Source organism: Apium graveolens, chromosome 10, assembly GCF_009905375.1.
Source record: "Apium graveolens cultivar Ventura chromosome 10, ASM990537v1, whole genome shotgun sequence".
NCBI lineage: Eukaryota > Viridiplantae > Streptophyta > Magnoliopsida > Apiales > Apiaceae > Apium > Apium graveolens.
Window position 1 is genome coordinate 181,552,597 of NC_133656.1, and position 72,089 is coordinate 181,624,685.

The following is a 72,089-nucleotide window of genomic DNA, read 5'->3' on the forward strand; positions in this document are numbered from 1 at the left end:
CTTTGTTTATACTTCTTGTATACCTCGTCTTATTCTTTGTATCACCTCCATTGGATAACCTTCTCGAGTCTTCAATTACATTACATAGATTGAAAGTAAAACTAATCTAATGAACTTACAAGAATAACTCGAGTTACATTCGAGATTTATGATTACAAAGATTGACGACATGCAAGTCGTATTTAAAACCAAAACCATTATACTAAGGTCGAAAGGCCATAACCATCCACCATACTCATATAACATAAAAACATGTTAAAACACATAATCTGATCTTAACATATCATATTATCCATGATCTAATCATAAAAAAATGACAAAAATCAGAAAAATCAGAATCAAATCAGAAAAACAAGAATCACTGTTTACGGGCAGTAAACGACGTCAAATGCCTTACAGACGAGTCGTTGATAGCTTTTGCTATCAGTTTTGTTCAGACGCTCGTTTACCTATGTAATAGGGTATTCGTTTGCGTAAATCGGACACCAGACCCAGATTTCAGCAAATTTGTAGCAGCCAATTCAGAATCCGTATATAATATGATTCTCATAATTAGAACAAACATAAATCATGTATATATCAGTATATATATAGATTACATAATCATCTTATGATCATACAACTCACATGAATACCATATATTCAAAACCATACATATATAAGCATATTATATCAACATCAAATCATGGCGAATCACGTACATGCTCATATATCGAAACATAAACGAATTAAAAACTTTTCGCAAGTAGCTCTCTGATGTCATTGAAGGGTTTTTAGCACATCAACGCAAAGAAAATGTAAATTTAAATCTTAAAAAAAACGAAACCTCCGCAGGATCCATGCAAAAAATAATATTTAATTCGTAGTTCATTATGTTTACCTTAAGAAGCTTTACGTTAATGGAAAGATAGAGGTCTTTAATAGCGATCAAAGAACGATGAACGGAGATCCCTAGCAGCTGCTCCTCAAGTGTGAAGAACTCCACCGGTATCCACCAAGAGTACAATGTGATGGAGGAGGAAGAGGTTGAGAGAATTAGTTGTCTCCGTCTTGTTCTACTTTAGAATTAGGGTTAATTATTTGGGTTAAGGCAAATAGGGTTTATAATAGTATATTTATAGGCAAAATTTTCAGCTGAAATTTTTTCATAAAATATTATTATTATTAACCCTTTAATTCATTATTCTTATTAACCAATTAACTAATAATTAAAACACCTTTTAATCATTAATCCCTTTTCTAAACACTTTAGAAAAATAATTCTCTCACTTGATTTAATTTCCAAAATTAAATTTTTAATTAATAATATTAAGAACTTTTCTTAATTAATTTATAATTAATTAAATCTCATTTAATCAATTATTAAATTTGCTAATTAATTATTTATTTCACAAATAAATAATTATCAGCTATTATTAATTAATTCATCCACCATTAAATCATTATCTTTTATGGTGTGACCCTGTAGGTTCAATATTAAGCCGGTAGTAGAAATAAATAATAATAAAACTATTTTATCATTATTTATATAAATTCTCTAATTCATTAAATATGATTAATTAATTAATCATATTTATTCTACATCGTGAGGGATACTTCTCAGCATATCGCGACTATCCGGATAATACGAATTCACTGCTTAGAATACCAAGAACCCATTCAGTGAATAGTTACCGTAAAATCAATTCCTTCTACCCTGCAATGTCACGATTAAATACAAGGCATGGAACTTGTGTCAAGCCTATCTTATTTAATCATATGCTTTCCCATTCACTATGCTTAGTTCTAATTAATATAAATTAGAAACTCCTTTCTAATTTCATTCACTCTGGCCAGAGATTCCTGAACTAGCATAAGTGGATCAGCATTGAACATTCTCTTCCTTCACTGGAAGGGGTAAATCCTTTATTGATCATACACTATCTTCGTGTACAAATTCCTACACCCAGTAGAGCCCTTATTATTGTCCCTAGAGACTAAGAACTAAATCAAAGTATAGTTCAGTGTACACAAGATGACTTTGATGACCTCAAGTCTAAGGATACTTGTACAACTATCACTACGTGAACATCTGCTGATACATGAGTGAACTCCATCAATTGTTCAGCTGTGTGAGTCATGTTCAGTAAACTTATTCTATAATAAGCACTTACATACTAGCTATAGTATCACCACACAAATGTCTATGAGAACAGACATCCTTCATAATGAAGCAAGCATAGTAAGTACCGATCTTTGCGGATTACTAATTACCAGTTAGTAATCCTACGACCAGGAAATATTTAAGTTCAGAGTTATCATTTTTTAGGTCTCATTATTATGATCTCATCATAATCCATAAAAAACTTTACTCTAAACAATTGTATATCTTATTTAAACACTTAAATAGATAAAGCCCGCAATAAAATCAAAACAAGTCTTTTATAAATATCAATGAAATCAAAACAGATTACATAAAAGTTATTCCTAAATCATAATACATGATTGGACCAAGAACACATCTCTTTCACTTATCGAGATGTCAAGTGTTCTACTAATTCAAATTGGAAATCTCGAGGTACAGTCTCAAAGTACAGAATTGCAGATCACTTCAATATCTAAGATCAACAATCAACAAACAATCCAACAGCTGTATTGACAAGTCTACAAAAAGCAGCTTGAAGAGTGTGCAAGATCATTGGCAAAGATTCACTGACAGAGGAAGATTAAAGTGAACACGGGATGCTAAAGATATGCTAAGCCAGAAATGGAAGATTTGCTTTTCTATAAATAGAAATGACAAGTGACAGTTTAGAAAAGCTAATAGCATGTTTATTATCCACTGTGTAAACCAACAATTAACTGAGTTATAAAGTTAACACTGATCCTCTAGTTAGTGGTAACAATTTAGATCAAATCTCTTGTATCACTCTCAAGAAGAAGCTGAGCTCTTTAACATCAAAGAGCTTAGAAATTTTGTAGCAAAACAGGCTTAATTTTTAATATAAAATTAAGTGAGTTTTGAAGATACGTGCTCTTTATTTTCTGCAAGTTTAGATTCTGCATGAACACTTTTCTATACAAGATTTAATTTACTTTGTTCAACTTAAGTGTTTTTGTAACACTCTCACTTTCTGGTATTAAGTGTTTTTGTAAAAGAATTACGAGAATAAATAGTTAGGTTATCGATTATCATTTATCAAACCTAGACTTGGTAAATCAGATAACTGGATCGGTTTCAGATCATATATATTTCGAGTTGGTTCCACTTTCGTATTATGATATAAATGGAGACCATTCGGATCAGATCGAATCAGATGTGATTCAGTTCAGGTCTAATTCGGATTAAAAATGAATAAAATTTAGAAAAAAATCGGACAAATTCGGTTCGGATTAAATTCATTTCGAATATTTTCGGATCATAACTTATAATTTTTTTCATTTTATGAGACTTAAAAAATATCTTTATATTAAATGCAATACTTTTAATATAATATAATGTACTTTTACAAAATATTATGATGAAATAATTATATTATCATGAACATAAAATACATTTAAGTATGAATTTTGCTTATTTCTGACATATTCAGTTCGAATAACACATGATTCGATTTTGTTTGGTTTCAATTTATAATCTGATATAATAATTCAGTTCATTTTCGGTTAACAGATCGCTTTAATTTAATTTTCGGATAATTATCGATATAATTCGGATCTCAATTCTATGAATTTCGGATCGGTTTTTCGGATCCCTGACTCATTTTGCCTGTTAATCAGACCCTTTCTACAGTATAATCTTTCCGATTTTCCTGTTTTCTTAAATAGATATTTATTTTATGCACAAAGCTATAAAGCAAATGTGCCCATTAAAAAGTGAATGGGCAGCTAGATGCACACTGGGCCCAATTCAATTGAACATTGCTACAATTCTGTAAGAAAAATATTAATGATAAAATTTTAAATGATAATTTCATTAGTCTCTATTTCTACTATTCGAAAAAAAGGTCTACGTTTCATAATAATTTTGTAGTAATTTTTTTGGGGTATTTTTATTAAGAGTGAAACATGTCAAGAAACATTTAAATCCTCGAATTAACAAATTAGAATCATTGCATATCAAACTTTTAAAAAGGCTAATTTGAACCGAACTCGAATCACACATGTTAAATCTCGACTCGAGCTTATTAACCTAACGCATATATTTTAGAGCTCGAGTTTTTAATGAACCGAGTTTTCTCACCGGCTCAGTTCGTTTAGAACTCTAGTACTGTATATAAGTTTTAATACTATATATAACTTAATACAAAATTAATAATATTTCTTTACCAATAATATCATTTACTAGTTTAAGACCCGTGTTATGCACTTGATTTGTGTATTAGTTTTATCAAATAAATTATATAATTTATTATAATAATATTTTTTTTATCTTTGCTAGTGGTCCATTGTATGATTAATAAATTATTTGTTTATTGTGTACATATAATTTTATTCTATTTTCATTTTTTAATGTATATTTTTAGGGCTTTTTTCATAAATACCTCAGTTTTACAAAAAAATTGTAAAAATACTGTCATTTTTTAAAACAAATTGCAAAAATACTATTTTTCAAAAAATATTTGCAAAAATACGGAGGTTGCATTTGCAACCATATCTGCAACTGGTAGCAACCATATATGCAACCACAAATGCAAATTTGAAAAATCTGTTGAAAATTACATTTAGTTGCAAAATAAGTTTCCCAATTGATTGCAAATAGCGAAAAATGAGTGTCCCTACGGGACTAAATCTAATATAAAGAAAAATTAAATTTTGTAAGTAGTAACATCCGGATTCAAAGACCTTCCACATAATTCCAAATACACCTTATTAAAATCATCGACCATGTCATGTTCACAATACCTCACAATTATATTATTATTATTAGAAGGATGGGAACCAACGAGAGCAGAAGTGGAGTTGAGAAGTGAGGGGCATTAGGGTCACGAGCGGGGCAAGGGGAGTTGGGGTCACGACGGAGGGCGTGGAGAAGGGGTTCGATGCGGAGACTACGTTTGCGGCGGCGGCTTCTTCGGCGGAGGAGAAAGAGAAGGTGCGGAGAGGGATGAGAAAGGTGGGAGGGGGAGAGAGAGTAGGGAAGAGGAGGGGCTTCTTCTGCTATCGCCGTATGTGGTGAATCGGAAAGGACGAGGTGGATTGAGGCGACGGAGGGAGGTTGTGGTTATGAAGGAAGAGGAGAGGGTTGAGGAGGAGGTTGTGGTGGAGGAAGATGAGGTGAGGAAGATGAGGTGAGGAAGGATGAGGATGATAAAGAGTTTAGAGAGATGGTATTTTTGCAATTTAATTGTTTGTATGTTTAAAAAGATAGTAAATTTGCAAGATTTTAAACAAGGTAGTATATTTACAAATAAATATCCAAAAGTTGGTATATTTGTAAAATTCCCTATTTTTGAATTATAATATTTTTATAACGTGTATTTTTCTAAATTTCTTATTGTCCCTCATTATTTTAATAATTAGTTTTTTTAAAAAATTGTTGGTTTTGTTTTCTTCTCCTTGTTGTCATTCAATGTTTGGAAAAGTAATACCTTCACTTATTATAAGTAATTGTTAATAATTATGTTTCCTCATATATTTTGTATTAGATTATGTCTTCTTATTTATTTGATTTTGGGTAATCATATCTCCTTATGTATTTATATATTAGATTATGTTTCCTGATCTATTTAGTATTGAGTGTTTATTTCATAATCAAATTAATTTTAGTTTAGTTCTCCCTACCACATTTGTAACAAATACCAAATAATTTTGACCATTAATTTTTACTTTTATTGTGCAAGACATGCCTGTACAATAACAAGACTAAGTCAAATTGACAACCCTAAGTAAGTTGTATTATAATCCAAGTTTGCATTTTGTATTGTATCACTTAACTCTGTAAAAATGTTCAAGGGTAGACTGTAGTCTTTTTCTGTAAACAGTGTCAAACCTAAGAATTCGATCTGGAAGAAGATCATGCCTTAGAAGAATTATGAAGAAGCTTGGAGTTGAATAAATCTATTTTGAGAAAAATATTCTAAGTCAAGATCTCTACAAGTCACAGATTAAGTGGTATAGAGAAGTCATTCGAGAACTCCAGAATGACTTATCGACAAGTCAGGAAAAGCTACTAGAGAACTCAGAGATATCGACAAACCAATTTGAAGACATGAAGAATGGAGATATCGACAAGAAATTTCTTAACTAGAGAACTCTGAGTTATCGATAAGCCAATTTGTCACTATAGAACTCTGAGTTATCGATAAGCTAATTTGTCACTAGAGAACTTAGAGTTATCGATAAGCCATGTTGTCACTAGAGAACTCAGAGTTATCGATAAGCAGTAGTGAAGACATGAAGATAAGAGATCTCGACAAGCCAAATTCTCTTATAGAGAACTCAGAGACTTCGATAAGTCAAAACAACTATAGAATGAGTAGAGATCTCGATAAGGTAATATACTTATCGAGATGTCAAGTTCTCTATATACCAAACTGGAGATCTCGAGGTAAAATTTAAAGTACAAAGTGCAGACCAGTTCATATCCAAGATTATCAATCAACAAACAATCTAATCATTTGGATTGACAAGTCTACAAAAGCAGCTTGAAGAGTACAAGATCAAAGGCCAAGATTAACTGGCAAAACAAAATCACAGGCATGCAAGATTAGCAAAGATACACTAAGCCAGAAATAGAAATATTTGATTATCCAAAAGAGGGTTTAGCACATGCCTTTGCATGCTGTGTAAAAACAGTGTTTACTATTCTATAAAGTAAACACTGGATGCTTTGTTAGTTGTAACAAGTTAGATAAGAAAATCTTGTATTCTCTCAAGGAAGAAGCTAAGCTCTTTATCAACAAAAAGCCTAGAAATTTTGTAGCAAAATATTCTTAATTTTAATATAAAATTAAGTGAGTTTTGAAAGATTTGTGTTCACTGTTTTATCAGGCTAAATTCAGTACTAACATATTTAACTACAAGATTTTTAATTTACTTTGTTCATAACCATAAACACTTCGAGAAAAGCAGAAAAACACAAAAATACATTAACCCCCCCTCTGTGTGTGATTCATTACCTAACAAGTGGTATCAGAGCAAAATCTGAAAGTAAACAGATTCAAGATCTTAGAAGAATGAATACACAGAAAATAAGTAGCATCAAAATCCCTACTTTTGATAAGACTAACTACGCTCTATGGAAGAAGAAAATGTTGCTGTTTATCAGGATGGCCAATCCTTTATATATTCAGATTCTCTAGAATAAACCTTTCACTCTTATGGTAAGAGTTGATGAATCTACAGATGGGGATATGGTCATTTCCGCTCATTATACTCCTAAAGATCCTTCAGAATACACTGAGCCTGAGAAAGAAAAAGTCTTCCTAGATAGTGGCTTGTAGTTAACCTTGATTGAGTTACTTGATAATGTAATGTACAATAACATTGTCAACTTTGACACTGCTAAACAAATCTGGGAAAAGATAGAGATACTTTGTGAAGGAACATAGGAAGTTAGGTCAAATCAAAAAAGGATACTGATCTCACAATATGAGGGTTTCATGGCTAAGCTAAAGAAAAGTATTACTGATGTGTTTGAAAGGTTTAACAAGCTGATTAATGACTTGCAGCTACATAATAAATATTATGAAGCTGAAGAAGTGAACTTGAAGTTTTTTCTCACACTCCCTGACCATTTGGAACAGAAAATTTCAGCAATCAGAGAAGGGAGAGACTGGAGTAGAATTACTCTGGAAGTTCTATATGGAACCTTCAAAACATATGAATTGGAAATGATTCAAAGGAAGTCATTAAGGGCTGGTCAAGGGCATGTTGTAGATGGCTCAAGTGCTCTAATTGTCAATGAAAGCCATACCTCTAATGATGAGCCAAGATCCCAGACTCCAATTACCTCAATAAGTGAGCAAAGAAACAATAATTCACAGGAACAAGTCATACTGGAATTGGAAGAAGATGAGTTCTAAACCCTGGATGAACTTGATGAGCTAGATCAGTCAATGGCATATCTAGCAAGAAAGTTCTCTAACATTAGAGTAAAGAAGCCAAAATTCTTCAAGGGTAAGGGACAATCATTCAACAAAAACAACAGCTAGAAAGGAAAAGGGAAGTGCACATCTGATAGTAAAAATGGTTACAAAACTGGATATGTTGACAGATCAAAAATAAGGTGCTATAACTGTGATGAGCTAGGCCATTTTTCTACAGAATGCAGAAAACCCAAAAAAGCAAAGAAAGACAAAACTTATCTTGAACTGGAACCAAAGTATGAAGCTCTTCTGAAGAAATAGCAAAGCAAAGCCTATATTGCAGAAGGAAAGAGTTGGGGTTATTCTGATAATGATGAAGATGAGGAAGTTGGAAATTATGCATCAATGGCCTTGGAGCAAGGAGAGTCATCCTCATAAAAAACACAGGTACCAACTCTTACCATCATTGATTTAAATGTGAGTCAATATAAGGAAACTGTAGAAAAGATGAGCACATAAATGTTTCACATTTATACAAGTATGGTTGCTGCTAATGAAGAGGTTAGCAGACTGACAAAGATAAATGAGAAGCTTGAAAATGAGAAATAAGAAACTGAGTTGTTGCTGGGAGAGCTTGAAGCTGTAAAACAAGAAAATGCATATCTGAAGAACAAGCTCAAGTGTACAAATTAGATTGAAGTTGTGTTAAGGGAAAAGTTAGAAAAGAATGAAGTCAAGTTAAAATCTTTCAGGAATGCATCTGAGTTGGTTGGACAATACCATGAGAAGAACAAGCCATGTCCAAATATTACTATTGGTCTTGATTATGATGCCTTGAACAATAAGAAGAAAGCTGTAGGTGAAAAAGGGAAAGCAAATGAAAATGAAGATGTTCCAGCTATACTGAAAAAGGTTGGCTCACCTATGTTCAAAGCATGTGAAGTAGATTTCAGTGAAGAGGAGTTGATTGTAAAGAAAGAAATTGTTGATGAAGATACTGAGAAGAAAAATGCAGAAACAGCTCAAACTTCAAAAGCTGAAAAGAAGCTCATGGATAACCAAGATTCCAAGACACCTCTCAAGGAAACAAAAACTGAAGATGTAAGAAAGAAGAAGAAGAATATATATGGGAAGATTGGGATAAACAAAAGCAACACTTTCGCTTATGTTACAAATGCTCCAAGGAAGAAATGTGAAAAGTGTGGTTTTGTGAATCACCTAACTCACCTTTGTAAAAAGGTTGTTAGCAAGCCAGCTGAAGGAGCCTACAAGTATAATGAAGCCAAGGAAAATGATCCATATTCATTTTGTGATAAGTTTGACTGCATTCCCTGTAACTTAAAAGTAATGAAAAGTTGCCACAAGCTGAGAGTAGATCTCAAAGAATTCAGTATTGGATCTACAGCTTCAAGGGAAAATGCACAAACATCTATGAATGCTATTCTTTCGGAGACTTCTAACTCTACTTCTGCTAAATCAGTTAACAAGAAGAAAGTACCCAACACTTCTTGGGTTGCTAAACACACTTAAAACTCATTGTGTGCAGGGAAAAATAAAGAAGGTCATATGGATCATAGACAGTGGATGCTCTAGGTATATGACAGGTGATAAGGCCCTGTTATCACAATTTGAGGAGAAAGTTGGCCATCTGGTGACCTTTGGAGACAACAGCAAAAGATTCATAATGGGATATGGCAAGATTGTTTCTGGAAATATTGTCATTGATGATGTAGCATTGGTAGCTGGTCTTGAAGTAAATCTTCTCAGTGTCAGCCAGTTTGTTGATAAAGTTTTTAAAGTTCTATTTGACAAAGAAGAATGTATTTTCATCAGCAAGAAAACCAATGAAGTTGCTCTAAAAGGAGCAAGGAAAGGAAGCTTATTTGTTGCATACTTGAACTCAACAAATGAGGATGGAATTTTCTGCTTCTACACCAAGGCATCCATAGAGCAAAGCAAGTTATGGCATAAGAAGCTCTCATATCTAAACTACAAGGCAATAAACACCCTAGTCAAGAAAGAGCTGGTGAGAGACATGCCAAAATTAGAGTTTGCTCAAATTGAAGTCTTTGAATCCTGTCAAAAAGGAAAATTGAAAAGATCAAGTCACAAGTCAAAAACTTTGAATTCCATAAGTGCCCCATTGCAACTTATTCACATGGACTTGTTTGGGCCAGTGAATGTCTTATCAATTTCAAGGAACAAATATGCACTTGTGATGGTGGATGACTACTCAAGATACACATGGGTAGAATTTATGCATTCTAAAGATGAGATTCCACACATCATAATTGAGCACATAAAGAAGATAAAGAAACAGGCTGAAGATCAAAACTGTGTGAAGAGATTGAGAAGTGATAATGGAACAGAATTCAGAAATACAACATTAAGTGAATTCTGCAAAAATAAAGGCATTGTTCAAGAGTTTTATGCTGCTAGAACACCTCAATAAAATGGGGTAGTTGAGAGAAAGAACAGAACATTAGTAGAAGTTGCAAGGACAATGCTGCAAGATGCCAATCTGCCAACTAGTTTTTGGGAAGAAGTTATAAATACTGTCTGCTACACTCAAAATAGATATCTCATTAACAAGATTCATGAAAAATCACCTTACTCAATCATGTCTAAGAGAAAGCCTACTGTAAAGCATCTTCATGTGTTTGGAAGCAAGTGTTACATTATAAAAGATAACTCTGAATATGTGAGAAAATTTGACTCAAAGGTTTTTGAAGCAATTTTTTTGGGATATCCATTGAAGAGAACTGCTTACAAGGTCTATGTAATTGATCAAAAGAAAATCATGGAGAGCACAAATGTGGCTTTTGATGATGACAAGTGTCCAGGATTGGAATGCCTTGATGATAATGAAGCCGAAACCCTTGTATTTGAAAATCTCAACATTAACAGTAATTCTGATGAAGAGGATGAAGGCAATGCACAACAGATGATGAATAAAGAGACTACTAAACAGGAAAATCATGAAAATAGAAGCTCATCTCATACACCTGAATTTGATAGCACAAACTCAGGGGGAGAAAGAGAAGAATAATCTACCAGTCATACAAATAATGAAGAAAATGATGAAGGCACCAATTAACAAATTCACACCAAAAAATGGGATAGATATCACAATAAAAATGCAATAATTGGTGATCCTAATGCTGGTGTAAGGACTAGAAGTGAAACTGCTAATGAGTGCCTACAAGCATGCTTTCTGTCTCAAGTAGAGCCTAAGAAAATTGAAGAAGCTCTAATGGATCCTGATTGGATATCTGCCATGCAAGAAGAGCTTAATCAGTTTGAAAGAAACAAAGTTTGGGAGTTAGTTCCTGCACCTAAGAACAGAAGTGTAATTGGAACAAAATGGGTGTTCAGGAACAAGATGGATGAAAGTGGTATAGTTACCAGAAACAAGGCAAGGTTGGTTGCAAAAGGCTACTCATTACTCTTTTTTTAATTTAGGTTGTTCAATTAATATCCTCTTATTCATTACTCTTTTATTAATTTAGGTTGTTAAAATATTTAAGTTGCCCAACTATGACACAAATATTGCTTTTTTAAATTTAGGTTGTTGAATGAGTGTTATTTTTCAATATAAGGTCATAATATCTCACTTAGGTATGCTTGATTTCAATATAATTTAATTGTTACTTGGCATTATATAAGATTCTAATTTTATTTGAAAGTTTGCATATGGACATTAACATGCTAGGTTGAATTTGCACAAATTTTAGATTTGTTTTTTACATCTTCTCTACTTTTCAGTTTTGAATTATTTGTTGGTTGAAAAATTCATGAAAAAGGTAGTAGTTTGTGTTACCTAACTTGCCAATTGACATATGGGTATTTATTTTTTTCTAAATTTCAATTTTAAGTAGTGTCTGGACTAGAAACCCACACAGCAAGTTGTAGTTAGTACTCGGTATTTTTAATTTATTCTAAAAATTTGAGTGATTTAGATACTTTGTTGGAGTATTTTTAGGCTACTCCAATTCACTTATACCTTAACAAGAGAACTGGAGCCACTCCTTAGCTTTTGTTTTATAAAAAAAACTAAGGAGTGCTTTTGATGATTTGAGGTCACATACATCTCTGCTTCCTTTGACGTCTCAATCTTTTCCAATAAATCATATGAATCAACCTCTTCTTTGTTGATCAAGCTTCTTCAACCCAACACACAAGTAGACAATTAACATTTACATAATTTAATCAAGATTTCCACCTAAATAGCAAATTCTTTTCAATATGATGATGGTAATGTAGGGATAATAATACAGTTTTTAAAGAAACTGGTAAAATTTATATATATGACAATTTATATATAGATTGATAGAATTTCGTGTAATGAGTAAAATGGTTGGATTCTTAACCGATTAATTTTTCTTGCAAAAAATTAAGTTCCTCAAGTATGTTGCAATATAACGTGACTAAAGTATTCACATTTATGAAAATAAAAATAATAAGAAATTGGTAGGCAATAAATGTATATATTGATACTAAATAACAAGAAATTAGTAGGCACTCAAAGTATATATTGGCACAAACATATGCTAATTTTGGTAAATGTCGGGTTATATATAGATTGATAGAATCTGTTTAATGAATAAATATTTAATTTCTTAACTGATTAATATTTATGGCAACACTAGAACCCCTTTTTTCAAAAGTAGTTTACAAGATTGCAGGTGGTGAGGATGTTGTACTACCAAAAAATTGTCCCTACAACAAAAGGTCAGAATAAAAGAGAAAAATAATAAATAAAAGTTACAATGATAGAAAAATATTTATAAATTGATCACTGCTGGAGTATGAGTTATTGCCTATAAATGTTTTGTAAGAACTATGCTTAGTGTTGATCACTGCTGAAGTATGAGTTATTGCCTATAAATGTTTTGTAAGAATTATGATTGGTTTCACTGAGCGTTATTATATTATAGCATTTATAATGAGTAGTGTTTTATTGGAAATGTACTTTATTCAATTAATTTGTGCAACCAAACTTTGATATTTTCCTTACTTGGCAGTATTATTGAATCATGAAGATTCCAGATAATGAAATAAGTTTAGACCCGGAATCAATGAGAAAACAATTCTTGAAAACACATTATATTTAACTTTTACCAATTACCCTCTACTCCTCCTCTATTTTTTCATTCCATTTTCCGTCACATTGGCTTCCTGCTACTACCACATGGTCCAAAAGTCCCAATGGAGATGGAAGCAATGACAAATTATTTTTAAAATTATGACTTTGCATATTTTAGTCACAATAATAATGTCAATTTTTCGATTACTTATTGAATTTTAATGTATAAACATAGGGGGAGCACGTGGGTACGGATCAATGGTGGATGCGAAGCCATACAGGACGAGAGATGGGGCAGTGAGTCCGATTTTGTTCAAAGGCGGTGAAGGTTGCGGGGCTTCCGGCAAGGTCAAGTGTGGACAGGTCTATTTATGCCTGCAACACCGTCATTATCTTTGATACATCACACTAAAGGTGAAAATTTATTATAATCCAAGCAGTTGATTAAATTACAATGACATAATCAGAAGAGACATGTGTACAAAAAAGCCTACTCTTCTCGGGTATCTACACGAATGTCAGATTAATCTGACTGATTGTAAAGTTAGACCTTGTTAGATATATTTGTGATGTCATGTCTAATAATGATTTGTGTTTAGTTTTCAGATCTTGACTAACAGGACAAATCATGACTTAACTGGATATCAATACTTATACTGAAGTCAGAACTTAAGATATCAGAACTTAAGGTATCAGAACTTAAGATATCAGAAGATATTCATCAGAAGATAATATCAGGACTTAAGAAGACTTTCAGATAAGGAAGGCGGCTGATTGAAAGGAAAGAAGATTAAGACTAAAATAAGAAGAGATATGCATGGAGAAGAATTCTATGAAGAATAGAAGACTTGGAGGAAAAGATAACTAATTGATATATTTTAGGATGCAGACTTATATTTGATATCAATTAGAAGATTATCTTGTAACTGTGTGGTATATTAACACAGCATAGGGTTTACACTAGATGTGTTATTATTATCGAGAATATTATTCATTGTAACCCTAGCAGCTCTCGTGATATTTGTTCATCACTGAGAGAGAACGGTTCCATTGCAATACTGTTTTATTAATAAGATTATTCCGTGTTACATACTCGTGTTCTTAATTCGATTTGATTGTACTATACACTGTATTCAACCCCCTTCTACAGTGTGTGTGACCTAACAAGTGGTATCAGAGCCTATCTTTTAACACATATACAGTAAAGATCCAAAACAATCATGTCTGAAGAAGAACAAACTCCAACCAAACCCACCAAAATTGAAGAAACTCCAAAGAATCAAATCCACAGTCGATATGAGACTATTAGGGTTCCCATGCTGAGACCTTCTGAGTATCCCATATGAAAAGTGAGGATGGCTATGTTTCTGGAAGCTACAGATCCAGAATACCTTGACAGAATTAATAAAGGACCACATAAGCCAACCAAGCTCTCTGTTGTAGTTGCAGATCAGCCAGCAAAGACTGTACCAAAGGAAAAAGTGAGTATACAACTGAAGATATCTCATCGATTGCCAAGGATGCAAAGGTAAGGCATTTGCTACATAGTGCCATTTATAATGTCATGTCAAACAGGATAATTAACTGCAAGACTTCAAAGGAGATATGGGATGCCTTGGAAACAAGATGCCAGGGAACTGATGCAATTAAGAAGAACAGGAGGACTATACTCACTCAAGAGTATGAGCACTTTGACTCAAAACCTGATGAGTCATTAACTGGTTTATATGACAGATTTGTCAAACTCTTGAATGATCTGTCACTGGTGGATAAGGAATATGATCTTGAAGATACTAATCTTAAATTCCTTTTAGCTCTTCCTGAAAGTTGAGATTTGAAGGCAACTACTATAAGAGACAACTATGCTCTTGATGAAACAACTCTTGATGAAATTTATGGTATGCTCAAAACTCATAAACTTGAGATGGATCAAAGAAGCAAGAGGAATGGGAGAAAGTCAAGAACAGTTGCTCTTAAGGATGAGGAGGAATCCCCCAAAGTGGCTGCCTCAAAGAAAGGCAAAAGAAAGGCTCTCATCACAAAGTCTGATTTAGATTCATCAAGTTCTGATAATGATGAGGATTCAGAAACTAAAAGTCTATCTGAGATGGATGTTGATGAAGAGATGATGAGATTGGGTGCTCTTATGGTGAAGGGTATCACAAAGATAGCCTACAGGAAATTCAGAAGGGGAAAGAAGTTTTCCAGGAAAAGTGAAAGTTCTGATAAGAAAGGATTCAGAAAATCTGAAGGCAAAGCAGGAAAGTCTGACAAAGGAGATTACTCAAATGTTAAATGCTACAATTATGGTGAGAAAGGCCACATATCTCCTGATTGCAAGAAAGGAAAAGGTGACAAAGGCAAGGCACTTATCACAAAGAAGAAAAGTTGGACAGACACTTCAGATTCTGAAGATGAGGTGAACTATGCCTTGATGGAAAATGCTGATAGCAGTTCTGAAGCTGCTGAGTTAAAGGTACCTCAAACAACTTATGCTTTTCATACTGATGATATTACTGAGTTGAGATCTTATCTTAAAACCATATTCATTAGCTATAGAGATCAGACCTTAACATGTGATAGGTTAACTTCTGAAAAGCTGGCTTTTAAGAAAAGGAATGACTATTTAGAAAAAGAGTTAGTTATGTTCCATCAAACTCAGAAAGAGAGAGATGATGCTTTTTATGTTAGAGATGAAGTGTTAAAATTGAATCAATCTCTAAAAACTGAGTTAGAAAAGGAAAGAGAGATTATCAGGACTTGGATTAACTCTGGCAGAACAACTCAGGATTTGCTAAGTAGTGGAAACTGAAAAGAGGGCTTAGGTTATGGAGATGATAAAAGTGAAATAGGAACTGAACAAATTAAGCCAATTATTGTTAAACAAACTACTAAGCCAAAGGTAAATCATGTTAAGTTTATAGCTAAAACTGTAAAGTCTGATTCTGAAAAGATGAAAGATATTAATACAGAAGTTAAGGCAGAGTCAACTTCTGACAAATTAAAACAGGATAAACCAACTGAAGTTAACATAGGCTTAATGACAATGAAGCAGCTTAAGTATAAGCTGAAAGATATTAAGAATGTAAACAAGGTAAAGCCACCTAGGAAAAATAGGAATGGAAATGAAGGTGTGAATAGAAACAATAATTATAAGTCTGTTCCTAATGCTCCTAGAAAGAAATGCAATAACTGTGGAAACACTAACCATCTTGCTTCTTTTTGCAGGAAGAATAAGGATATAAATTATTTACCTCCTAAATCAGGAGTTAAGAGTCAGAATGTTAGGTTTAAACCACAAAATCCTTGTTTTCATTGTGGTAGTTTATGGCATTCCATTTATACTTGTAAGGAATATCATAGTTTGTACTATGATTATTATCAAATAAAACATTCTTTGAAGAAAGTTAGCATTATTCCTTCTAGTGTAAGTTATGATGCAAAGTCTGATACTGTAAATTCTGATAAGAAAAATGTTAACATAAACTCTGATGTTAAATCCGCTGCAAATGTTAACAAACTTAATAAGGTAAAAGGATCCAAGCAAGTCTGGGTCCTTAAAACTAATCATTAGTGGTCTTTGTGATTGCAGGGCAACAGGAAAAACATCCTAGTTCTGGACAGTGGATGTTCAGGACATATGACTGGAAATAAAGCCCCTCTATCAGACTTTGTGGAGAAAGCTGGCCCAAGAGTTTCTTATGGAGATGGCAGTATGGGAAAAACTCTGGGAAATGGCAATATCAATCTTGGGAATGTCATCATTGAAAAAGTAGCTCTGATCTCAGGACTTAAACACAATCTGCTGAGTATTAGTCAAATCTGTGACAGAGGTTATCATGTGGATTTCTTTGAAGAACACTGTAAAGTTGTAAGCAAATCTACAGGCAAAGTTGTTCTACAGGGATACAGGCATGGTAACATTTATGAAACCAAGCTTTCAACAAGTTCTGATGGTTCTGCAATCTGTCTGTTAAGCAGAGCATCAATTGAAGAAAGCTGGGATTGGCACAAGAAACTCTCTCATTTAAATTTTAACAATATAAATGAACTAGTCAAGAAAGATCTTGTGAGAGGACTGTCAAAATCAGTATTTGCTCCTGATGGCCTTTGTGATTCATTTCAAAAGGCAAAACAAAGAAAATCTTCATTCAAGAGCAAAACTGAATCTTCAATTCTTGAGCCTTATCACCTACTACATGTTGATCTATTTGGTCCAGTGAATGTCATGTCTATTGCAAAGAAGAAATATGCTATGGTCATAGTAGATGAGTTTACCAGATATATATGGGTGTATTTCTTGCACACAAAAAGTGAAACTGCATCTATCTTGATTGATCATGTCAAACAACTGGATAAATTGGTCAAAGACTCTGTGAAAAACATAAGAAGTGATAATGGCACTGAGTTCAAGAATTTGATTATGGAAGAGTTCTGCAAAGACCATGGAATAAAGCAGGAACTCTCTGCTCCTGGAACTCCACAGCAAAATGGAGTTGTTGAAAGAAAGAATAGAACTCTTATTGAAGCTGCACGAACTGTGCTTGATGAAGCAAAGTTACCAACCTACTTTTGGGCTGAAGCTGTGTAGACTGCTTGTTTTACTCAGAATGCAACACTTATCAACAAGCATGGAAAGACACCATATGAGGTGGTGAAGAAAAAAAAGCCAAATCTAAAGTACTTTCATGTATTTGGATGCAAGTGTTTTGTTCTTAAGACTCATCCTGAACAGCTATCCAAATTTGATCTAAAAGTTGATGAAGTAATTTTTGTTGGATATCCACTTTCCACAAAAGCCTTCAGAGTCTACAATTTAAGAACAAGGGTTGTCATAGAATCTATCAATGTCTCTTTTGATGATAAGAAGATTACTGGACTTGAAGATTTCAATGATTATGATCAACTGAGATTTGAGAATGAAGCTTTAAATTCTGATTCTGTAAATTCTGATAGTCTAAATCCTAATACTGCAAACTCTGACGGGTTAAACTCTGATGTTATTGAAACCGTGGTGACTACGCCAAAGGAAAATGCACCTGTGTAGGGGGCATATTGAAGATCCAACCACATCTCAAGAAGCATCAGAAACTAGAACAGGCTCTTCAAGTTCTGATGGGCCAAGTTCTGATAATTCTGGAAACTCAAATTTTTTGAATGATCCAACTCAGAGAGCATAATTTCAGGGGGAGCATCAGAAAATGTTGATGGAGACAGCATGGATCATGGGGGAGCATCTAGTTCTAGAGATAACCTTACATCTGCAAGGAAGTGGACTAAAGCACATACACCTGACTTGATTATTGGAGATCCTGAAGCAGGTATTAGAACTAGAACAACAACATCAAATGAATGTCTCTATCATTCTTTTCTTTCTCAGGCTGAACCAAAGAAAGTGGAAGAAGCTCTTCAAGATGCTGATTGGGTGCAAGCAATGCAAGAAGAGTTAAATGAATTTGAAAGAAATAAAGTCTGGACCCTAGTGCCAAGACCAAAGAACAGATCAGTTGTTGGTATAAAATGGGTGTTCAGAAACAAAACTGATAGTGATGGAATAATTATAAGAAATAAAGCAAGGCTGGTTGAAAAAGGATATTCTCAATATGAGGGAATTGATTATGATGAAACATTTGCACCTGTTGCTAGATTGGAAGCCATAAGGATATTTTTGGCTTATGCTGCTCACAAAAAGTTTAAAGTCTTTCAAATGGATGTAAAAAGTGCTCTTCTTAATGGAAAATTGGAAGAAGAAGTATATGTTGAACAACCTCCAGGTTTTGTAGATTCAAAATTTCCTAATCATGTCTATAGACTTGATAAAACACTTTATGGCCTTAAGCAAGCTCCAAGAGCATGGTATGAAACATTAGCTCAGTTTCTTCTGGAAAGTGGATTTAACAGAGGGACTATAGACAAAACTTTATTCTATCTCAACCATGGAAAGGACTTACTTTTGGTGCAGATATATGTTGATGATATCATTTTTGGTTCTACAAATGACAGACTTTGTAAAAAGTTTGTCAAGATAATGCAGTCAAGATATCAAATGAGTATGATGGGAGAACTTAGCTATTTTCTGGGACTTCAAGTCAAGCAGAATGAAGAAGGAACTTTTATTTATCAATCTAAGTACACCAGAAATTTGTTGAAGAAATTTGGAATGCAAGACTGTTCAAGTGCATCCACTCCTATGGCCACTGCAACAAAATTGGATAAGGATACTGGTACATCAGTAAATATTACTGATTACAGAGGTATGATTGGTTCACTACTCTATCTAACTGCAAGTAGACCTGATATTATGTATGCTACCTGCCTTTGTGCAAGATTTCAAGCAGATCCAAGAGAGCCTCACTTAACAGCCGTGAAAAGAATTTTCAAGTACCTTAAGGGTACAACTGATCCGGGATTGTGGTATCCTAGGTAATCAGACTTTAAGCTAATAGGTTACTCAGATGCAGATTTTGCAGGGTGCAAAATTGACAGGAAAAACACAAGTGGAAGCTGCCAATTTCTTGGAGGCAGATTAGTTTCTTAGTTTAGCAAGAAACAAAAGTCAATTTCCACATCAACTGCAGAGGCAGAGTACATTGCTGCAGGAAGCTGTTGTGCACAAATTCTTTGGATGAAGAATCAGTTACTGGATTATGGGTTAAAATTTTCTAAAATCCTTATTTACTGTGATCATCAAAGTGTTATTGCTATGACAGGTAATCCAGTTCAGCTCTCAATGACAAAGCACATCAGCATTAGGTACCACTTCATAAGGGAACATGTGATGGAAGGTACAGTGGAATTGCATTTTGTTCCAACAGATCAACAACTAGCAGATATCTTCACAAAACCACAGTGTGAAGCTACTTTTACAAGATTGGTAAATGAACTTGGAATGATTTCAGGTTCTTTCTCTAAATCTGTTTAGTTTATGTTCTGATACATCAGACCTTATGATCAGTATTTACAGATATTACAATCTTTATGTAATCTGTGCTTAAATTGAAATTTACCTAAGTGCTGATTGTTGTCTGATATGAATTTCTAGACTCTGATAGTGATATAAATGTTTCTGTGACTATTCAATCCAATGAGGATAAATGTGCTAGATAATGACCTGGTAGTCTCTAATATACTAAAGATCACATGTTTGAAGTAATTATTTATGTGGAAATCTTTTAACACAAGCAAATTCTGATATTGAGCTTGGTTAGGTTTACTTTGTGTATCTTATTACTAAGTCAAAAACTAGAATAATGCTTCTTATCTGTTAAGTTCTGATGTTGGTAAATCTCATGGATGTACTAAGTGCTGATAAGCCTCACTTATCAAAAGAAAAAGTAAAGAAAAGAAATAAATATCAGGTACTCCTTTGAGATCTAGAGAAAAATATATGTGGGAGGGAAGACCCAAGTGCATTCCTGGTATTAAGTAATATGCATTAGAAAAGCAAAATAAAATTTTCTTGGTGACTTTTCACATTCTCTCATTACTGGAGAAATACTCTGATAATAGCATAAATTCTGATAAGCAGTCGTGACTCACTTACACTGAGAAGCCACTGTAAAAAGGAATTTCAAAAGATGCATAAAATGAGCACAAAATAGTTGAGGTGGACTCATGCATGAACTCATTCTATAGTAGGCTTCAGACTAATGACAGTTTTTAAGCAAAGTTCTTAGTTATGCCTTATTTTTAAGATATACTGAAGTGAATCAGACTTTACTCTTTGTCTGATATTTAGCTTATTGCACACACTTACACTCCATATGAATGATGAAAATTACTGTGGTGATAAATATTATTTTAGATGAACAGTTTAAGTGTCAGTTGCATAAATTATGAGGACAAGTTCTGATGGAAGTTCTGATCATTAAGTTCTGATGAAATCATATCAGTATTTGTGTGAAGAATTACAGAAATACACATTCACTTTTTGCGTAAAGAAGCCATATTCTGATGACCTTTAAATTCTGATAATAATCAAGTTCTGATGCTTACGTGGCAGCATTAATTTCCTTGATTTATTTTTGGGTCAATACTTGAACGGTTATATTTTATCAGAATATTGGTTTAAGTGAGATAAAGACAGTCATAATTACTTGTTTAGTGGGAACAGTTTTTTTTAAAAAAACTGCATGTGCATAGTAATCGTTACTTATTTCCCGTGCCCATTAACTATTATCTTAACTACTACATGGCTGACAGGTGTAAAGTCTGTTCCACTTCTCAATAACTGCTGTCAAGTGGAGCGTATAAGTAAAAGAGATAAAAGATTTTAAAATCTTTTACTTACATTTCTTTTTATACTCTCTCTCTCTTTCTTATTTTCTCATATTCTCTGACGGTTTTCTATACAGACATTTTATCAAACACCTTTTAGGAACTCTAAATACTTACTCATTTTGAATGACACCCAAGGATATAATCTTTAATGGAGCAAAGTTCGTCCCCAATAACTACGCTGCCATTTTCTTTAAGAGTGAAGCTCCTTCGGAACTTCATTTTATTCAGAATTTCTTATCTCATAGTGAAATTGAGTTCGCTTTGACGCAACCATCCAGTTTATCTGGAACTCAAGTTCTGATATTCTGGCGTATGGGACTTTATGATGATGGTGGCAAGAATGGGACTCCAAGCATCGTGTTTACAGCAAAGGAGGTTGAGTATGTTGTTACTCCGGCAACAGTTCAAAAAGCTCTACACCTACCTGAAAACTGTCAATTCAGTTCTGCTGTGGAGGAGCCCTTGCTACAGCAAATGATGGCTAATCTAGGGTATGAAAAGTGTTTGGCTAAGATGGGTAAACTCAAACGCCCATATATTCGAAGGGAATGGAGCTTCTTCTTCGATTGCATCACGAAGACGTTTGTCAACAAGTGCTCAAATTTTGATGCCATTCCTATTCTGACACAAGAAATTGGGTATGCACTCTTAAACCAGTCTCATTTTGATTATGTCAAGACTGTGTTATGTTTTATAGGAGATAGAATGAAAGAGGACAGGAATGTAGTTTACTTTGCTAGGTTCTGTCAGTTAATTTACAATTATTGTATATCAGATGAACCACAACTAGCAAGTGAACTCATAGAACCGTTTAAATTAGCTAAGAGGGCTTTTACTGATCTCTTAACTGCTGACAATAAGAAGGGAGTTTTGAGACCCCTTAGAATTCCTTTATCAGTAAAGCAAGCTCTGGTAAATGCTGATTATGATACCTATTCATTGCTATATCCTGATGTTCAACCCACCAACACACAACAGCCATCAGAACCAACCATTAATCAAACACATCAACCACAGCCATCAACACATAATCAAGTGAAGCCTTCTCCTTCTAGAGCAAAGAGGACTAAGACAGTACCTCAGTCACAACAGAAAAGAAGGAAGATGATTTTATGAGATGAGTCTGATGATGAGGTACAGGTTCAACCATCAGAACCTGTTGCTGAAGTAGCTGAGAAAGTCTCTTCTCAGACAGCTTAAGAAACTGGGAGTTCTTGACCCCTAAAAAGGCTTAGAAAGCTAAACTCTGATGATCAAGCTCCCAGAGTCTCTCCATCAGCTAAGAGACTTAAAAAGCAAAGAGCAAGGAGGGTTGTAGAATCATCAATCTCTGAAGAAGGAATGGAAGCAGTAGCTGAGGAAGGAGGTCAGGAATCGCTGATCTCAAAAGACCCAATTGTGATTGAATCTCTTCCCACTACTGAACCGGACTTTACTGAAGCTCACAAATCTCCTATTCAAGAGCCAGAGAATACTCAAGAACACATGCCTACACCTCATGTGTCTCCTATCATTGATCAAGTACATGCTGATAATTCAGGTACAAGTGCTGAAATAGATATTCACAACTTGAATGTGCATGAGGTTCTGTACTTGGAAGCTCCAACCAATCCTCAGCAAACTCCACCAACAACTCCACTGCTAGATGTTGATGTCAATGCAGATGAATCTTCTATTGCTTCACATATAGTTATTCTATCACAAGATGCTGACTAAAGATTCTGCAAGTTCTGTTGAAATAAATGCTGCAAATACTGGTGTAGCTGCTACAAATGAAAATGCTGATGCAGCTGGTCCTTCAGGACATGCACCTCTACAAACAGTTAATAAAGCTAATTTGATTAAAAATTTTGTGAGAGATGATGCACCAGTACCTTGGAGTGAAACCTCCAGAGGAAGAGAATGGATCAAGGAGTGGAACAAAGTTGATTTTGTTCCTACTGCAAATATTCTTGCTGAGCACCTGGCTAAAGCTGATGAGATGCTGATAAATGATGACTTCAAAGCACAGCTCAGAGTTACTGCATTAAGTACCAGGAACCTTTAAGGTCAACACTCAATAACTCAAGCCAAGGTGAACAAAATTCAAGAAACACTAATTCAGCAAGACATGAATGTCAAATTGGACAAGAAAAGGTTTTTTAAGCCAGCTTTTCACCGCATTGGGCATATAGAAAAGACTCAAGAAAATCAGCAAGCTCAACTATCTGATATTTTAAAGAATCAAGTTGCTCAACAAGACCAACTCAATGAAATCCAAAACTCTGTGGAATTGCTTGTCTCCCTGCTTTTACCAGATGATGCCAAAAAGGGGGAGAAAGTGATTAAGTCCAAATGCAAAACTGATCAACCACTGAAGGGTAAGGATGATGATAATGAAGACCAGGGAAACTCTGAAAGGAGTAGAGGTCTAAGTCAAGGCAGGGGCTCTTTATCAAGGGAAGCCAGAACTACAAGTCAAAGAACAAGTTCTGATACTGGTAAAAGGATGAGTTCTGATGAACAAACTCTGAAACTTGATGAAGAGATCTCCAAAAGGCTGTTCCTAAAGGACAATCCAGGCATGGATATTGAAAGTCTGAAGGAAGAAGAGATTAGACTAAAAGCTGAAAATGACAAATCTAAGTCAAAGTCTAAAGCTCAAGTCATTGTAAAGAAACCACATAAGCCTAAGGGCATTGTGATCAAAGAGAGGACAGATACTGATGTATCTAAGGCCAAGTCCAAATCACAGGTGAAAGTTGATCCTAGATTCAAGGATAAGGCAAAAGTTGATGAACCTGTAAAGATATATATGCCAACTATGGATCTGGAAGTAAAATCTGATGAAGATGCAACTCTGATTTTGAAGAAGAAAAGCAATATTCAAGCAACCTCTGACAAAGCTCAAGTTGTCTTGACATCAGAAGAAAAGAAAACCTCTGACATTGCTCATGTTAAACCTTCAAAAATTCTACTACCTGGGTTTACTAAAACTCAACAATTTGCTCAATCTATGAAGACTTCAACAAATGTTTTTAAGGGTAGATTGCTCCAAGGGAAGGAAGCTAGAGATAAAACAGGACTGGGTAATGCTGATGAGAAGAGAGTAAACAACTCTACTTTAGATCCTACATCTCTTTCTGAACCAGGAGTAGGGACAACTCCATAAAGACTAAATCAATTGGAGTCTGTACAGATGGTTTACAATTCCAAGCTGAAAGAAGACATAATGTTTTATTTTATGACAGATGAGAGAGTATTCCAGATAAGAAAGGATGTAATTCGATTGAAGTATTATGAAGAACTGCAACATGTTTTATTTCTACTTCAAGTGAAGAACAGGTCAACAGATGGTGCTGCCAGTTACTTAAAATCTGATATTCAAAGGCAGAAGAAACTTTACTCTATAAAGTCTGACAGACCATACTATCCAAAGTACAGAGCTCACAATGGTGAATTAGTTGAGATGAAGCCTAATACCGCCAAGATCACTACATTTCTGGATATTAAGGCTGTTGAATTTAATCTGGAGTCTGACAAAGCTTATCTGATCAGATTGGATCAGGAAATAAGGAAAGCAAAGATTAATTATCTCAGGGCTGCTATCTTTCAGACAGGAGAAGATACAGTTGAACTTAAAGATGCTAAAAGGAGGATGATAAATGAACTTGAATATGCTGAGAGAACTCTTTTGAAGAACTATCTCAGAACAACTCCTGACATTCAAGAGATCACAAACTGAAGCCAAGTCAAGGACTACAATTGTTAAATTTTGAAGGATATACAGGCTAAAGCTGATATCAGGCTTTAAGGGTGGTAAAAGCTACAAGGATTGTGAGTTGTAGTTATCTAGTCAAATTCTCATATGCAAATTTACTTAATGTTTTTGACATCATCAAATATCTATTGAACTTGTATATTATGCTAATTTACAAGTTGAGGGAGATTGTTAGATATATTTGTGATGTCATATCTAATAATGATTTGTGTTTAGTTTTCAGATCTTGACTAACAGGACAAATCATGACTTAACTGGAAATCATTACTTATACTGAAGTCAGAACTTAAGATATCAAAACTTAAGTTATCAGAATTTAGGATATCAGAAGATATTCATCAGAAGATAATATCAGGACTTAAGAAGACTTTCAGATAAGGAAGGCGGTTGATTGAAAGGAAAGAAGATCAAGACTAAAATAAGAAGAGATATGCATGGAGAAGAATTCTATGAAGAATAGAAGACTTGGAGAAAAAGATAACTAATTGATATATTTTAGGATGCAGACTTATATTCGATATCAATTAGAAGATTATCTTGTAACTGTGTGGTATATAAACACAACATAGGGTTTACACTAGATGTGTTATTATTATCGAGAATATTATTCATTGTAACCCTAGCAGCTCTCGTGATATTTGTTCATCACTGAGAGAGAACGGTTCCATTGCAATACTGTTTTATTAATAAGATTATTATGTGTTACATACTTGTGTTCTTAATTCGATTTAATTGTACTATACACAGTATTCTGTATTCAACACCCTTCTATAGTGTGTGACCTAATAGACCTTAATAAGAAAACTAGAGATAATTTAACTCCGCGTGAGGATAGTTGCAAAAAATATGCCCTGTCAGATTATTTCATTTTTGTAGGTTAAAGTTACTCTTGTGAATTTTCTTATGTTTAGTTGTTTGTGTAGTTATACAATGATCAACCACTTTTCTATATTTCTTAGTTCTACAATTGTAGTTGTTGGTGTGCATTTGTCAAAAGTGATATGATCCTTTCAACAATATTTAATGTTGGAGGAGTTGTAGGAGAATTACTGTCTGATTTTATTTTTGAAAAGTGAAGAAATTAACACTAGCTTGCAATGTATGTATATCCAGTTTGAAATGAAGCGCTTAGAGAAGCACAACATGCTCAGGGCTTAAAGCTCCACAAAAGTGCAGAACCAAGTGCAATTGAACGTAAAATAAAAACAACACACCTAGCAGTGAATCATTATTTTAATGGATTAACAAGAGTCATTTAATTAGAGTTCCTAAAACTGTTCACAAAATCATTCCCAAATGCTGATATGAAATAAACATATTTGGTAACTTTCAAGATAATAAGATGTGACCCGCGTGCATTTATATGCGGCTCCAAATTAAAATGTGACAAATATCACGTCACTTCATTTGGGACAAGTTTTGAAAACGGATTTGGGGTACGTGGCACTACTCAATGGGTTTTTAAGCAAAAAAAGAAAAGAAAAAAAATGTTAATAAAAGTTTTAATTGTAGACATTTTACTTCAAATTTGAATTTTCATTCTTTCTGCGTAACTTATTTTATTAGGTAAAAAGAAATTTTAATTATTATGCTTCGCGGTATAAATCTCAATTCTCATTGCTTATAAATTTGAATGTCGCCCGTAAGGGTTGGCTCAGCTGGTTAAAAAGAGGATAATTATTCTCTTGGTCACATGTTCGAATCATACATGAGGAGAATTTATGATTATACCTCCTGAGCCAGAGTTTGTCGCTTAAATGTGGTTTACCTTGGTTCACGTGGTTTGCAGACTATTACGTGAGTCCGTAGGGTTTACCCGATGTGCACCCTACGGGTTAGCTACGATTAAAAAAATCGAATGTCTTTACTTTAAATATATAAAAAAGGTAATTATTAAAAATTAAAATTACAAAATATATAAAAATTATTTTAAAGAAAAAAATAACATCACAAAATAATTTAAAACAAATAAAAATAATTTAGGACACAATATTATTTTACGTATTTATTTGATAAATAAATCATGAATCCAAAATAAATACAAACTCTTACATTTTTAGTTCAACTACAAATTTATACACGGACAATATAATAAAATATTACATTAATATTAAGTATTACATTTCACCCATCCACACATATATTTATACACCTAAAAATAATATATATTATTTAAAAAGTAAAAAATATGTAATTAAATTGGAAAATCAAAATAATTATGAATATAATGTATTTGATTCACGTGATTTGCAGGCTATTGTGTGACCCAGTACGCACCCAAAGGCTAGCGGCTGCGGGTTAACTACGATAAAAAAATACGTATTCCATTAAATCAAATTTTCAATAACATTACAATTTAGTTACATGATTCATTTTGAATTCCATAAAAGAAAGTGTAATAATTTAATGAGGTAAGTTACATTTTGAATTTATATTACTTTGATTATCTGATTATCGATTACTTTTATACAAAAAGTTGTCAATATGAAGCACTAAAAAGTTCTCAACACGCACACAGAAAACATATAAATCTGGAAGAAAATTAAAGTTGTGTAAATTCAACTTAAATTTAAAAACTACTGACTAAAATATAAGCACTAACACATAAAAAATGCATCAAAATAAAAAATGACAATTAAAAAATAAATTAACTCAAAACACAGCTAAAAAATAGATGAAAATATTCGTTAATTCAACTAGCCCGTGATTTTAGGCTAGTATAAATAATAATGGAAATGATTGTTACTGCAGGGGATTTGAACTTAACAATTGGTAATGTATAAACTTGAATAATATATAAATAAAAATATAATTATTTGTTGTTGACGGAATAAAAAAAAGTAATATCAAATTATAGATATAATAGATATAGGATATAATTTGTTGTTTCCAACTTTATTTGGAGCAAGTAAAGGGGTATATGGCCAGTACTCCAGTCAAACTCTCATCTCTCATGGCATTCTCATGGAAGTTTTGGAATACGATGAAGTTTCTATCAACAACATATTTTAAATTTAAAAGAACTTTGGGATTTGTACACTCGTATATAAATACATGATACCATTTGAACAATGTTAGAGCATCTCCAATGGGGTTGGTTATAATGGTTGGCTAAAATAATATAAAATAATAATTGGCTAAAATTTGCTGAACCTGTAGGTGTTATTCTCCAATGGGGTTGGGGTTAGTTAAAACGGTTGGCTAAAAAAATATTTTATTCTTTTTAATGAAAGATTTACATTAAAATTAAATTTTAATATATTAATATTGACACTAATAAATCTAAAAATGTGGTCATATAAAAAATTGCAAATCCAAGTTTTGAAAATTATTATAAAAAATATATTATAATTAAAAAATTATTTTGTGAATTATAAATAAATAGATCATAACCAACATTTATACAACTAAATTTATTTAAGAATAAATAAAAGAAAGATGGGCATATTAGCTTCGTGTGAGAGGGAAAACAAGCACAGAATATTTGCAAAAGAAACCAGAGCTGAGCACGGATAAAAAAATGAAAGAGAGCAAAACATTGTTAAGCTCACGTGTAATGGGCTACAGATCTGCAGTGATTGGCCATATTTAGCCAACCATTAATGGATGGCTATTTTTTTGAGTAAAATGCACACCGTGTACCTCTAGTTTCACGATTGTGCACTTTGTAGTACCTGTGATTTCATATCTAGCAAACTGTGTACCTGAAGTTACCGGATTCTTGCAAAATGTGTACTTCCGTTAGATTGAAGTTAACACCGTTAGTATGCAAACATTTCCAGTTTTCAGTTAGAGCATTAGGAGCTCTAAGGAGTAGTTTTCACCATCAGGACCTTATAAGAACATTAACTTACTTGTAACTAATGACATCAACACATATCAACACGAAGAACATCCAAATCAAATTATGCAATATTTCAAACATATAACACCGGTACTGATTGTATGATCCGACCCTTTATGATGCATTTGAGACTTAATTGATCATGTTTGGTACAAGACAAAGATCATTCTTCTTGTGCATTGTGCCAGTCCCTTTGTGCCAGTCCCTTTGAAATTCCTGGACACATTCTCCTGCCTGCTCCGAAAGGTATCAGCTCAAAATCCTGTCCTCTGAAATCAATGTTACTATCTGTGAATCTTTCGGGTAAAAACTCGTCTGGACTTTCCCAAGATTCAGGATCCCTTCCTATAGCATATGCATTTATGTATACAGGTGTTTTAGCTTCAATTTCATAGCCACTTACCACACATTTTTCAATTGTTTCTCGAGGCACAAGAAGTGGAGCAGGTGGGTGCAATCTCATTGCCTCCTTCACTATCGCTTTAAGATAAACAAGCTTTTGCAAGTCGTTTTCGTCTATAAATCCCTTATTGTCGGTTCTCTCTCTAATCTCTTGTTGCGCCTTCTGCATTTTTGTGGGGTTCTTGATTAATAAAGTCATGGCCCACATCACAGCTGCTGCACTTGTGCCTGTCCCTGCAACTACAACATTCTGGCAAAACAATACATTAGTACAAAATTGTTGTCTTTTTCATTTGTAAAGTCAAGTTTAGGGGGTAAAAAACTGGAAATGTCTGTACTGCCCTTTGCATACTAACGGTGTTAACTTCAATCTAACGGAAGTACACACTTTGCAAGAATCCATTAACTTCAGGTACACAGTTTGCTAGATATGAAATCACAGGTACACAAAGTGCACAATCGTGAAACTAGAGGTACACGGTGTGCATTTTACTCCTATTTTTTTACATAAGGGGATCGGCCGGTTGGAGAATGAACCTGATGGGAGATTGGCTATCTTTTGTACTGTACATGTGCCACCTGCATATTTTAGCTAAGGGCTTCACAGCCTTGAAGATGCTCTTATAGTATGCATTTAAACAAACATTTTGCAATGATAAAAATTGGCCCAACATTTCGCACTAGGAGAACATCATGGGATGACCAGGGAAAAACCGAAATAGCACAAATCTTCATCTCTTGCAGCTCCCCTGCTATTAATGCAATGTACTTTGTTTACGTTGAGGTTGGACGATACGTGTTGTCCTACAGAATTGGTTCCCAAGACTAGTAACGGATCCAGCTTCGAATAAAGGGGGGTTGTAATTTTTTTTTAACGAGCTCGAGCCGAGTATTGACATGTTATGCTCGAGTTCAGCTCGAAATAAACTCGAGTTCGGTTTAAAAAAATAAAAAAAATATGATTTTATATATTAGATTAAAATTCGAGCTCGGCCAGTAACGTTTTAGGCTCAATTTAGTGTAAAATTGAGTAGCCGGCTCGCCCGGCTCATTAAAACCGACTCGGTTAGCTAAATGAGTCGGCTCGACTCGACTCGTGAAAATTAGCAAGTCGGGTTTGGGCAGAGATTTAGACTTGTTTAAAAAACCAGTCGGCTCGACTCGTTTAGACGTGTTTAACTAAATGATGTTTAGACTTGTACCAACTATATAGTTAAAAAACTGATCTTCAAATGATTAGAAAACATATTTGATCAAATTCTGAAGAATAGGATTTTAATCAAAAACCGATAAAAAATTATGTGGATTAAGGCATGATATGCAAGAAATCAACTTCATATTAACTTCATTGTAATTCTATCAAAATCAAAAATAATGATGTTAAAGTAGTTTAACTAGAAATACTCGTTTATTATCTATTCCTATCATTTTTTGTTATATATTTCTAAACTAAAAATTTAAGGTGACCCCCTTAAGGGATCCGCTTCTGGCCAAGGCAGTGCTTCCATGAACACGGTAAGCAGTTAAATTATGTTAATTTACAGTCGCTACATACTAGTCTTTTCAATTATGTAGCTAGCTTGCTAATTAGTGAAAGAAACAAGAATGAATAAACCAGTTATGGATATTTTCTGATTTTCTATTACTCTGTACAAAGTTTGAACTGAATTTCGCAAAAAAAAAAAAGGTTTTAAATGGTAAGTTGACACTTCCAGTGAAATGTTGTCGCAGATTACTTTAGATCATCCAGGGGAGTACATTACCAGAGTAAGTGGCAAGTATTATTCATCACCAAACCAATTAGTTTCTGTTACTTTCCATACCAACAAGAGAATGTATGGACCATTTGTTCCAAACGATCCTATCTGTGATGTCGACTGATTCAATTATGAGATTGAAGGTAAATCCACGTAGCTTCCATTAATTTAGAGGTTGAGATGCAGAAGTTATATTAAGTGCTTATATTTACTTATGCTCTGTGTCAATGCTTAATGCAAAAGGATTTTAACCCGAGAGGATTGCTTGTTTATTTTTTTATGATCTGTGAAGTGCAACTGATTAATCATTACATATGAACTAAGAACTTTTTGCTCTTCATGTTGATTCCTATGGTTTGTATGTTTCCACGGAAAGCCTTTCTTCTTTGTTATAAATATATATAGAAAAAAACATAAGAATGAGTTTCAAATCAGGGCTAGGCGGCTGAGAAAACCTTGTCCCTCGTGCACTACTACTCAAGCACAAGCAGGGTCTTTTTTAGTATTGAGTCGTTTAACAGAGCGAGGTCTTTTTAATTATTGAGTTGCTTAACAGAAGCCTAATATCACCCAAGATAGCTTGCTTTGTATTAGTAAGATATAAAATGTCCATCAAGTAAAACAGACGACTTGATCTGAATGTTGACATTTCCTTAAAGAAATTGCCACTGGCCGACAACTAGGACACTCTTCATCTGTGCATTACAGAATGTCTCATGTTCTTGATTCTCTGTTATAATAAAATGGAATCACCAATAGGCCTCCTACATGGAAGGAGATGCTAGAAAAGTACTTCTACCGTGTCTAATTTACTACACATTGGATTTCTCGGCCATTTTTGTACTTTTTCAGTTTTTATTTCTGAGTTGCATGTCATAACAAGGTAGATTGCATTGTATCAATTTGTTAATCAACATCCAGAAATCAAAAATAGATAGCTTGCATTGTGTTAATATGTCACTCAGCGTCTGGAAAGTATGACAGATATTTAGTAAAAGATTTTTCACATCCATGAACTAAACGAGGACTTGATCTGAATGTTGACATTTCTTTAAAGAAATTGCCACTGATCAAACAACTAGGACACTCTTGATCTGTACAATACAAAAATGTGTCGTGTTTGGATGTGTTTGGATTCTCATTTATAATATAATGGAATTACCACTACGCCTCCTACATAGAAGGAGATGTTAGAAAAATACATCTACGGTGTCTAATTCACAACACAGTTGGATTTGTCAGTCAACTCTGGACTTCTAAGTTGTTGTATTATAAGTTGCATTTCATAACGAGGTAGCTTCCATTATAATCGATATGTTACTTAACATCCCGAAAGTAAAACAGATACCTTACATTGTATTAATATGTTACTCAACGTCCGGAAAATAAAACAGATAGCTTGCACTGTATAAGTAAGATATTTTGGTATCCAGAAAGCAAAACAGATCAAAGACTTGATCTGCATCACTGCATGTTGGCATTTGTTTAAAGAAACTGTCAATGACGGAGCTCGAGCAACTAGTACTATCTTGATCTGTACTCAAGAAGAATATTCCTCGTACACGGTTGTAATAAAATGGTACCACATTTGTAGTCACTACTGCTCCTTGAAAGATGGAGAAGTTGAATACAGAAGATACCTTTGCTGTGAACGAAGAGTTCTGTATTTGTCAGTCATTTCTTAAACATCAAGTTTTTATTTTCTATGAAATATTATATCATTGAATTTAACTTTAGTATAGTTTAAACATATGCATAGAACAAGGAATCAAGAGAATTAATCATGATTATTGACAAGAAGCAGGCACAACTTAAAATGAAGTCTTTAAGATCTAGTCAACTGGTGCTTAATTTGATACTAATAGTTACATTAGACTTTTTTTTTTGAATTGTAATTACTTGTGGAAATTAACCAAATTGCTGCTTACCAGCACTACTATCAAAAGTCTAGAGATCTAAGATCTAAAGAATAAATTGAAAAAATAAATATGATATTGACTTTTCCCTGCTTGACTTTTGCAATCCTGAATCTGGGAACAAAATACATCATAAGACTCTTTGCCATATGATATACAATTCTAATATCTTATTTTGTCCAGTGTACTGCTTGTCCAAGTCTTGTGAGTTTGGTTTGTAGCAGTTTTGGATATCTCGACTGGTACTTTGAGTTTTAGTGATTTCTACAGCCTGTGAACCTTGTGGAGATAATTACTTGTGTAATTCGGGCTTTTTGATGCCTTTGGTGCTTTCTCTTCCTTCTGATCTGCCTTTGGTTCATCACTTGGAACTGATACCGTGTACACAAATGGTCCAGCTGAAGTGGCATCAAAATCCTTTAGTGGTTCCAAAGTTTTAACCACTGTACTCATGGTTGGCCTAAGTTTTGGCCTGTGGCTAAGACATTGGTAAGCTAATGCAGCTACCTTTATAGCCCCGATTTCTGAGTATTGGCCTTCGAGTCTTGGATCCATTATCCGGTTAAGCCTTCTCGGTTCTTTCAGGGATGATCTAGCCCATTCAACTAGGCATTGTTCTCTACTAGGCCGGCTCTTATCCATTGACCTTCGTCCAGTTAATAGCTCTAAAAGTAACACTCCGTAGCTGTATACATCACTTGCTGCAGTCAAGTGCCCTGAAAATTTATCAAATGAAGAATTTAGTAGCATTCAAATTTTTGCATCAACACTATAGTTGTCATAAATCAGAAAGTTATGATATCATGTGAAGTGATCAACTGCATTACAGATATTATTTACTGGTTCAATAAATGATTATTACAACTTACCAGTCATGATGTATTCAGGTGCAGCATAGCCGTGTGTGCCCATAACTCGTGTTGAGACATGTGTTTCATCTCCTTCTGGACCATCTTTTGCAAGTCCAAAATCTGAGAGCTTAGCAGTATAGTCCTATAAACAAATATAATATTTCTGTTCAGTAATGATACATGAGATCACATCCAGAATGCAAAATTAAAAATAGAAATACAGTAGAAGACTTGAGAAGAAGCTTACAGAGTCTAGCAAAATGTTGGAAGCTTTAAAATCACGATATATAACAGGCTTTTCAGCTTCATGGAGGAAAGCAAGGCCTTTTGCAGCACCAAGCGCAATTTTCATTCTCGTGGACCATGGAAGTGACACCGAGTATCCTGAGATGAAGAACATTTTTAGCATCACACTACCAAATATGTTTTATTACTTAAAAATTAAAACCTAAACAAACCAATGAAATTAACTTTGAAAAAGCCATCAGGTTTGGTAAATTTCTTCTGCCACTTTTGAACTACTAAGATGGCTTATTAGGTTTGAATTAGGTAAAGTAATTACGACAATATATGCATCTGTACAAAGTCTTGATCTGAAATATCAATAATACTGTCAACTATCTATCCTCCTGCAGGTATGACTTTTTCTTTCGTCCATTTTTAAGATATTTTTTATTACAAGTCTTAATCCTGACAATAGACTCTATTAAAATTACAGCTAAGCTACACATTTAGTCAAAAAAATACTTTAAACAAATCCGAATTGTTTATACTGAACAGCATACTTTCTTGGAACCAGATTGACTTGTTCGCAATTTATCTATTAACAATGTGTCTAAACAAAGTTTAGCAATAAGAAATGTAGATATGATTTCATGCTTAGAAGTAAAACAGATTTACGAAGAAGTATTAAGCAAGTCAATTGATCGAAAAGATCAGGGAACGTACTTCTGAAAAGCTGATTCTCTAAGCTGCCTCTAGCCATATATTCATACACCAGGAGTCTGTGTTCATCTTCACAGCAGTATCCGATTAGCTTCACCAAATGTGCATGCCTCAGTTGTCCAAGAAATATGACTTCAGTCTATAAAAATCGAAATAACAAGTTCATTAAAACTCCGTCTGATACGAAATTATAAATGGTTAAAATGAATAGAAAGAATAAGGGTATGTTAAGTATGCATACCAGCCACTCTTTATGGCCTTGCATGCCTTCTAAATCAAGATGTTTGACAGCAACAGGCTGAGCCTTCAAACCCGGCCTAAGCTTATCATCAATGAAGCCTTTATGAACCGGTCCAAATCCTCCTTCGCCAAGAAAATTACTAGACGAGAATCCATGTGTGATCACCTTAAGTTCCGCTTGAGTAAAATCATATAAATTGGATCCTAATAAGGAATTAGAAATGTCCTGCGAGAGCACTGATGCAGAACTAAAATCCGACATCGACATTCTCGATGTGGAACTTGATTTTGGAACAACCTTCTTCTGACTTTTACATGTAGCATTATCAATCTTGCCACATCTTGGAACCAAACATTGCCATGTTATCTTCATCTTGATCACTATAATAATCTAAGATCTTATGCAAATACAAAAGTCGCAGTGTTGTTGCAGACGAGGAAAAACTCTGTGAGCCAGATATACCGAGTATGTTTGATGTATTAGCACGATGAGAGTTTGGGAGAGATGTATATGTTGTAGAGAGGTTTCTATACAGAGACTCTTGATGAAATGGCTGTATGATACAGGTGGTCTATATATAGACACACATGTGACGTGTTCAAACAAACGTGTGTGTGTGAAATTTACAAATTACACCTAATGGTGTTGTGTGCTTTTTTACCAACACATGAGAGGATATAGGCTGTATGGTATATGTGGGATGGTCTTTGTACTTTTGATCAGGTAAATTGAATATAAACAATTATGAAGCATATTTTGCATTATATAAATTGGTAGGGTTAATGCAAAAATGTAATTATAGGTCTACGAGGTTTGGTTGAACAGAAATGGCTTGGCTACCCAATTTGACTTATTTTGGTTTCATATACTCGGTAATTATGATTGCGATAGAAAAGCGGTTTCCTATTATCTTCTACCTTCTTTAAAGACTATAACTGTGTCTCTGTTTATAGCCGCAAACTGGTTTTTGAATTTTTCATAAAACTACAGATAAAAAGTTCTTTTAAAATTGACTTTCTAAATCATTACAATAAAGATAGATCTCGTCATTTAATCATCAATATTCTGTATTTTATCCATATCTTTACGATGGAGTATATTTTTCAAATTTAATAAATCAAATTAATCGAGAATTTTATGAATTTGGAATTAAGCTGGTGAGTTCCTGAGGAATGATAAATTTATATGTGGAATTAAATAGTTTTAATCCCCCTCCTTATATTTGTAATTTTTTTCATTCTTGTTTTTTTTTTATTTTAATAGATATTATTCCACAAAATTAGTTCGAAATGATAGTTAGAAAAACATAATCTTTCAAAATAAACATAGACTTAAGAATCTATTATTTTTAGTAAGATTATCTTCCGCTTCAGTTATGAGCTACCATGTTCACTAGATCCCGGGAGAATCTAGTAAGGTTTCTTAAATAAATTTTTATATTTTTTATTATAATTTTTTTTTAAAAAAATATAAAAAGAAATCCATATAAACTAAAAATAATGGGACGACTTCCAAAGTATTTTACTCAGCCCTTCTAAATAAATATTTGTAGATCCTCGGATAGGAGAGCAGGAGTTATTATCATTGGATATCAATAGGCGGTAGCTTGTTATCAATGTTCTAAGAAATACCGAATACCACACGGAATTATCTGGTTTGGAAAGAGCTGATTATGAACAAGTAAAAATGAGAGGACGTGAAACATGTTGAACAAAGTTTCAATCACATGTAAAGTATACTATAATAAAATTATAAAACCGGGAGCTGAATTGTTTTAACATATATGTCACTTGCATGTCTTAAATATTATCTGCTCCTACCTATTATTTGGAGACTGCATAGAAGTACTGGACTAGGGGTATTAACTATTACACATTCTAGCTAGTGGTAACAGAACTGCCTGCTTTAAACCTCACATTTAATTAACAATAGTTATCAATATAACACCCAAAATAAATATATAAAATGATTTAATTAGTAGCGTTTACAGGAGTCTTTTATATTTATGAAAAAACAACCAACCATTAACAAGCACCTCATATTTAGGAGAAAAATAAAATTTGGGAGCTCTAAAATTAATTTTTAATTAAGTCTTAGTTTATCAATCATAACCCAATGTTAATGATTAACCGTCCGATTAATGGCATATATGTGAGATGTTAAGTGGAGTGTTATCCGACGGTTGGTAGTGCAGCATCAATCAACATTTTGTTCTAGATTACTTATGCACTTGTACATTTAATCTTTGTCTCCCATGCAAAGTACCCTGTTTTAATTTAATTATTGTTTGACAATAATATGGAATCACAATCCTTAAAAACTTTGTTTAGGAACCTACTCAAGTGCTTTATAATCCTCAAACTCAATGGATAATGTCCTACACCTACATTTTCTGTTGCAGTCCCTACCCTAGCTACCTACTTTTATTCTGAATTATTTTTTTATCATTATACTCCGAATGTTTAATATGTTCCTCTTCAAATGTTTAATAACAGATTATGTAATTAATTATATATAGATTAAGAGAATTTGATACAACTATTCTCAGAACTAATGTTAGGTATAAGTGTGTACGTGTAGGACCGAAGGCTTAGATGAGTTCAATGTACTCAACTTATACATCAATAAAATTAAAATAATAGTAGAATGCGAATGTGACGTACACCCTTCTCGTAACCAAATGGTCGATATTTGTTATTAAAAAAAAATCATTTTAGCTAAGCATGAGAATTATTGTATATCGAGTTGCTCATTGCACGTTATAGACATCCGGTAAGAAAAATTACCGAAATAGAACTATGGTTATTATTACACATTATTACCGGTGACTCGCAAGTACCACCCTGGTTCTTCTTACGAGATGTCAGAAAGCTTAAATTTTGGTTGTGTGAGGGTGAATTATATAAAAAGAAAATTAGGAAAACATGTTAATTGTTTTGACCGTGGTTCTTGAGCTAGATATCAACTCGGAAACTGCTACTGCTGCAGCATAAGTCAAGCCCTTTACATAGACTAAAACGTTAGCAGTATGCCACGGTGACATTGCAATAGAAGCTTCTTAATCGGTTTAGTGGAAGAAAATAGTCTGTGAAAGCTACATACATGCTTACCAGGTTTCGTATTTCAAATCAACTCAAGTTGGCCAGTAGGCTTATTTGTTTATATGCTAAAATTTTTTAGTATGTACCTTGCGGTTTTAATCAAAAGATTTATCAAATTATTTAGCAAACAAAAGAATAAAGATTCATCAATTTTATAATCCAAACCCTTTTGTGATGAACAATATCAACTTTTTTCATTTCTTCCTCCTCTTTCAACACCACCGAAGATCTGTAAATTTTTGGTACACGTAATAGTGATTTTTTATTAAATTGTTAAAGTTGTAATCAGGATATTTGATTATTTGCGTGAAATGTACTATTGTTATCTATGTTGTTATTGAAAAACAATTTTACTTATTTTCCAGATATTTGGTGAATGGATAATTTGGCAAGTTGTCGTAAAGGATGGTCCCTCATCATATATAGTATTAGATATTTGTGTTTATCAAACATGATAGCATGTTTATTCAAAATTAATCTCCCAAATATTTTTTGTAAAAAAGTCAAAACGGGTGATCAAACTAATAACCCCTGTAATAAAATGTCTCCATCACCCTCTAGATGGGGAAGTATGGAACTGGACCAATCATGAAAATATCAAAACAAAACAAATTAAAATTCGAACTATGTGCTTTCGATTTATTTGAGTAATTTCAAAAATGTCATACTACATGATCTTATAAATATGATAAAATATAATATTTTAGTAATTTAAAAAATAATTTTTTATATTAACTTCAACAATATATGTTATAATAATATCTTATTATTAGTATAATATTATTTTTGAATTACAATTGTAAGGAAAGAAAAAGATGAGGGAAGAGATTGATAGAAAAGGAGAGAAATAATTTTTTTATTGATATAAATGAAATAGCATTTGGTCAATATCTTATTATTTTAAGACACCCCGAACATATTATTGAAACACTCATCTGTATAAAATGCCTTAAATTATAAAGAATTTGGGACATGAGTTTAGGGCCTAAACTCTTGGACTTACTCTTATTTGAGAAATTATAGGTACCCAAAATTAATTCATAACAATTTTCAAAATATCACAATTAATAAAATGAAATCCCGTAAATTCACATTAATCTCACCAATTAAAATATCCAAATTAACACATCACTCGTGCCAAGACAATTTGAAAGAATCCATTTTACCCAATACAAGGTCTCTAGAATTACTCATGACAGATAAGGATCACAAATTTTACAGCTTGGCCGTACGTTAACCTTAATACAAATATACAAATTGTGAATTGTTATCAAAACTACAGGCATGCGGGGTTTTGTATATTTAAAAATTTTGTTATCAATCCAGGGTGCTATAAATAAATGACATATATTCAAAACAGACAGCTACCTGTATATAAAAAATTATGTGAAGATGACAAGAGAACAAGTGTAAAAGACATGCAAGTAATGGTGTCAATTTGTTATTGACTCGCTTCAAATATTACTGGATACAGTCCTTATAAGCAGCCACAAACACTGTCATCGATCATCATACAATTAAACAAGTGTACAAATGTTTACGAGTTAGGTAGCAAGAGCTGCATTCTTCAATTTAAATACATAAAGAATTTCGTTTTCGGCATTTATTTTATTACCTAAATGTTGTAGCCGGTGAAACATAGGTGTTGTCAGCTATCTATTTGATATTGATACATGCAAGTGTGCATTACAAACCTTTCACTAAATGTCGCATTCTTTGCCAAATTACACGTAATTCATGCATGCCGGCGTTTTTCATGATCTCTCTAAGCACAGAGTGTTTGATTAAGACTTCAACAGGCATTTTTCATGATCTCTCTAAGCACAGAGTGTTTGATTAAGACTTCAACAATTAAACACGCCAGTAAGCGCAAAGTTTCGATTATGATATAAAGCATAGTACCCATCTAAATATTTTATCATGTCTCAGTAGAGGTTTTATCAAAAAAAATATTATAAGCTCTGATCTGAATGGGAAAAAAAAAGTCTCTTGAAAGCAGTCTAAAGGCCGCAACGATGAACTCACGAAGTATATGTTGGAAAAATGCAATTTACCCTCACATAATAAATAATACTTCATTTTTCATGCAATTAGCTAAAGTTATGCAACCAGGAATATTCATGTTTAGCCGGTCCACAATTAGCTAAATACCTCATAATTATACCTTAATTTTCATATATGTTGCAAACATTTAATATAACATAACATCATTAGCAATACAATCCATTACAAAAGATCACTGTTTTTTGGCACACTTAAAGTTGCGATACATTTGCCGTCTCATTAAGAAAGAGACAACCAAACACATAGTTGTAGAAGTCCTGACCTTTAACAATTTCGGTTTCACCTTTAAGTATGGATTTGGTATCATACTTGCACGCTCTATTACAGTCTGGGCAGTAAGTCACCTGCAATTGCAGACAATGTCATTGCTATGCCACCAAAATTTCATTATTATTGAAAAAATAAGCAGCTGACAACTGTGTTACAATGACATACCTCCAGCAATTTAGGCTGGAAATTGGTGTCGAGCATGACATCCACACCGTACATAGCCCTAGACATCGGATTGTGCATTTCAGGATGCACAAGTGCTGCCGACTCAAAAGCAGATTTGATCATTCCTCTAATTCTAGCGTGAATATCCAACCAATTAACTGGAACACACGATAACATGGTTAACAACTAATCAGAATGCATAAAAGGACTGTATTAGGAAAGGGCAAACAAATTGGGATGAGGGCAGAGCAGGAATGTTGTACCTTGATGTTCTTGCTCAAACTCTTTAACAAACTCTGGTGTGTTCATGTGATTCAATTGTCGCCCGTAATTCTGAGTTCAAAGATTGAGAATGAAGGGATTACTTAATAAATTACACAAGGCTGTGCTTCCATGAAAAAATATGTAAAACAAAACAATATCAAACACATGAATGTTTTTTAGCAAATTATATTAACATTCAAATTTGTCAACAGAAATTTATGTGTTTCTTTCTGTGCTAGTGTGTGTCTTCCCTTCTTTCCCTATGCAATTCTTAAACTGAAATCACAAGACTTACCATGACTGTAAAATGAGTTTCATATTCATAAAGGCTATGCTTGTCCAAAGTATACGAGTTGTTTGCCAATCTAACCTGCACGAACAAATGACGCATTAATTTAAGCAAGGCTCAAAAAATGCAAATGGCCGCAACCACTTGTATAGCAGAGGTTAGCAGAAGTTGATCTGTTGCTATCTTCATTCTGGGACTATGAACCCAAGAAAAATACTTACCCAGAAAATATCTGCAATGAATACTTCCAATGGGTTCAAGCTGCGAAGTAACACTATGTAACGGAGATCAAATTTCTTTCCTTTAAACAAAGCCGGGTGCTCAATATACTTTTGACAAATTTTTGGACCAGTCTCCATAAGACGGATGATAGCAGTTAAATTGCTAGTCACTGTTGTATCAATCGTTCGAGCCATGTTCCAGGGCTTTAAGATCCATAAATTATCAAGCCCTTCCTCTTCTCGTACAAGATAGTCTCCAATCATTTGAGTTAGTTGTCCTTCAAGATTATAAGTCGGCTGAAACCACGTAGTTAATCCGTGTGCCTGTTACAAATAATTTTTAATATTAGTTGTCACCCGAGAAATATTCATAATGCAATAAATCAATTATAAGTTTCGGCCAAATGATGTTTCATGACGAGGCAAGCCTCGTAAGGGAATTGATTTATGTACTGTTGGTCATGACTATACTGTTAACCTTTTGAATTGTTTCGGCCAAATGATGTTTCATGACGAGGCAAGCCTCGTAAGGGAATTGATTTATGTACTGTTGGTCATGTATCCCTGTAGCCTTCTTCATTTCTTCATCCACCTGCATACTTGTCCATATAATATCTGCAGTCTTCGAGTCAGAGGCTGCAAATTAAAAGAAAAGGGTTGAATAAAACCAAATGCTCGATGATCCGATGCCAGAGGCAATACACAAAACAAATTACATTTTAAAAATGAAACAGAACCAGTTTGACTTTTGATCAATATGTTGTAGCCAGAACTGAATTAAGACCAACTGCCAAACACTATAGATAGTATAATAATTCTTCCTAAATTGTGAATGCAGGCATAAATTCAGCAAAACATACTGATCACGAATTCAGGACGTTTCAGAAATTCTTCGACTTGTGGAATATCTGTATAAACACGCAAAGTAGTTCCCTCGCTGCTAATCAGGCTAGGTATTGAGGATGACTTTAGGGTTTGAGATGAACAACTTGATGATTTCAGGTTATCTCTGTACTTCTTATATTCCTGTAAAGTTGAACAAATTTATATCAACAATGTGATAAGAAATTTTAACTGATCCAAGTCATAGTTGGATTAGTTAAATTGAGGGCATTTCAAGAATATGAAAAAGAAAAACACATACATTTACGAAATAACTCTTAGGGGTGTGGAACCAGGCAGTCAGTCTAGCAGAACGTTGTTTCTCCTCCCCAATACCATATAAGAAATCTCGAGTGCATTCTTCACCACTTTGAATGGTCTTGATCGGCCATATAATAGAAAAGCTGAAAATTATGTGCTAGTTACACATACCTCCAGAAAAGCTCAGCTATGTATAAGTTACTTCATAGGAACTGCTCTATCACAAAAAAGCATTTAACGGAGAACTCTCTCTCAATACTACAAGGTAGATAATAATAACTTTATATAAAGACACAGAATGTTTTGTCACATTGGTGTAAAAGGTTCGGTACATGTGCCGCATGGCATTTAGTACAGACAGAGGAATGTACGCAGATGAATTCACATATGAGGCATCTGCCTTCAAAATAAGCAAATCATTAACAAATTACAAAAATCTGATTAGTGCACAAAATTTGCAATTCACAGAAAAGACTAATTATACTGCTTTAAAACCAAAAAAAAAAGATGGAAAGATAATTACCTTAAAGCTGACTTTAGTGTACCCTCTGGCATGTACAGGAATGGTGCCACTCTAAAATTTGCCTCATCGCTATGACGCAAAGCAGAACCTAGTTCATCCATCACATACCTGCAAGGACCACCATTAAGAATTTTGTAACATTAGATATTAAATACGAGGAATTGGTCACCATTACCAAAGATGTCAATGTGTTCATTGTGTTATATATTCATATATGTTACTTACATAGGTAATTATTAAATATATTCAAAAGAAAGCTAGTTCATATGATTCACCTCTATCTCTCGGGTCTCTCCTATACTTAAAGGCTCTATAGCTGCTCAGGTAATAAGGGCTAATCTCTTGTCGTCTAAGGTCCTGGGTTCGATTCTCACTCACCCTGGGATTTGATAGAATAGATACTCATTTGAATGGCATACAAGCCTAATTAATCAGATAAATAAAAGGCTCTTAACTGCTTAAAATTTTAACCAAAACAGCCAAACTCTTAAGAAGTCAATAAGGGGTTACGCTATCCTAACTGCACAATGAATCAGAATAAGAGCATAGACATGGCATTACTTGCTTGACACAAAACCAACTACTATCAAGTACAACCAGTTCCTGGTTCTGATGATTAGGGTCTTTTGCAAACTATTAAACCTCAAACAAGAAAGCATGAGAGAACAGAGGATATAAAATCCTAATCCTAGTGACCTTCTACTGCCGTAAGGAGCTAGAATATCTAACCTCCCTAAATTCTTAAGGGTGACACCCACAACGAATCCTCTTCCATCTATAACTAGCAGCTAACATCGTTATCACACAGACGACTAGTCAACAAATAGGTACTCGGACAGCAAGGGCCTTGAAGAGCAACATGGGGCCTTATTAACCATGAACGTGGTGTACCATGACCCTATCCAACCAATGAAAATACACAAGAATGAGATGGAGATGAAAATGGAATTAAGATGGATGACTTTGCTTGATATTCATCATACTTATGTCTTTATTTGCTTTGACATTTTAAATTTGGAACATCGATGTTATTATGCAGTAACATGCTCATTTTGAACTTTTCATTCTATTAAATTCCGATTTAAATTATGGAATTGATGTGTTCAGTTATATTATATGTTAAATCTAGTAAGTACATGTATAATTAATACTTTGTCAACTTTAGAATAGTTGAGCACTTGTCCACTAGTCTTCTCGAAGGTACTCGAGAGTCGATGCTCGACTAGGCGCGGTGATAACCGATAACCATGGTAGCTAAACAGCCAAACCACTATTTCTCACCCAAAAAGGATCCCGAAACAGAGCCTTAATCGACTTGTATCATCTTACTGGAAAGTATAGACAAGAAAGTCCTAAATATAAAATGATGAATTAACAAAGGAATTATCTTGTGTAATATCATTAAAAGACATGCTAGCACCAACAACCTGTATTGCACCCAACTCTGAGCCGAAGAAGCGGGGACACTTGGGTCACATGCCGAGTCCCTGTGCCGGATACTCAGACACACGTATCCCCGTATTGGAATCGCGAATTCTTCCACGATACCAATTTAAAATTTTATCAAAAGAAATTGTAGTCACAATTTATGTCAACAAATTACTTTCACAAAATAAAGTATCATGTTTATTAGTTATTACAAATCATTCGATTCTCATATTCACTTTTATATAAAACAAAAGATTAGACTTGTATTTTTGTGTTTTAGATTAATAAATTAAACACTTGACTCATTTTTCATGTAATTGTTGGTTTTGTTAATAGGTTTTAGTATGTTTAACATAAAATATACATAATTTTTTTATTTATATATGATGTGTCCCCACGTACCCGAATCTCCATATTATTAAACTTGTCGAATTCCCGTATTCCCGCACTACGCACTCGCACTCCCGCACCCGTGTCCTTGCTTCTTAGTACGAGCTAATATTGTATTGCAGTTCTTTGTTATCAATATTGCTCTTCTAGTTATTCTACTTTCTCAACTGAGAGGTAGAGATTCATAAAACTAAAAGCAAAAAATGTCAACTTCACTACAAAGTCCTCATTTTCTACAGAATTACCTCCCTTAACAGAGCTTCTTACAATAATCAAATATACAGTAGGACGTATTCTAATAATTATGAGAATAATAATTAAGAAAAAGTATAACATCGCAAAGACAAAATTTAGAGGAAATATTGTAATGCATAAACATTTAAATGTTTTTATATTCAAATTCAGTGCTTTCACTAGAATAAGGTTTATATCCACCGAGAGGGAGTCTTGGACTATCCATGTTTGTCGTCTACTAGATAAGCAATGACACAGGTGCATGAGTGCAAGTGCGTAGAGCGGGGATACAGGAATTCGACAAAAATAACAATATAGGGATTCGAGTGCAGGGTGACAAGACATACATAAATAAAAAAAATCATATATATTTCAGTTGCATATATTAAAACCTATTAACAAAACCAATAATGTTATGAAAATTGATACGAATGCATAATTTATTCATCTAAAACATATAACTAAAGGAATTCTTTTAATTTATGTAAAAATGAACAGGAGCATCAATAAGGTGTATTTGCTGATAGACATTAATTTTTAATCTTTTGGAAGTAATTAGTTGACATAAATTTTAACTAAGTAATTTTTGTGAAAAACAATTTGAAATTTGGACTATGGAAGGATCCCGGTGTCCGATACGGTGTCCGACAGGGACTAGGCTGGTAACCCAAGTTTCCCCGCTTCCTAGTAGACTGATAATTATGTTTTGCTATTTAATTCTCATTCTATCTGGAGGAAGACTTTTACCCAAGTAAAAATTGTTAACAGAACCTCCTAAATTGCATCTTTCTCAAACTATAAGGTTGTAGAAAGAAAATTCAAAAACTGAGACTGCCAGAGGAAGGGGTGAATAACGGCAACATGTATAATATAAAAATATGAAATTAAAATAAACCTCAAAATTTTTAATAGGGCTGTTATTAAAATAATATTACAGAGCATTATTATGCTAGTCAAGATTTGCCACTTACAGAAATGTATGGCACAGTAATAATTTAATATGTAGGTCCTGGTTCTGAATTTGAGGTTTCAAAGATGGCTTAAAAAAAATTCTTTGAAGTTCCTCATCGTCAGTTCTACCGATATTATCCCGGTCTTGACTAACATTTGATGCAGATCAAGGATTTAACAAAGCAATTTATACATATTTATGTTATTATTTAGAAATTAAATTAATTATAATTGATTAGGTCTTTTAGTTATAATATGTGTAACTCATATGATTAGGTATTTTATGTATAAATCCTCGCATAATTTGGTATCCTTGTTCTACATCACATATGATGGAAGATACAAATCCCAACGGAGATGCTGCAGTACATAAGCCTGTGGAGCACACAGAATGAAGCATGACATACCAATAAAGCAATTATATCGCATACCAGACAGAAGTTTCATCAATCTTTTCCTCATCTGCCAGTCTGTAGTTCATCAAGTATAACCACATAGCATCTATAACACGATCAGCAAGAGGTTCCTCGGCAGTCCAATCAGGTAGACGTGGCTCAAGTACTGAATCCATTACAGACTTTCCTGATTCTAGGATCTTTAATGTATCAACACCATTTAGTAGAGAGAGATTAGGAATGTACTCAAGAATTTTGGTAACACTTTCTCCAAGAGGACCTGGAATATCAACCTGTTGAAAATTATATCAGTAAAAAGGTTCCTGTTTTTTTATGATAGAGCGCAAGGAGCTTTAATGTCACAGATACCTCTAAAGCATGCAAGGAATTAAATGTCTTTAAGAGCTGCAGCAAGTCACTGACTGAATTCAGATCCAACGGATTTCCTCGCAAATTAAGATACGAAAGAGAAGGCAATTCCCTAGGGGAAAATGCCTAAGCAAAACCAGAACAAAATCAAATCAGAATTAATTAGTCTTCAGATGATTACTAAATTTCTGGAAACGCGAGTTTTACTAAACAAATTATCAAATTTTCATTAACATGGGAAGGCATCTGCCTTCATGATAATAGTAATAATTGATAGTATCAAAAACATTTTATATGTACTGCTGATTTATTTCATCCAGAGAAAGTTGAATATAGTAACAATCTGACCTTATTAGCCAGACTGTGGATACACCTATTTGAGAGATCGAGAGAAACCACACTTCTCAAGGAACCATCAGTCTGTTCTATGGATCCTAGATTATCTTTACTGTATATTCCTCCACAAAAACCCAATGCCCATTCACTGAATCTAGGAGTAAACGAAGAGTTGTAGATTTCCAATCTCGGGCAACCACGCAGGATAGTATTCATCATGCGACCATTACTAGAAACAGAATAGCTTAGTTCTTTCTCAGCGAGGACCAGTAAAAATAAGGAGACGGATGTCATTCAAAATTTTCAGTAGGTAGCAACTTACCTTTTCTGAGAAACTGGATTATTGTTCAACCAGAGAGCTCTAAGGTCTTTTAGTTTCGTTATTTCCTGAGTTACAGCTTCCTCGTTTTCAAGCTTGTTGTCAGTGAGGCTCAGTGCTTGTAAATTCTAGAGCATAGGGAAAATCACAACAGAATTAAAGATTTAAAAGCAATACATAACATACATCAGTGAAGCCATTCTCCATGTCAACTATTTTTATTAGATACTGTTATGTACTTATGGTTTATGCTAGCATATGCAGCCCCAAATTTTCAGAGCCATTCATTTAATTAATGTTCACAACAAATACAACAATTTCTTATTTCCGCTAAAGAACAGATGAAACATACAGGAAATTTACTGGACAGATCAAGAGACAGAAGCACTTCATCATCAATACCGAGCTCATCTAGCTCCAACCAGCTTATACTATCCCTGCCTTCATCTTTGGCTTTGCAAACTTCTTTCTCCATTATTGTGATAACATCCTCCCTAGTTCCACTCTCTTCCGCTTCTTCAGGACCCGGACCAATATCTATGTCAACACACATAAGTGAAGCCATTCTTTCGGTCAACCCTGGAACTTCTCGCAACTGTAGCATTAAAAAACGGATATTAAGTATTACCAGAACTTGATTGGTTATAAAGCCATATAAATATATCTGTACTACTAAGAATTTATTTCATAAAAAGAAAAAAAAAAAAAAAAAGAATTTATTTCATGCTAACCAACCTGACCTTCGTAGTTTAGCTACTTAAACGTTAAAATCTTTTAACACATTTAGTGACAAATCCTACCTTCATTCCACAAAATAGTTTGGTACAAACAGATATATGTTAGTAATTAACATCCACATATATTGTAAGAAGCTAAAAGAGAATGATCAGAGACAACTACAGAGAACATGGGGAAGAATAAGATATAGTTAAAAAGAATTCTTTTGCAGGAAATTTGCTAAGCAACTCCTATCTAACATTGTAGTAAATTACTATGAATTAACAAACTTATTAGGAAAAACAAAAGGCTAACGGTAAATATTAGGACGTGAAAGGTACCAGTATTAGCTTCTTCTGAACTGTAATGGCATAATAAAGCTAATACATAAAGTAATCAAGCTTATCATCACAACAACATACATTTTCAATTCAAGTGAACAATTCTAGGATGCATATGAACAGATATGTATATAAAACTATATATCCTTAGAGTAAGTCCAAAACATAACTTAAATTGGTGCTATAGCTAACATATAAAACTTAATTTAGAGCACGTCTAATGCTACATATGTCTATAGCCATTGCTATATTTTGACACCAAAAAGTGTTTTTTGGGTATAAGGGGAAAAAGAGGACTTCCACTCCAACATTTTGGTGTCCAAATAAAACTTCCACTAGATGCCTGGTTATTAAAGATAAAACCAACTAGCTATATATTAACTATGTGTTATTTTGCATTGGTGATATGCAAATGATAAATATAGCATTAATTTGTGCTATATCTCAAACATAGAGCTAAATTTACGTAATGATCAACCAGTGCTTACATGGATATTATCCATTTATGGGTTAAAACGCAAGTGCAATTCATAGCTACACTTTGGTTGTGTCCACTTGGAGATGATGGAATGAATAATTTGGAAAAAAAAATATGGAGGAAGAAAAAATGTATGGTGAAATATTGAACAAAAATGAGGGATTGAATTCTTTATATGATAAACATTGTAGGGAATACGAGGAAAAAAGGAGAATGGAGCATTCCTTCCTTCCTTCCAAAATGGTGGGTTAGAGTTCTAGTTTAAACCACGTAGAAAGGAACAAGGGAATGAATAAAAATTATAAGCATTTCTCCCCAATTCCCGAATTTCATTCCATTTTCTCTTCATTCCATTTGTGTTTTCTTGGAATGGAATTAGAGGAATGTTTATAATCTTTGTTCCTTCATCCATTCCTTTCTTATCAAATATTAACTAAAACTCTTTACCCTGCCAATTTTCAATTTCGAAAGGAATACTTCATTCTCTTTCTTCCTTATTTTCCCTAAAAACTTCACCACCAAAAAATTCCAATAACTCATGTTTGTTCAGTATGCTAATGCTCCGTTATATCCTTTCTATCTCCATAAAATTTGTTTATAATTTGTCATTTCATTCCCTCCAAGTGAACACAATCGTAGTGCCATATCGAAGATATATAAGTACACAACATTCAGAAAACGACTAATTTATCCATCGTAGTGCCATATCGAAGATATATAAGTACACAACATTCAGAAAACGACTAATTTATCCATAGCTAAATACATGAATGGATAACTCATCCTACTTAAATAACCATTTCGTAAACTTAACGCAACATTTCATCTATAGCACAGTTTCATAGCTATGCATTGTGTTATATTTTTTACTTAATTTGTCAAATACAATAAAAAAATGAATTATATTCATTATGTGGGAATTACAAATATATTGGTTTATTGCTTAAAAGAATTAATAGAGTTACTTATAAATATATTTACTGTATTTATGAATGCATTGGTTGATATATTAATTGGGCGGTTACAATGTGAGGGGTGGAGGATGTGCATGCATGCCCATATATTGTGAGAATAAAGGCCCCAAATGTCATTTTTTTTGAGTCAAATAGTACTCAATGTCACTTTATGAAAAGATGACCCTAATTGTCACTCTAAAACTCAGTTTCAATTCATGTTTTTGTTAAATATAAAAACTCATTCCCGATTCACGTTTTCAACATTTTCTTTTTTATTTTTTCTTTAATTTGTTACATAACTTTAAGTCATCTTTGGAGACCCTAAACAACACTTGATATTATGTTTTTAACAATAAAACATAACTTAAAAATACGTTTTCATTTGTTTATAATTAATATTTTATATTTTCATAACTTTTTATTGGGTTTCAAAAACATTAAAATTTTAAATTAATTTTTCAAAACTAAGTGTGGGCTCCAATTCAACAATCATTAACTTTTTAGGGTTCAATAATCCCTTTTTGGGTTTTAGAAATATTAAAAAACTAAATAAAAACATGTCTAATTTAACAATTTTTAACATTTTAGGGTTCACCCGTCCCCTTTTAGGTTTTAGAAATATTTAAAAATAAACTAATAAAAAATACAACAATTTAGGGTTTATGATTTTTTTCCGTAGGTAACCCGCAACCCTTTGGTTGCGCACTGGGTAAACTCTACGGGCTCACGCAATAGCCTGCAAATCACGTGAACCGAGGTAAACTGCATTTACGCGACAGGCTCTGACTCATGAGGTATAATCATAAATTCTCCTCCCGTGAGATTCGAACCTGTGACCAGAAAGATAGTTATCCCTCTTTAACCAACTGAGCCAACCCTTGTGGGCGAATCCCTAGAGCCTAAACTCTAATTTAATCTAGGGTTTAGGGCCTAAATAGGAACCAAACTCTAATTATTCACCGTTTTTAATATTTTATTGTTAACCAATTCTCAATTTGAGTTTTAAAAATATTAAATTACTATAGATATGAATAAAATATGAAACAAAATACCCGTTAGAGTAAAGTTTTAGACTTGAAAATATAACATTATCTAGCATTTTGGGAGAAAAAAACGCAAACTCAACATACGTTAACATGAAAAACACAGTTTGAGATTGTGTTTTTCCCCTTGGAAGTTACGTTTTTAGTTAAAAAAATTGAAAACGAAACACGCAAGTTTTTGATTAAAAAGAAAAACATGACATTTGGGGCCATCTTTTCCCAAAGTAACGTTGAGAGCCATTCTCCCTCAAATTGTGTGACATTTGGGGCCAACCCCCATATTGTGATTGAAATCATAAGAAAAAGCACTTGAAGATGAGAGCTTGTTCTTGTCACAATTCGGAACCCTTCACATATAAACAAATTTTCTCATCAATTTATTGTTATAATATTTAATATATGTATTTTTATCCTTTACATTGGAGTTCCTCTTACAATTAATTATTAAATCACATAATCTAATTAAACCGATAATTGCTCTAATAGAACCATTCTCACCACATCAACTTCTCGAAAAAAAATAGGAAAACACTTTCGTAAACATAACCCTATCTAATTTTCAATTCCAATTTTCTGTATTCAATTCAAACCATGCAAACATAATTCCACCACAAATTGTTCAAAATAATTGCACACTTAATTAATAAATCAACCTGTTTAAGAGCATCCGAAAGTCGGAAAGTCCAAGCATGATCAACAAGAAACACACGAGACTCCTTTTCCAAGCACTCTGAGGTAAGTACAAGACGTCTTTGTCGGCCGTCATCTACTGGCTCAACCTGGAAGAACTCGCCGCCGTCGAATGTCTCCGAGGAGAGTTTGTCGTAGAGCTGTTTGTACAATGATGTTGGTATGCCTGAAGCTGCTAGTAAGAAACTGTGGACTTTGATGAATTGGTCGAATGTTAGGACCGCCGGCGCCGCCATTTTCGAGTTGTGTCGCACTGTGGACTGGTTAGAAATTAAAGAGGGTTTTAGATGGGTTTTATTTGGTAATTTTCGATTCAAATTAATCAATTATATCAGTATTTAAATCTGTAACCATATTCGGAGAAATAATAAAACATGCTAGTAATTTTCAAGTTTTTTTACAACTTTACTAATTTCTAAAAATATTGCTAAAAATATGGTTTGCAATCATTTATGTAGTTTCTTTTACGTTTTCTAAAAAACAACTGAAATTGTTTGCATTCGAGATTGATTTACTTGCCTTTGAGAATATTTTTTGTTGCAAAATCGTACTTTTTAAAAATTGATATGGTGGGTTCCTTTATTCGTAAAATAAAGCGGATATTAAATGGATATTCATATACAAATTCAAGAATTGTGGATGTGGGATACAATCTTTTTACTAGGTTTTGATTATTTTGTCTAAAATACTTAAGTATAAACTAAACTAGATAATTTAGGAAGTTTACTAAGACTGTGTTTGGTATTGTTGCTGTTGCGGACAGCAACAGCAGCTTTTCGCTGAAAAGCAGTTAGAAAACTGTTTGGTAAAATTTAAAATTTGCTTTTCGGAAAAGTGTTTTTGGCCTAAAAGCTGCTGTTAGAGAAAGCAAGTCTCCACATACTTTTAGAAAAAGCTGATTTTCAGCTGTTACGGGAAGCAGATGCTGATTTAACCATCAAACCTTACCAAAAGCATCATTATTTTTAATTTTTTGCATCAAAACATATACGTATCAAAAAAATTACCAAACAGTCATATGATTTTTATAACAGCACTTTTTCTAGCAGCATTTTTTCTAACAGTACAGCAATTTTTAACAGCAATTTTTAACAGCAATCCCAAACAGAGCCTAAATCAGATATCATTCTCCCCTAAGTTTGTATTTGTGGCATTTTTCGAAAATCAAGTCAAGACCGTTCAAACCGGACATTTAGCCCTAAAACATTTTCCGATAAAATTTATTTGACATGTATTTAGGATGTATATGTCAACCTAATGATATATTTCATAATAAGATATATTTGTCGGATAAAGAAAATGAAACGAATAAAAAAGGAAAATTTTCAAACACCGTTTTTACGAACTAAAACTGTGAAAAATATTTAAAAACTTGTTGATCTTAAATGTTTTATACTCAAAACATATTTGATATATTCATTTGAATATTAATATCAAATTATCATTCCAAAAGCCTTGTCAGAAGATTAAAAACATTGTTATTCCAAACAATTCTAAAATACTTATTTTTCCGGATTAAATTATTTTAAATTTAAACATAATTAATACTCGAAACTCATAGGTGCAATTCCGGTCTCTCAATATGAGATGAAGTCTTGTCTTATGACATGAGTCTTTAAGTTTTTCAGTATTTTAAGTAAAAGTTGCTATTTATTTTCAGTCTTTCAATCATAGTTCCAGTATGGCAGTCTTGTTATGGCGACATCAACAGATCTTACTCAAGAAATGAATCATATATCTTTGGAGGAGGAGGATGAGGGCGGTATTGCTTTCGAGGAAATAGAAGGAGAGGAAGAAACTGATGTTCTGCAGGGATTAAATATTCAACTATGCTTGGTGGGTAGGTTTATAAATGAAGGAGTCGTTGATTTCACGGCTACGAAGCATACTTTGGCTTCAATCTGGAAACCTGGAAAATGAGTGAGTGTTAAAGAGATTGATGTTAATCTATACATCTTTCAGTTCTATCATGAACTGGAATTGTAAAAAGAGTCATAAGAGGTAGCCCATGGACGTTTAATAGGAAAGCACTCAGTATTGCTCGGATGAAAGAAGGAGAAGTTCCTAGGGGAGTAAGCCTCAACAAGATGGATCTCTGGGTTCAAATATACGATATGCAAACAGGGCTTATGACAGAACGAGTATTGAAGGAGGTTGGTAATTACGTGGGGGAATATATTGAATCCTGTCCAAAAAAAATTCTGGAGTATGGCGTGAGTACATGCGCATAAGAGTTACGATAGACATTACAAAACCTCTGAAAAGGCGTATGAAAGTAAGAAAAACTGGGGGGAATGGCCATGGATCAACTTTAAGTATGAAAATGTACCAACTTTTTGCTTCATATGTGGTTTAGTTGGTCATTCAGAAAGCTTTTGTAACAACCTGTTCGACACACCTGAAGAGGAAATAGTTAAACCATACGGCGCGTGGATGAGAGCACCGTTCAGAAAGAAGAATAATCTGGTGGGCTCAAGGTGGCTGCGAGATGATGGTAGGGATGACGATGATGACCGGAATAATGTGAACGTAAAATCAGGAGATGTAAAACAGAAAGATATGCAAATTCCACAAATTATGCAGATAAGAGAAAGTAGAGATAATCAAGGGGATACAATCATAACTGATAAAGATATGGGCGCTAAAACTATCTTTTCAAATGCAAGTGGTATATCAGCTGAAGTCAGTGAATTAAATCCCATAAAAAAGGAGTAATTACTGTGGATAATAAAAAGAGGAGAAAAAGAGATGGGTTGAATATAAATGGGCCGTGTGAAAATACAAAATTGTTTGTGGGCTTAGATGAGGATAGCATGGATGGAGTGGACCTGAATATCAACAACAACTCAGACAATATAGACGATCCAAAAAACTTAAGGGTGGCGGGCTCTGGAACAGGAGTCCGCCAAGGGTTATGAGTACTTTAAGTTGGAATTGCCGCGGGCTTGGGACCCCATAGGCCATTCAATTCCTTAAGGAGATTATTCTCCAGAAGAAACCCGATATAATTTTCTTGTGCGAGATGTTGTGTAAGCAGGATACGGTGGAGAAAGTTAAGGACTTAATCAGATTTGAAGGAGCTATTTCTGTAAATGTTCAGGGGCGAAGTGGAGGTGTTGCCTTATTTTGGAAAAAACAGGATGAAGTGCAGATATTGTCTTATAGTAGGAATCATATAGACGTAGAGGTAGATATAAGAGGGCTGAGAAATTTTAGACTGACTGGGATTTACGAAGAGCCAGACCGTACTAGAAGGCAAGAAACATGGAGTTTAATCAGGAGCTTGAAGTCTCATTCGATGTTGCCATGGTGTCTAGTGGGAGATATGAATAACATTGTCAAACAAGAAGATAAACAAGGTGGGCACCTGTATCCAATGTGGTTGATTTAAGGCTTTCAGGAGGTTTTAGATGAATGTGATTTGAATGATCTCGATTTGATAGGGTATCCATATACGTGGGAGCGAGGCCATGGTACGGAAATTGGTTGGAGATAAAATTAGACAGAGTTTTGGCGAGTAAAGAGTTTTTGAATATATTTGTAGAAGTAAAAATAACAAATATGGAAATCAGCACTTCTGATCATTGCCCGATTTTTCTAGAGCCAGTTAATATGGTTTATTCAGCTGGTAATAAAGCGTTTAGGTTTGAAAATGCGTGGCTGCAGGAACCCATGTGTAGACAGATTGTTGAGGAGGTCTGGTTTCATTTTCAGGACCGTCCTCTGCAAGACAAAACAAGTGAGTGTGCGGAGGTTTTGAAAGTCTGGGGGAATGAAATCACAGGGAGCTTTAAACTGAGAATCGAGCAGTGTAAGAATACCATAAAGAGAGCTAAGGGGAGAAGAGACCATGACTCACTGAAGAAATATAAAGAAGCTTCAGACATGATAAATAAAGTCTACAATCAGAGAGAAGTCTTCTGGAAACAAAGAAGCAAGCAACTATGGCTTCAAGAGGGAGATCAAAATAGCAAGTATTTTCATGCTGCTGCAAAAAATCGCAGAACTACTAATCAGATTAATTCTCTCATGAATAATGAAGGCCAAGAGGTGGGTTGGGATACAGGACTTAAAGACTTGATGGTGGACTACTTTACAAACCTGTTCGATACCTCGCAAGTTGAATGGAATGCAATGTTTGAAGAAGTATCAAGCCAAATTAGTCAAGCACGGAATGAAATCATTTCAGTGAGAATAGAAGCAAGTGAAGTTAAAAAAGCACTGTTTAGTATGCATCCCGATAAGTCTCCGGCCCAGACGGAATGAGCCCGGGATTTTATCAAAACATCTGGAGCATAGTCGGAAGAGATGTGGTGGAGCTTGTTCGAGAATTTTTTATAAGTGGGAACCTGAGGAAGGGAGTTGGAGACACAAACATTGCTTTGATTCCGAAGAAAAAGAATCCTTTGAACATGAAGGACTTGCATCCCATATCGTTATGCAATGTGACTTATAAAGTGATAACGAAGGTGTTGGCAAATAGATTGAAGCTCGTCCTCTCTGGTTTGATCTCCGAAACCCAAAGCGCATTTATACCGGGGAGATTGAATACATATAATATCATGGTATCATACGAGGTAATGCATTACATGAAACGTAAAACTCAAGGCAAGATGGGGTGGATGGCTTTGAAATTGGATATGAGTAAGGCATACGATAGAGTGGAATAAGATTTTTTGAGTAAGATGTTGAAATAGATGGGTTTTACAAATCAATCAACTCATTTGTTTATGACATGTGTTCGCTCAGCTAGATATCAGATCTGTCATGCTGGGAAAACTTTTTGTAACGCCCCCAAATCCGGGGTCAGGAATCTGGGTCGTCACGCCATCATTCACTCATGTATAACCTGGTATTGATTCAATAATCCAACAGACCCCAATCGCATACTCACATACACAAGTTATAGCCTTAGAAACGACGTACAAAATGTAATCTTCTTTTATTACACTTAAATGTACTTTACAGGATCTCAAACAATTATTTATAACCTCTACATGAAGTTACAATAATTACGACTAATATTTTATATCTATCTGATACTCTAGCACACCTGAGACAAAGCTGTCAGGGATCATCCCCATGACTGCAAGCGACTAAGTCCCACACCGGCATACTGGTTATCTGTTGTGTTGTGTCATTTAAAAGAAAGCAAGAGTGAGCTATATTGCCCAGCATAATAATGCACAGTATGAAAATGATTGTATGATGACATCATATATGATAATTATGTTTTATTCGAAAATAGTTTTCCTTGGTGATACACACCTTTTTATCAAAATAATTCTTTAAGGGATTTTATTATCTTGTGAATACCTTAATAGTAATCCCAGCACCTAGGCTTGGGTTACGGTATTGCATCACAATTCCAATTGGAAGAATTTGGACATTCGTTGGAGCCATCGCATACGATGATCAGTCGTACTACGATAAAAGTAACCTTTTCTACTAGTAGAAGGACGACACATTTGTATCCCGGTTATCACCATTGCCGCATTCGGGCTACATGTCCCATTTTTGGGTATACACATACTTCACAAGTTCCTAAGTACACTGAGTACCTTCGCCTACGGCACCTTTGGTAGTCCATCTAGCACACATAGTATCAGAGTCTACCCCTCCCTTGTCCTTTAAAAGAATTCTATCAATCTCGAGAACTCGAACCACATCGCAGCTCCTCAAGCGTTTTGCTTGTTGATAGAAATAGCTTATCTCTCTAAGATATAAGTGTATATATGTATATACGTACTTCCGAGATTTTCAGAGGAAGTACTAAGGATGTGAGTTGACCGTTGTCAACAGATAATTAAATAAGGGGGAAAATTTCTCCTTGAAACTATATTCAAAATATTAAATAAGTCGGGATAATATTCACCGACGATCTGAAATTATTCGAATGATATTCCGAAATCAGGAAGTATATTTTAAATCAGGATCTATGATTTTTAAATCAATAATAAACCCTTTAAGAATAAAAATTAATTAAATAATAGTCGATCAATAATTAAACCTTGAATGAGTTTACTCTTTAAAATAATATTTAAAATAATATTCCTCGACTAGTTTGTGTCTACATAATTAATAATCTATAATGATTAATCGGGTTTGAAATAAATAATCGTTGGGTTTTACTACTCCCATGATAAAGAAATAGGTACTCAATATTTATTATTCGAACAATAAAATATAGTTGAGGGAATATGATTGTTGAGAAATCGTTTTAATAAACGTTCGACGTATTTAATGTTTCGTAAGTGGATGTTGAGTCCCTTTAAAACGTATCATTATGGACTTTTAATCGTCCAAAACATCTCCGGGATGATTTTCGGGTTTATACTTTATAAAACAAAACTGGTCGACTCTCGGTCTTACGACTTATACGTCACGCTCTACTGTAGCGTTAATATTCTTAATTAAAACACCTCCAGAGTACTTCCGGGTTTTCATAAGTTTTTACTGACTGAACCTCAGTCTAAAATATATACACGCCACACTACTCGCTAGCATTAACGTTCTCGATTATAAACTCCTCCGGGATACCTTCGGGTTTTTATAAGCTTACACCGACCGACTCTCGGTCTAAATATAACATTTCGAACTCGGTATGAACATATACTATAAATTATCAACAATTGAGTAATGTAATACATATCAAACTTCGTAAAACGGTTTAAAGCAATCTCATGCATATATCACAGTTTTGTAAAATATTCACAACACAACAGTTCTTAAAAGGTAGGGTTTGAAAACTTGCCTTGGTATCTCGAGGTGGAGGATGCTCTAGGTTCCGCTTGGAAATCTATAACCATAAACACAATTCGTTAGGTCCCGTTTTAATTTACGGTGACTCGCACTCACGCGCTACTTATTATGCACCCTCTCAACGTATCTACCCTTATTATACCTTTAAGTCCTTATACACATCATGGTCGCTTCGTTTTTCTAAGTATCTTAGGTTCATTCTCATTATCGCTGTCGACTCCGCTTATGGATTCTTACGGTTTCTACTCGCGCGATCTCAGCTCCGATATTTTTATAAAATTGAAAAATCATTATTTTCACTTGAAATTTTTACGGAATTTAGGAAACTCAATATGTTACTCTCTGTAAAAATTTCATGATTTATGAACGCTTTTAAGTCGATCCTTTATATTTTCCAAGTTTGTGATTTGTAGCAGTATTCGTCGCGTAAATCACTTTTAGTAAAACGGCCATAACTTTTGATCCGTAAATCGGAATCAAGCGATTCAAGCGCCTAAACGATCCCTATAACATTTTCTATCCTAAACAAGGATTATATTTCAAGAAAATACAGTTTACAACTTCGGGAATTTCTGCAGAAACTTAAAGTTACGAACATCATGTTCTTGAGGCAACAACAATCAACCTTAAATCTACTTAACTTAAACACCAAGATTTCATCAATACCACTCATTGAACTAAGTTTACTACCACATACTAAATGGATCTTAAAATGAATCTTAAATAAAGTTGGGCCAAAGATTTTTACCTTTCTTGAAAGCTTGAGATGTTATCTTGAGGATGGTGGAGGCTTGGAAGTGCTTGGTATGATTTTTGGAACCTAAAACCACCATTGAAATCAAGAAACCAAAGAGAGGTTACTATTCATACTATTCACTAGTGAGTTTCTTGATTTTATTTCACCCATCAATCCTTGATAAAAAGAGGTGAAAGAATTTTCTTACCTTAGTTTAATTGCTAGGAGGCTTGAGAACTAATGGGATGATTTTACCATGGATAAATTTTGAGTTTTGAAATTGAATTCTCCCTTTTTCTTCTTGAAGGCCGAATGGAACAATGTGATGGGGGGTATTTATACTTGCTTCCCTTGGTTGCTTAGCTTGGTTGCTTAGCTTGGTTGCTTTGTTAGGTTGCTTCTAGGAAATGGGGTGGAAGATCTTGCACTTGATTTTTATTCTCCTAGGTTGAATCCTAGGTTTATTCTTGTTGCAAATCTTGGGGACAAGCTAAACTACATGGGTTAGCTTCCTTAGCACACTATTTTGCTAGCTAGCTTGATCATCCTATGGTTAGCTCACTATTTGATGATGTAACCATGGTTACTTTCTTACCATGGTTTAGTTAGTGTGTTACGTTTATTTAATCGTTTACGTGTTCGCTCGGTTGCTTAAATGTTTTCCGTAATACTTACTCGTAAATGGTTCGCGAAGTAATTCCTTTCGTATTTATTCCTTATATTTTTAGTTATCATACTTGAATATAAATCCGTAGGGTTTTAATCTCGTAATTATATTGTGATTCCCGTAATCCTCGATGAGTCGTAAATACTGTCATTTTTCAAAGTTCGTTTTCTTCGAAAACTAATAGCGTTTACATACACTCATTTAGTACGTATAATCGTAATATCAACTCTGAAACCCATTTTCTCATGCACTACATAGTGTGGGCTCAAAAGTTTTTCCCGTCCGTCAGGGTTATTATTCATTAAACGTTTTACAAGGTCTCAAAAATTCAAGTTATTATATTATCATTCATAAAGGTCTTTTACCGATGTCAAAAATTTGGGTTCTTACAGTCTTCCCCCTTAAAAGGATTCCGTCCTGGAATCAGTTCGAAAACAGGTAGGGATATGCTTCTCGCATGACAACCTCGAGTTCTCACGTTGACCTTGTTGGATTTTTAACGCAGCGGTGTCATGGTAAAACACTTTTACACATACAAAATCCAAATAAAAGCATATAAATCGTGAATAAAAATTCGAGGGATCGAATCTAACCTTTTAAAATAATTCGGAGACAGCGATCAGAGATCCTTAGCAGTTGTTTCTCAAGTGTGAAGCACTCCACCGGTATCCACCAAGAAAACGATGTTAAGGAGGAGGAAGGAGGTGGAGAGAATTGGGTTTTCCAAACTTTTTGGGTTTTGTATTTGATGTGGGTTAGAATAAAATTAGGGTCTATAATAGTGTATCTATAGGAAAAAATTTCAGCTGAAATTTTCCCATAAATAATATTATTATTATCCCATTTATTATTCTCATTAATAATTAAAACACCTTTTAATTATTAATCCTTTTTCTAAACACTTTAGAAATAATTCTCTCTCTTGATTTAATTTCCAAAAATTAAATCCTTAATTAATAATATTAAGAACTTTTCTTAATTAATTTATAATCAATTAAATCTCATTTAATCAATTATTAAATTTGCCAATTAATTATTTATTTCACAAATAAATAATTATTAGCCATTATTAATTAATTCCTCCACCATTAAATCATTCTCTTTTTATGGTGTGACCCTATAGGTTCAATATTAAGCCGGTAGTAGAAATAAATAATAATAAAACTATTTTATCATTATTTATATAAATTCTCTAATTTATTAAATATGATTAATTAATTAATCACATTTATTCTACATCGTGAGGGATACTTCTCAGCATATCGCGACTATCCGGATAATATGAATTCACTGCTTAGAATATCAAGAACCTATTCAGTGAATAGTTACCATACAATAAACTCCTTCTACCCTACAATGTCCCGATTAAATACAAGGCATGGATCTCGTGTCAAGCCTATCTAATTTAATCACTTGCTTACCATTTACTATGCGTAGTTCTATGCAAATTAGAAACTCCTTTCTAATTTCATTCACTCTGGCCAGAGATTCCTGAACTAGCATAAGTGGATCAGCCTTGAACATTCGCTTCCTTCACTGGAAGGGGTAGATCCTTTATTGATCATACACTATCTTCGTGTACAAATTCCTATACCCAGAAGAGCCCTAATAATTGTCCCTGGAGACTAAGAACTAAACCAAAGCATAGTTCAGTGTACACAAGATGACTATGATGACCTCAAGTCTAAGGATACTTGTACAACTATCACTATGTGAACAACTGCTGACACGTGAGTGAATTCTATCAGTTGTTCAGTTGTGCGAGTCATGTTCAGTGAACTTATTCTATAATAAGCACCTACATACTAGCTATAGTGTCATCACACAAATGTCTATGAGAACAGACATCCTTCATAATGAAGCAAATATAATATGTACCGATCTTTGTGGATTATTAATTACCAGTTAGTAATCCTATGACCAGGAACTATTTAAGTTTAGAGTTATCATCCTTTTAGGTTTCACTATTATGATCTCATCATAATCCATAAAAAGCTTTACTCTAAACTATGGTATATCTTATTTAAATACTTAAATAGATAAAGCCCGTAATAAAAACAAAACAAGTCTTTTATTAATATCAATGAAATCAAAACAGATTGAAAAGTTATTCCTAAATCCTAATACATGATTGGACTTAGGACATATTCCTTTCAATCTCCCACTTGTACTAAAGCCAATCACTCTGGTATCTAATACCCATCTTGTCTTTATGAAGATTAAAGTGACTTTCATAAAGTAGCTTTGTGAGTGGGTCTGCTATGTTGTTATGTGTGTCAACTCTATTTCAATACAATACAAGAAATGTTATCGCGCTCCCACTAACCCTTTTGTAGACGCATGGTTCATCTACGTTTTTGATAAAATCAAACTCTTTGATTGTCTCATCAAAACGAATGTTCCATCTTTCGAGAAGCTTGCTTTAAACCGCATGTGGTTCGCAGCAGCTTACACACTAGGTTTTCATTTCCCTTGGAAAGAAAACCATCTGGCCATTTTCCAGATCTCATAGTAGTAGTAAGCAGTAATCGCAAGCAAAATCCGAACTGATTTTAACAGGGCTACAGGTAAAAGGTTTCATCAAAGTCAATCCATTGCCTTTGTTTGAATCCTTTTGCCACAAGCCTGGCCTTATAGGTCTCCACCTGGCCATCTGCTATAATCTATCTTTTGTATACCGTATACATAGATTCCATTCTGGATTTCATGGCACTATGCCATTTCTCTGAGTCAACACTACTCATAGCCTCATTATAGGTTACAGGGTCGTCATCATCAATGATCGACAACTCATTGTCATTCTCAATGACAAGGCCATATTTCCTCTCAGGTTGGCGAGACACTCTCCCTGACCTATTAATGGGCTGTTCCACAAAAGGTTGTTCAGTCAGAACAGGTGTTTCCACTCGATCTGCAGTAGTTTGTGCTTCTTGAACTTCAACAAGTTCAATTTTGCTCCCACTGTTTCCTTCAAGGATAAACTCCTTTTCCAAGAAGGTAGCATGTCTGCAGACAAACACCCGATGATCGGTGCAAAAGTAATACCCTAAAGTCTTTTTAGGATATCCCACAAAACTACATTTTCCGGATCGATATTCCAGCTTATCTGGGTCAACTTTCTTGACATAAGCTGGACATCCCCAAATCTTAACGTGTTTAAGACTCAGTTTCCTTTCTTTCCATATCTCATACGAAGTTTGAGGAATAGATTTTGGAAGGCACCATATTCAGTAAATATGTTGAGGTTTTCAATGCATAACCCCATAGGAATACTGGAAGATTTGCATAGCTCATCATGGACCGAACTATGTCTAACAAAGTTCGATTTCTCCTTTCAGATACCAATCTGGAGGAGTCCACTGGAGACTATACCATTTACTTTGAGATAATCTAGAAACACTCCATTAAAGTATTCACCACCTCGATCTAATCGAAGAATTATAATATTATGTTTGGTTTATTTCTCCACTTCATACTTATATTCTTTGAATTTTTCAAAGGCCTCAGACTTGTGTTTCGTCAAACACATATCCGAGTCTAGATCTATCATCTATTAAAGTAATGAAGTATGAAAATCCACCCATGGCTTGCTTAGACATTGGTCCACATACATCTGTGTGTACCATTCCTAGCAAATTTGCAGTCCTCTCTCCATGTCTACTAAATGGAGACTGCAGTGCCACTATGAAGTGAGATTTTCATCATCCCTTTTCTTTTATTAGTTTGTTCAATCTGAAGTAAATTATGTCACATTTATACAGACCATTATTTAAAGTACCACGTCCATAAAGAATATTATTTCTAAGAATAGAACATTCATTATTCTCAATAATAAATGAAAATCCAGCCAAGTCTAACATGGGAATAATATTCCTCACAATCGAGGGAACAAAATAACAATTATTTAAAACAATAGTCTTGCCCGTAGGCATATGTAAATGAAATGATTCTACATCTTCAGCAGCAACTTTTGCTCCATTTCCATCAGTAGAATCACCTCCTCTTCCTCAAGAGTCCTACTTCTCCTTGGTCCCTGCAACAAATTGCAGATTTGAGAACCACAGGAGGTATCTAATACCCAAGTAGAAATTTGATTTAATGACATATTCACTTATATCATGAACATACCTGAATCAGAAGCGGTAGTCTCACTACCCTTCTTCTTCTTCAATTCTGCAAGGTAAACCTTGCAGTTTCTCTTCCAGTGCCCCACCTTGTTATAGTGAAAGCAAACAACTTTGCTCTTGGAGTCTTCAGCTTTTGGTGGAACCGGCGTTTTCTCACCTACTTTCTTCTTCTTGGAAGAGTTCCTCTTCCTTTTCTTAGGATTGGAACCTTCACCAATTAGAAGAACAGAACTCTTCTTAGGGGGAAAATTCGATTCCGCAGTCTTCAACATGTTGTGGAGTTCAGGCAGGCTGACATCCAACTTATTCATGTGAAAGTTCACAACAAACTGCGAGAACGAACTCGGAAGCGATTGCAAGACCAAGTCTTGGCTCAGCTCCCCATCCATGGCAAAACCAAGTTGTCCAAGACGTTCAATCAAATTGATCATCTTAAGTACATGGTCATTCACAGATGATCCCTCAGACATCCTACAACCGAACAGCTCCTTCGATATCTCATATCGAGCTGTCCTCCCTGCCACATCATACAACTCTTGTAGATGCACGAGGATAGTGTGAGTATCCATATGCTCATGTTGCTTCTATAGCTCAATATTCATGGAAGCTAGCATAATGCATTGAGCAACATTTGCATCATCTATCCACCTACGATACACAACATGTTCATGATTATGTGCATCGCTAGCAGGTTCAGTAGGCTTAGGTGAGTCAATCACGTATTCTAGCTTCTCAATCCTGAGAACAATTCTCAAGTTTCGAAGCCAGTCAGCATAATTAGGACCAGTCAATTTGTGAGCATCTAGTATGCTCCTGAGTGATAGTGCAGAAGACATAATGTATATTGTAAATCTGTAAATGATAAACACATAACACTACTTAGCAAATATTCGTTTTCATTTCAAAAAACACTATATGAATCGGGTCTTTATTCATAAGTGGCTCCCACTAGTTTTCTTAATTTATTCAACCCCCTACGTGAAAAATTAAGCATTCATAATGCTAGTGAGAATAGGGATCCTACATTCCATTACACAACCCCGGCTGTAGCACGAACCGCCATGCAATGTTCAATAGGCAGACAACTCTTGTCAATTACATCTCATGTTATTCCCTAATCAAACTTTAGCCTCTTGAATAATTGAGTCTCGGCTATAGCACGATAAACTCAATATTCTAAGTCAAGTCTAACCCAACATTCCGTACAGTTGAATCAGTCCCCAAAGGCCCACGATTGTAGCACGTACCGACCTTTAGATTCTTATTCAATGTACACATCTCTATGTAATAGACACGTATTTCTTATTTCGAAATCAAAGCCCTCGGCTGTAGCACGAACCGAGAATGATTCAAAAATATGAACTACTTTTCTATCATGTTGGAAGGCTATGACCGACACAAACCCGTTGTGTCATTGGCCAATTACTACTTGATATTATTTAATTTTAGAGGGATTATATTACGTTACAATCATAATCATATTATAAAGAGATTCTTCCTTTTAAATTAAATATTTCAAATCAATAATCAATAATCAGATGATTCCCAGATCGGGTGGAGCATTGTCAAGAGGCGTCACTTAATAACCCTTTCTTACAGATAGAAATCTGTTGTTGACAGAATCATCCTTTCTCTCATATCGAAAATTCATATTCAATTACGTGTTTCACAAACACAAGAATCTCATGATTGTATTCATAATATTGTTATTAAGGTTATGAAACAATTTCACTATACTAGGTTGTCTAACAAACGCCTTATGTTCATTTAAGTTCACCTAAATCTATCATCGCATGATAAACTAAGCATATATCACATATATCAACATGAATAAACATCAAGGTAGGCATGTTACATCATCTAGCACATTAGAACAAGCAATATACATCTCTATGTATCACAAGAAGCATTTAAAATCAATTCAAACGATCAAAAATAGCTTTAAAACACTTCATGGAAATATAAACAGTTCAAAACTTTTATATAAACTAAAATTGATCACTCCATTAGATCCGTCTCGGAAAAACGAATCCAACGGTATATTGCACGCCCAAAACGGAGTTACGAAACTCCCAGAAAATCAATTTTAAAATCAACAGACGGGCTGTAACGCATTACAGGAACGCGTTACAAGCCCTATAACGCATTCCGGTGATGCGTTACAACCCTTTTAAGCCATTAAAAGGTGTAACGCATTCCGTGAATGCACCACAGGGGTGTAACGCATTCCCGGAATGCGCGACACCCTTATTTTTTTATTTTTTTTTATTTTTCTGCAGCAACCGCCGACGGCATCTCTCGAACAGCGTGCATCAACAGACTTTTATGTCTTCTCTTCCGTGCAAGTCAGACAGCATCCACACAACAGATATACAGATGATACAAATATATATATATATATACTATATATACATATATTTACTTATTTAATTACGAATTTAATTGCTAGAACTTCAAAAATTCATAATAAAAAATCTATACATCATAAAATTATGAAAAAAATACCCAGACGATCTACAACACTTGTAGAATCCAGATCAACACTCAAAATTATTCTGAGAAACGATTTCTCATCAGACAAAATTAATTCATAATATAACTTGTAAAAATCATAATTAATTCATACAAGCACATAAAATTCTGAAATTTTTACCACAGATCTATATGCATACAACCTGGCTCTGATACCAATGTTGGATTTTTAACGCAGCGAGGTCATGGTAAAACACTTTTACACATACAAAATCCAAATAAAAGCATATAAATCGTGAAAAAAAATTCGAGGGATCGAATCTAACCTTTTAAAATAATTCGGAGACAACGATCAGAGATCTTTAGCAGTTGCTCCTCAAGTGTGAAGCACTCCACCGGTATCCACCAAGAAAACGATGTTAAGGAGGAGGAAGGAGGTGGAGAGAATTGGGTTTTCCAAACTTTTTGGGTTTTGTGTTTGATGTGGGTTAGAATAAAATTAGGGTCTATAATAGTGTATTTATAGACAAAATTTTCAGCTGAAATTTTCCCATAAATAATATTATTATTATCCCATTTATTATTCTCATTAATAATTAAAACACCTTTTAATTATTAATCCTTTTTCTAAACACTTTAGAAATAATTCTCTCTCTTGATTTAATTTCCAAAAATTAAATCCTTAATTAATAATATTAAGAACTTTTCTTAATTAATTTATAATCAATTAAATCTCATTTAATCAATTATTAAATTTGCCAATTAATTATTTATTTCACAAATAAATAATTATTAGCCATTATTAATTAATTCCTCCACCATTAAATCATTCTCTTTTTATGGTGTGACCCTGTAGGTTCAATATTAAGCCGGTAGTAGAAATAAATAATAATAAAACTATTTTATCATTATTTATATAAATTCTCTAATTTATTAAATATGATTAATTAATTAATCACATTTATTCTACATCGTGAGGGATACTTCTCAGCATATCGCGACTATCCGGATAATATGAATTCACTGCTTAGAATATCAAGAACCTATTCAGTGAATAGTTACCGTACAATAAACTCCTTCTACCCTACAATGTCCCGATTAAATACAAGGCATGGATCTCGTGTCAAGCCTATCTAATTTAATCACTTGCTTACCATTTACTATTCGTAGTTCTATGCAAATTAGAAACTCCTTTCTAATTTCATTCACTCTGGCCAGAGATTCCTGAACTAGCATAAGTGGATCAGCCTTGAACATTCGCTTCCTTCACTGGAAGGGGTAGATCCTTTATTGATCATACACTATCTTCGTGTACAAATTCCTATACCCAGAAGAGCCCTAATAATTGTCCCTGGAGACTAAGAACTAAACCAAAGCATAGTTCAGTGTACACAAGATGACTATGATGACCTCAAGTATAAGGATACTTGTACAACTATCACTATGTGAACAACTGCTGACATGTGAGTGAACTCCATCAGTTGTTCAGCTGTGCGAGTCATGTTCAGTGAACTTATTCTATAATAAGCACCTACATACTAGCTATAGTGTCACCACACAAATGTCTATGAGAACAGACATCCTTCATAATGAAGCAAGCATAGTATGTACCGATCTTTGCGGATTATTAATTACCAGTTAGTAATCCTATGACCAGGAACTATTTAAGTTTAGAGTTATCATCCTTTTAGGTCTCACTATTATGATCTCATCATAATCCATAAAAAGCTTTACTCTAAACTATGGTATATCTTATTTAAACACTTAAATAGATAAAGCCCGTAATAAAAATAAAACAAGTCTTTTATTAATATCAATGAAATCAAAACAGATTGAAAAGTTATTCCTAAATCCTAATACATGATTGGACTTAGGACATATTCCTTTCAGACCTTGCAGTATTTGATCTTTTCGTAAAATTTCCACTCATCCATCCAATATATTTTCGGGTACTCATCCTTGTAGTCTTATGACCTCTACACGTTACTCGATATACGCTAAGTCTGGCTACGAGTTTATTAGCTTATTTTTAATCATATGTTTAGTTTTGACGATTAAATTTCCTAACCACGATTCGTGGTACTCGTTATAAACTTGGTGACCGTTCGACGATGGTGCTAATTTATAAGTCAACCTTCTTGGTCCTTTAATCCTTTAACTGGTCCAATAAATCTTGGGTTCAACATTTATTTCCCTTTTGAATCTCATCACTCCCTCATCGGGAGGTACTCTCAACAATACTTGGTCTGCTACTTTGTACTTTCTGTCTTTATAGTCCTGGTCCGCATATCTCTATTGTTCGTCCTGGGCTGCCACTAGCCGGGTTTTGATAAGTTCTAGGAATTCCTTTGGTCTGTTGACTCAACTATGGTCCAGTATCCTCCGCTTACCAATTTCTTCCCAACCTAAGAGAGAACAATTCTTTCTTCCGTACAAGCTTTGTAGCCGTTCCAGTGCACGCATGATAACTCGTTATTGTCGATAATTCGATTAATGTCAACTGGCCACTTCATTTCCCTTAAAAAATTGATAACATGGACGATTAGCGCATCTTCTAGTGTTTGGAATCATCCTTCAATTTATTCGTTTCCCCCTACATCGCTCCTACTAGTTCTAGAGTTTCATTCCTTAACGTTTTCCCATTTTGGGCGCATCATCTCTGTCGATTATTCCATGTAAGAAGTTCTCATCGCATTTCTACACGCTCATCTCCTGCTACACGCTTAGCACCAGATTTAACATTTCTTCCCGTAGTAGCGTAAAGCACATCATCGTCCTGTTGCCATCTTGAAGGAAGCACCATTTCATACGCAATTTATTGAAACGTTTTAGGATCGTTCAACGTTCAGCTTCTGTCATCGGTCGGACTTCTTTAATCATTCCCCGTATAATATCTATAGTACTACGACACTTTCTGGGTCATACTTGTTATTCTCGCTAGCGCCTTAGACGTATTCACGTTTATTGGTACCTGCTACTAGTGGCCTTTATAGGGCGTGTACGATCTTCTTTGCCTTCTATCAGTTCTGACAATGACATCTTCATTCTTTCACATTGCCCTTCGTAAGGGATATCGGCGACTATTTTTTGTATGCTAGCGTGGTAAGTACATCTACACGAATTATCTGTCAACAATAGGCGATTCCCTAAACCTTTCTAAATAAAAGGTAAGTCGTTAGACGTATCTTCAATGATTAGGATAGTCCTCTCGTTCTACTTGTCGATTTGAGAACTCTAAGTCGTGCCTCTGTCCGTCCTTTTTCGTAAAATATCTTGGGAAATAGTCCTGTTATGAAATTAAATCTTGGGTCCTTGTGTGGCGCAATCATCACGGGGTCTCTCTGTCCCAATTATCTCTTCTGCGTTCATAAAAATTTTGTAGAGTGGACATCTATCGTTTGCATAATAAAATAAGCGGTCTTATTTAATCTATCACTCAAAATCCTCAAATAGCACGACGGCTAAAATTTTAACTCTTATTCCTATTTAGGTCATCTACAAGTCGAAATTGCCAAAATTTTAACCCTCGCCTTTCCGTTTTCATTTTCAACCATGTCGAATACTTACTTACCTACTCAATGACATCCCTTTTCATATTCTGTCATGACTAATATCCGTTTATATTTTTAGGCATCTTTAAGTCTTCTTGTTAAGTAATAAAGCGTTCTTTTCATGCGATTCTTCTCATCAGTTGTTCTGAGACTTGTCATCCTCCATATATCTTTTCCTACTTAAAGTATTGGCCACCACATTGGCCTTTCCTTGATGATAATAGATTCCTCAATCATGGCCTTTGATCAATTTGACTATACCCTTTATCTCGTGTTCAGTGTAAAAAAAATTCCAAAATTTTCTCATAAGTAAACTCCTTGTCCCTTTCAGTCTGAACCTTATCGCAATTATTCTAGATTATTATTAGAAAGCCTTATTCACGGTCCTTAAGCTGCGTAGACATATCATTAGGCTTCACGCAACATCCTATTTTTATCGTCGAGTATTTCTAGCACGGGATTGCTACTAACCTTACCTTCACCTTTTGAAAATCTTATTCCTCAAATTCATACATGCTTGGTCTTTCCCGAATTTGTTAGCTCCTCTCCTGATAATGTTTCATAGAAGTGTACCTTACTAATCACGTTGTATCCCTATTTTCGTTCTTCTATAACCATATTAAAGCTACTTATGATAATAACTAAACATGGTACTCTTCTTTTTAAAACAACTTACCCATCACGATGCTCCGATTGCACCATCATAGCACTGAGCTTTCAGTCTCATATTACAAAAACCGGTTCTCAATTATTCCTCTCTTTGTTGGGAAGGCAATTAGCCTTGGAAAAATGATTTCCACGATATCGATGGAATTTAGACAATCTTAACAAGATTTCCAAATCTAACATCTGAACAAATAATGAGCTCTGAATAAAGCGTCGCAATACTAAGAAGATTTATAACTTGGAAGGAAGAATATAACAAGGATTATCCTTCCATGTCCTTGGAAGTCTATATTGTGATATTATGGAGAATATCCATTGAAAGCAATGATTGCTGAATAATAACATCATATGAATGATACTTGTAAGATTTTCCCATTGAAAGAATACTTTTCTTCTCGAATAATGAAAGAAATATCGAATAACATCCTCAACCAAAGGTTAACCATTGAGGTCTCAAAGAGGTGCTATTTTGAAAGAAGGAATTTTATCCAATGACTAATAAATAAGGAAGTATATTGTTCTTCAATCACTTTGTAATTTTAATTCGATATTCGTTATACAAACTAAAGAATAAAATATTTCATGAACAAAATGTTTCATAAAACCGAATATGAATTCTCGTTTGAGTGGGTGACCTAGTTAGGTCTCAATTAAATCATTCTTTGAAAATTTCATCAATAATTAAATCTGGCATATATAATGCACTATGGAATAATCAAAATTTTATTGGAAGTGGAACTAGCAAAATAATAACTAGTCCATATCAAGCAATATTATCAACCGGCTAAGAAAATGGCCAGCACAATTGGTTTGGCCCATAGCAACTAGCTAGGATGATTAGCTAGTCTTTTGTTGTTTTAATTAAATTTTGACTAGTTAGGACAATTAACTAGTCATTCATGAGAACATATGCAACTAGGCATATTTCAGTTTGTTTGTAAAAATCTCAACATCGTAACCACTGAAGAAATTGTGGCTACCTGGATGACGATTTTGAAATAAAGAGTTTTTAAATTTGGGCCGAGAAAGACAATTATAACTCTGAATCGAGTGGTCTTGGCATCGGAACAATCGATAGCCTTTTATCAAATATTTCTTTCCAAATAAAGGGTACACTCATAGGTGCCCTATTTCACATACTTTATCAGATCTTTAAATAGAATTGAATCGGAATACCAATATCAAATTGATACCCTTACCATGATTTCAAAGTTCAATATATAATTTCATCCCGATTAGAGGAAAAAGGATTCCCGAGGAATATACGGATATTTAATCATCCATGTTTTTAACAATTTGTTAGATATTTACAATCTCGACTGAAAGAGTA

General features: G+C 34.1%; 3 protein-coding genes across 3 annotated transcripts; all 3 read right to left on the bottom strand.

Annotated features, from left to right (window-relative positions):
• Positions 1–29,142: 29,142 nt before the first annotated feature.
• On the bottom strand, positions 29,143–29,731 carry LOC141691399 (cytochrome P450 71A1-like). Its single transcript, XM_074496141.1, has 2 exons — positions 29,720–29,731; positions 29,143–29,631 (listed from the first exon to the last, which is right to left on the bottom strand). Exons 1-2 carry the CDS (start codon positions 29,729–29,731, stop codon positions 29,143–29,145), a joined length of 501 nt encoding a protein of 166 aa, XP_074352242.1.
• Positions 29,732–33,108: 3,377 nt separating this feature from the next.
• On the bottom strand, positions 33,109–35,767 carry LOC141688896 (serine/threonine-protein kinase RIPK-like). The gene is made up of 5 exons (XM_074493040.1): positions 35,092–35,767; positions 34,854–34,989; positions 34,153–34,289; positions 33,924–34,047; positions 33,109–33,770 (listed from the first exon to the last, which is right to left on the bottom strand). The coding sequence occupies exons 1-5, from the start codon at positions 35,461–35,463 to the stop codon at positions 33,319–33,321; spliced, it is 1,221 nt and encodes a 406-aa protein (XP_074349141.1). The 5' UTR covers positions 35,464–35,767; the 3' UTR covers positions 33,109–33,318.
• A 4,573-nt stretch (positions 35,768–40,340) lies between these two features.
• Positions 40,341–52,093, bottom strand: LOC141692468 (uncharacterized). Its single transcript, XM_074497321.1, has 15 exons — positions 51,742–52,093; positions 47,906–48,148; positions 47,557–47,681; positions 47,247–47,463; positions 46,899–47,024; positions 46,566–46,822; positions 43,132–43,239; positions 42,610–42,751; positions 42,326–42,491; positions 41,944–42,101; positions 41,466–41,789; positions 41,251–41,325; positions 40,955–41,024; positions 40,692–40,849; positions 40,341–40,600 (listed from the first exon to the last, which is right to left on the bottom strand). Exons 1-15 carry the CDS (start codon positions 52,012–52,014, stop codon positions 40,448–40,450), a joined length of 2,595 nt encoding a protein of 864 aa, XP_074353422.1. The 5' UTR covers positions 52,015–52,093; the 3' UTR covers positions 40,341–40,447.
• Positions 52,094–72,089: the final 19,996 nt, after the last annotated feature.

Excerpts from the sequence above, each read along its gene's own strand:
- LOC141692468 (XM_074497321.1), bottom strand. The coding sequence starts at position 52,014 with ATGGCGGCGCCGGCGGTCCTAACATTCGACCAATTCATCAAAGTCCAC. Across the intron at positions 48,149-51,741 it reads TTTCGGATGCTCTTAAACAG|TTGCGAGAAGTTCCAGGGTT; the intron begins GTTGATTTATTA and ends TTAATGCTACAG. Across the intron at positions 41,790-41,943 it reads TGGCCGAAACAATTCAAAAG|GCACACGGATTAACTACGTG; the intron begins GTTAACAGTATA and ends TATTTGTAACAG.
- LOC141688896 (XM_074493040.1), bottom strand. The coding sequence starts at position 35,463 with ATGAAGATAACATGGCAATGTTTGGTTCCAAGATGTGGCAAGATTGAT. Across the intron at positions 34,990-35,091 it reads AAGGCCATAAAGAGTGGCTG|ACTGAAGTCATATTTCTTGG; the intron begins GTATGCATACTT and ends CGATTTTTATAG. Across the intron at positions 33,771-33,923 it reads ACCTGAATACATCATGACTG|GGCACTTGACTGCAGCAAGT; the intron begins GTAAGTTGTAAT and ends ATAAATTTTCAG.